General features: G+C 41.8%; 4 protein-coding genes across 4 annotated transcripts; 3 read left to right on the forward strand and 1 right to left on the reverse strand.

The window, feature by feature from the left end:
• The first annotated feature begins 18,943 nt into the window (after nt 1-18,943).
• LOC134443763 (NACHT, LRR and PYD domains-containing protein 1-like) lies at nt 18,944-23,683 on the forward strand. Its single transcript, XM_063193370.1, has 2 exons — nt 18,944-18,974; nt 23,353-23,683. Exons 1-2 carry the CDS (start codon nt 18,944-18,946, stop codon nt 23,640-23,642), a joined length of 321 nt encoding a protein of 106 aa, XP_063049440.1. The 3' UTR covers nt 23,643-23,683.
• Nucleotides 23,684-24,990: 1,307 nt separating this feature from the next.
• LOC134443783 (uncharacterized) lies at nt 24,991-26,870 on the forward strand. The gene is made up of 2 exons (XM_063193376.1): nt 24,991-25,314; nt 25,653-26,870. Exons 1-2 carry the CDS (start codon nt 24,991-24,993, stop codon nt 26,868-26,870), a joined length of 1,542 nt encoding a protein of 513 aa, XP_063049446.1.
• A 1,419-nt stretch (nt 26,871-28,289) lies between these two features.
• On the reverse strand, nt 28,290-30,742 carry LOC134443784 (uncharacterized). The gene is made up of 3 exons (XM_063193377.1): nt 30,679-30,742; nt 29,908-30,096; nt 28,290-29,353 (listed from the first exon to the last, which is right to left on the reverse strand). Exons 1-3 carry the CDS (start codon nt 30,740-30,742, stop codon nt 28,290-28,292), a joined length of 1,317 nt encoding a protein of 438 aa, XP_063049447.1.
• A 14,627-nt stretch (nt 30,743-45,369) lies between these two features.
• On the forward strand, nt 45,370-52,611 carry LOC134443785 (NLR family CARD domain-containing protein 3-like). Its single transcript, XM_063193378.1, has 9 exons — nt 45,370-45,479; nt 45,681-45,794; nt 45,996-46,109; nt 46,299-46,412; nt 49,436-49,508; nt 49,900-50,095; nt 50,245-52,045; nt 52,296-52,469; nt 52,563-52,611. Exons 1-9 carry the CDS (start codon nt 45,370-45,372, stop codon nt 52,609-52,611), a joined length of 2,745 nt encoding a protein of 914 aa, XP_063049448.1.
• The last annotated feature ends 11,465 nt before the right edge of the window (nt 52,612-64,076 follow it).

The raw sequence follows: 64,076 nt of genomic DNA on the forward strand, positions 1-64,076 counted from the left end.
CGAAAAGATTTCAAGACTCAGCTTCAAGAAAAAGTAAGTTTGAACCAGTGGATCAAGGAAGCAATAAATTCATTTTCTGAAAGACTCGAACACGCAGAAACCCACATTAGCTCTGCGGAAGATGGGATAACCGACCTTGAAGCGAAGGTCACCAAAACACAGCGTGATATGCTAGCACTCACCAGGACGGTGGAGTCCATGGAGAGTCGCCGAAGGCCAAAGGCGCCTGAACCTGAGATTGGTCGGCTTACCAGAAAAATCTGAGAAGAACGGCCGTGAGCTGGCTCGATTCCTTGCCGAGCTGCTACCAAATATCCTGGGCTCAGAAAACTTCCCAGCTCCCCTCTTCATCGATGAATCCTTCAGACTTCCACCAGAGAGTGTTTATGGGTAGTACGAGAGAGGAATCTCGCGACTTTTTCCGGGTGGTACTGTCCACTAAGTGGCGCCATCCAGACAGCGCAGAGGAGCGCCAAGAAGCGCAGAGGCTGTTAAAATGCATGGGTCCCATGGAGCTCAACCACAATCCTGCCATTGCTTTGGGAGAGAATTGGTATCATCATTTCATTTTATTTTTCCAAAAGGCAGGATAGATTATCCTTTCAAACAGCACTCAGTTTGAATGTTTAAACTCGCTGGATCTTTGTAAAATACGTCTTAATTGTCAATATGACGTCACGAGTGGCTTCACACTCTGCGTTTGGATTGGTCGGCCGGCTGCATTGCTGTGATCACGACGACCGTAAAGCAATTTTGTTAGCAAGATGCTAGCGGAGCCTGACTCATAAATGCCAAAGCTGTAGGAAATCAGAAGGACATAACTCCCAGGTTATTGTACATTTAATTGAAATCCACATTGGTTTCTCCGAACTTACAGTAATATTGTCAAGTTTCAGCCGACAGCGAGCACAATTGTCAGTTATTAGCGCCAGCCTTATGAGCTCTGCTGTCTCGACAGCGCTCCCTAGGTGAACTGCAGGCACGGGTTGGAGGGCGAGATTCAACACTGTATGTAAACCCACTGTGCTTCCACTTTCTAAAAAGATACCAAAAAGACGCCCCCCTCCTCCCCGTACAATCCTCATCAAATTGACCTTTCCGCAAACTCCTCCCCCCCTTAGCAACGGTTGCTATATGAGTCAAGCTTCCGCGACTCTCGGGTTCTCAGCATTGGTATGAATGGCGTGGCAACATGTTTTCAACCGTGTCAATTTCGTCCTTGCCAAAAGAAATCACGACCAATTTTTGGAGAAGCGGCAAGATATCCGATCGAAGCAGGCAACAGGGTCTTCAATATGCATACGAAGGCTACATCCACGACATTATATGCCGTATTTGCAGCCAGACGAAAGCCTACAGGTCCCAGTGCAAGAGGCAGGCACCTCATAATTTTGAAGTCACATATCGGGACAATGAAATACAAGAGCAGCAGTGCTCGTGTACAGCAGGGTAAGTTACAATTCCCACACAAATGTTGCATTAAAACCTCCTGATTACTGTATTTGTAACATTAAATCCACGTCATGCTAACACATGCTAAATGTAAACATTCCCACCTGTAGTGCTCCAGGGTACTGTTCCCACATCGTTGGCTTGTTCAACACTCTTGACCTCATGCAAGTGAAGGACAGTGGGACCCCTTTGGAACCTCAGGCCTCCACAAGTTTACCACAGCAATGGCATAAACCGAGGGGTACTAAATTAAAACCAGTGCCTGTGTCGTCTGCATGTGCTGCAAAAGCAAAGGCCACTCGCAAACGCAAACCTGTGGACTGTCACTACTCTGGAAACCAGTAAGTCTACATTAGCGTTCAGTAAATTAAAATACATCTGTCCAAAATCCTACAAATACATGGCTACTGTACATTGTAAAACAGTGGAAGTTAGATCATTTCTGTTGTACTGTCCTTTCTCTAGGAACTTCGAAGTGACCGATGACAAACTGGCTCTCCTACAAAGGCAGGCAGGAACACCCATCAGCTACTTGGTGAACAAACCTCCAGTGGACCTCACTGTTGCAGACCACAAGTACCCACTTGGAAGTGGCTTAAGCCATCAGGTAATTCACCACAACATGGTTTACATAAAGCATAAAGAAAATAAATACACAGGTCATGACAATATGCATGATGAATGATATTTAATACACAATAACACAATACTCAATAATAACAAATCACAATACAATACATATACAGGACGGATCATGTTATTCACTGATGATGTGAGGCTGAAAGTTGGACAGCATACTGACAACAAACCAGATCTGATTAATATTGTGAAGGCGAGTAATAGGGATTCTGCCAGACACCATTTTGAACTTTTTTATCTTGGCAATGGCACGTTCAACATGAACTCTATGCCTGGCTATTTTCCTTGTTTTCTCGACATCTCCATGTGGCATCTGCCTGTCTGCTCTGGCGAATGGGGGTATATTGAGCTGTAGCCCAAGTTCCTCAACCTCCTTCTGGATGAGGAATCCTTTATCCACCATCAAACCATCCCCCCTGTGAAGATACCCACCCTCAATGCAGCCCTTAAGTAGTTGCACTATGTTACACTGGTTGAATATATCTTTGTCAGATATGGTACCAGTGAATAGGGCAGAAACAAACATGACTGACCCACGTGGATCACAGGCCACTAGAGACTTCAGGGTGTTGGTAGATTTGTACGAGGAGAATGTCTGACTCTGTAACACCAATGAACTTGGTCTTTCAATCTTTAGCTCGGTACAATCCAAAATGGCAAATGTATTTGGAAACTCTTTTTTGAACTGGGCTGGCATTTTATCTGAAATCACATCTCTGTGTGGCCAAGTAGACAGCTGGCCAAGAGCACAATACATGTAGTCTACCCAGGTGTTAAATATTGTGCTCACACTCTGTACAGTGATGTGGAATCTGAATGCTAAATCTTTGCAACCATACCCTTGTCTGAATGTCATCAGTGTCAATAACAGCTGACTACGCAAAGGAAGGTCTGGATTGCCACTGCGTTTTGGATAGGTCAATGGAATATGACTTTGTGGTGTACTTGGATCATTTGGAATGTTGAAGAACTCGCACAAAGTATTAAACTGGTCATAGGTGAATCCAGTGCAGTACTGGAAATAACCTGCCACATCACTTTCCTGTACAGACTCTGGGTTTAACCCCGAAGTAGTTTGTGACTGGAGTTCGCTTTTAAGTTGTTCGAGCTGGACATCCTTCTCCTGTAGTTGTAGTGTCAGCTTGGTTATCTCAGCCTTCTGAGTGGCCACCATGTCCCTCAACATCTGAAGGTCCTCGCCATGGTCAGTAGTGGGATGTGCTTCTGTAAACAACAACAACAACATCAAAGAGTAAACAAACTGTGTATAAAATAACACATTTTCCTTCTGCCTGCAGCTTCCGCTTTTTGAGAGACCAGAAACGTCATCTGCCACCAGTGGTCCTCCACATTTCCCTCTCCCTCAACAACCAGCTGATGTCTGCACCGTTTTGACAGAAGAAAGCATGCAGACATACAGCAACTTGTTCCTGAGCCAGTCCCAATCTGTAGCCCTCGAGCATGACACAAGGCAACAGGGGGCAACAGACCTCTGGCACCTTGTTCGGTCCTCGAGATTGACCTCAAGCGACTTCAAGGCTATATGCTCGAGGAGAGGCGACTTTGAAGGCCTTGCTCTGCGATTGAAGGAGGCAAGCAGGAAGACCACCAGAGCAATGCGCAGGGGGCTAGCCCAGGAACCAATAGCAGCACAACGCTACACTGCCATCACTGGTAATCAAGTGTTTCCATGTGGTTTTGTTGTGAATCCCCATGCTCCCCACCTTGGAACTTCTCCGGATCGGAGGGTAGTGGAGGAGGAGGATGCATGTGGGCTGCTAGAAATTAAATGCCCCTCCAAGACCAGCTACAAGGAGTGCTCATATCTTGTGGAAAAGTTGGGTGGTGGCTACAAACTCAATGAGAACCATGCACATTATTTTCAAGTCATGGGCCAGCTAGGCCTCACAGGCATGCCCTGGTGTGATTTTTTGTTATGGGCCAGGAAGACCATCATTCGGAGCGCATTTATTTTGATGCAGAGAAGTGGGCCGCAATGAAAATTAAGTTAGATTGGTTTTTCTTTTATGTTTTTCTCAACCACATTTAGACACACACACACACACACACACACACACACACACACACACACACACACACACACACACACACACACACACACACACACACACACACACACACACACACACACACACACACACACACACACACACACACACACTTACCATGATCACCTTGTTCCTCAGGGTCACTGGTGGTGGTGTTGTTAGCACTTTGTTCCACTGTATTCTTCTGTTGCTGTTTTGCCTTTTTGCTGGTGGAGTTTGAGCCCTCTCCCATTACCCTGAAAAACATCAGTTTGATTTTCTGTTTAATTTTCTTTTTCATGCAAGGCTGATGCATGTTAGTGTAGGGGTAATATGTTTTTGTTGATGTTTTGAGTTAGGTTCACAATGATGACAGAGTACATTCATGTATATTAATGTTTTCATTTATAAATAACTATTCTGATTGATGGCACTGAAATAAAATGCACATCCTGAGTTCTTCAATCACTGTTATTCATTATTATTCAATATCAGTTCAGTTGTAATGGTTACATTACAGGAGGAAGGGTAAGCTTACATAATAGGTACAGTACATTGCTGATGTGTGTTTACCAGTATTACAGATAACAAACCTATAAGAGGCAACACGGTAATGTTTTAGACGGACATTCTACATGATTAACTTTCACAACTGTAAACAACATTGACATTACATTGGTTGCTACTGGCATGCACAAAAGGAACAAAACCGTGACCTTTTAGCAGGTGGTTTTCGACATCCACCGAGATTCTCCCTCCTAGACACAGGCACCGGTATAGCTGCGACTGGATTTGGATGTTCAGGTGTGGGCTTCCCATCAACAAAGTGCTGCAATGACATTGAAAAACACCACCCTCCAAAATTAACAAAGTGGCTACCACAGTTATGCTAAGGCTAACAGGTTCATTACAGCTCTATGCGTTATATTACCTACACAGTAGCAGCTAAGCAAACATGCAAGGTGGTAAAACTGAATAGTGTTTTAAGCAGAGGTTTTATCACGTTTTTGATGCAGTGGGAGCATAAATAGTCGTAGATTCTTACCTTGGAACAAACGTAGGTGCTACTGTTTATTTTGCTGACATTCAGCTGATGGGGGGGTCGTCCGCATTGTTTAATCCACAGCAGGCATTTCTCTCTCTGGGTCTTTGGTTTCGGGAAAGGATAAAAAACCACCCCTCCCTCCAGCCTTTTCGGATATCGGGTGTCCGAATTGCACACCCCATAAGCGCAACGTTTCATTTTTTCTTCTCGAGTAGACGTCTCCCTCGTTTACTTCCATTCATAAAAATGGCTGGCTTGACCAAGGTCCCGACCTTAGTAACTGTTGCTATGCTATGATTGGTCAGTTACCATTTTGGGGGGTGGCCGCGGAAAGGTGAATTCCGCTGGCTGTCTGATAAAGAGCGAGTGATGACAGCTGCCCGACAGAAGAAAGAACCCCTGCAACTGGACGGCAATCCGTTGATGTTCTTCCCCGATCTACCTCCGGTGGTCCAGGAGAAGCGACGAAAGTTTGACGGGGTGAAGGATCAACTTCATAACCTAGGCATCGAGTTTGGAATGCAATGCGGGTTTTCTATTTGTTTCTTTTGTTTCATTTTCTTTTTTGAATGGTATCAGGTTCCTTTATGGTCAGGTAGAAACGGTAAAAATATGCAAGACAGACACATTTAAATACGGGACATGACTCCTCCATATCTTAATATAGTATCTTGGAATGTTAAGGTTTAAGGAAATTGGTTAAAATCAAGCAAGTTCTAGCTAGGATTAAACATATTGAAGCCAAAATCGTGTATATCCAAGAAACGCACTTAGTATCAGACGAAATCATACGCATTAAGAGAAGATGGCCGGGGCAAGTTATTGCTTCTTGCCACTCTTCACAGGCCAGAGGAGTGGTTGTTCTAATCCATAAATCAGTTCCTTTTAGAATACATACAACTGTCTTAGACACAATGGGCAGATTTGTGATAATAAAGGGCTCTCTGTTAAGTCAAGAAATTATTCTAGCTAATATATATGGGCCCAACAGCGATGATGATTCATTCTTTAATGACCTGTTTATGACCCTGTCTTCTTTTCAGGGAGAAATATTACTGGCAGGCAACTTTAATTGCACGCTAATTCCCTATCTAGACAAATCAACGAGAGTGGACCCTTCTCATACCCGATCCCGCAAAACAATTCAGCACTTTATGTCAGAGCTTCATCTTTGCGATATTTGGAGAGATAGGAATCCTACCACCCAAGAATTCTCTTGTATTTGAAACACCTACTCGACTCAGTCACGCATAGATTACTTCTTAATCTCCAAAACGCTTAAAGATTCAGTTTGTGATTGTGGATATAAAGGTATTGTACTTTCAGACCATGCCTTTCTATTTCTACACTACCGTTATAACTCATACTCGAAAGGACAGTCACAGTGGCGACTAAGCCCGAGATGACTACGCGACCAGCATTTTCTACAATATGTAGAAGCTAACATTGATGTGTTCTTTGCTACGAATACACACGAAACATCGGCCTCTATTAGGTGGGAAGCATTTAAAGCCTATATTAGAGGTCAGATGATATCCTACACGAGCCACATGTCTAACCGGACGCATCTCCTAATGTCAGAACTAGAATGTGACATTAAAGACATGGAAAAGGAATGCGCCATCAATGACACCCCTGAGAATACTCAGAGAATTAAATACTACGACCTAACAGCTAACAAAGCACTATCAAAGATAACCAGGCTGAAGCAAAACTATTACGAACAGGGAGAATCATCCGGGAAACTACTAGCCTGGCGTCTTAAAACCTTGAGTCAGGAAAGGGCTATCACCGAAATTGAAACTGAAGGTGGGATTACAACGAAACCCTTTAGAAAATATTATAGGAAACTCTATGCTTCAGAAGTGCAATATCCCAATGACCAAAATAAGTTCTTAGACGAACTACCCATTCCACTCTTGGAAGATATGGCTAAGCAAACGCTGGACTCGCCTATCATGAAAGAGGAAATATTTGAAACTCTTGTTTATATGAGCAGTGGTAAGGAACCCAGTCCTGAAGGACTTCCTTTAGATTTTTATAAACATTTCAAGAAATGGTTAATTCCACCTTAGTTCGACATGTTAGTTGAATCGGTGGAGGCAGGACAACTTCCACCCTCACTATGCAACGCTACGATATCGCTTATATTAAAGCCAAACAAGCCGCCTACCAATTGCGCATCATATCGTCCAATATCATTAATAAATTCAGATGCTAAAATAATTGCAAAGGTTTTTGCAAGGTGCTTAGAAAAACACCTCCCATCCTTAGTAGCGCCTGATCAAAACAGCTTCATTAAAGACCGCCAAGCCTTTCATAACATCCATAGAGTATTAAATATCATCCATCCGAAGCAGGAATGCGTAAACACGGCAATAGTATCACTTGACGCTAAAAGTGCCTTCGACATGGTCGAACATGGATATTTGTTTGATATTCTGATGTGATTTGGGTTTGGAAATTACTTTTGTGGCTTTGTGAAAATGCTGTATCGATCCCCAAGCGCAGCAGTCACAACTAATCTCGCCACATTGGCATCCTTTCAATTACAGCGAGGAATGAGACAATGGTGCCCTCTATCGCCCCTTCTGTTTGCATTAGCAATCGAACCACTGGCCATCGCAGTCAGACAAAGCAATAATATAACAGGCATAAGAGTGGGCGATGCTGAGAACAAAATAGGTCTTTTTGCTGACGATATAGTTTTGTTCCTGACACAGTTAAGGGATTCAATTCCCAACCTGCTGAAGTTAATAAATACATTTGGTTCGTTCTCAGGGTATACTGTTAATGAATCAAAGTCGAATATCTTGTTTCTTAAAGGAGAATTTCGGCCAGTTTGGATGCATATCCCATCTTGGGTGGACCAAGGGAAAAGGATGCAAGGGAAACCCGCAAGAAATTTTCATGCGTGCTGCGCAAAGTTGTTCAATTGCGGTGTTTTCGGTTAAAGCCTGGCCCGTCGGGCAGACTTTTGACCTGTGTTAAAGCCCTTAGCTTGTATTAAAACACTTTTGAACGCTTTGGCCGTGGTGTGTGTGTCATTACAAGTAAATCTGGTGGTTTACAGTTCCATTAGCTGGCACAGGAACGATACAATCGGAATTTTGAAAAGTGGCGCACCTACCTCTCTCAGCTTCTGCCGTACACCTACGTCCGCAAAATGGTTCGCCGAAGTGATACTTAGTATAGTTACATAGTAATCCATTTCATTTTTGTCCACCAAAGACGAGCCAAAGGAACTTAATTCACACTTATAAACATTTTAAATTGCTAAATGAATCTATGTATGCATGTCTGTCTGCAGATGTGTGCAAAATATTGGATCTGTGAAATGTATATTATATGTGGCAAGACCATAATCTTCTTTTGGAAATCTAGATCAATACAGTACTTCTACTCTAATATTGTTAAGCAATGAATAGTTGTCAACTGACAAACTTCAACAGGATACTGGCTGGGCATAGCCTACATACCATCAGGTCCAGGTGGCGCACAGCACAGCTGTTCTTCACTGGCTCCTCTGCTGCACTGGGACAGGTCTACAGAGCAAATGGAAAAATAAAACAATCACAGTTAGTGCAATTCACCTTGTCTGTAATATGTTGGTCACATGTAAGAGAAATACAACTTATAAATAACCTATAGTTCCAATTTAGTTATTTTATTTAATAAAATGCAAATAAGTAGGCTACATTACACCCATACAACACAGTATCATTACTTATATGGCTGCTATTACAGCTTAAACACTTAACTATTTTGTACTGTACTTCTTAGGCTACCAATTGGACTTGCTGTATAACTTATAGCAGTAGGCCTAGGCATTTGGGTGCAAAAACAAGTCTAGACCACTGAGCACTTCTCCTCGACACAATCTCAATGAATAATGTCATTTCCAGAGCAACACATGTAATTAGTTGTGGTCATCTCGATTTGTTCAACAAATAGGTCAAAGTTATTGCTATCCAACAAACAAAATAACAACTTGTGATTGTGATGACGCTAGCCTAACAAGTGCAGTGGATTACTTTGCAGATGCTTACTAAGCTATTTATTTTCTTTTTCAGGTTTTAGGTCAGGTAGACACTGTATTCAGGGGCAAATCTAAGCAGACAGGCGAATTTAAACATTCTAACTTCGTTAAGGACTAAACACAGGTAGCCTAAGTAGGAAAGTGTGTTCAAATAGTGGCTATGTTTACACGTGAAATACAAGGTATAACTTAACACAAACGAAGCTATACAAAAGGCTGAATGACCCAAGGCTAAAAGGCATTGCTAACGATGGTTGATTAGCATAATTCACACCTTTAATTATTTGCGATCTCTCTTAAATGGAGCGTTTTTATCATCACTTTCCATCTTCCACATTTGCAAACTTCTTTCAACAACAGGTCGGTTGGAAACAGACAATGATTAGAAAGTATGGGTGCAGTATCTAAACCTAAACCTAAACATTACAACAAACAAGAAGATTTGACTCACCAAATAACAAAGTCAGCTTGTTAAACTTCCATCTCCTTGATGGCTGGCATTAAGTTGCTCCTCTTTGATTCGCGTGGAAGGGGAGTGGTAGTAGCCGTTCATCACAAAGATTTTTTAAGGAGGCACGTGTTGTGTTTACAGTATTACCAGAGAACCTCTAACAGGGAGAAGGCTCAGTCTCATTGGTTCCCATTGTAGCCAGTTAGCTTTGCATGCATACTGCAGTAACGAGCGTGGGCCAGTCCTTCATGTGGGAAAATGTATGGAATGGAAAGGGGAACCCATGCTAAATACATTGCTACTGCGATTTCCAGTCACAAATATCATCAACAAAACATTCCTGGTAAGCACTATGACTGTTGTTTAACAATAGGCCGTATTGACAAATCATTCAGGTGTGTAGTTTTACAGCATGTTAGAAGATTTCAACCTGTAATCGCTAGCATTGCGCTAATGTTTATGGGTTTGGCCCCATAAAAATTGAGCTTTGTGACCCAGTATATAATAATCTAGTGGCGCAAAATAATCGAAACGCTACTCAAATGGGGTCTTATTATTTCTAGCTTCGAACTTAATATTAATATTTCAGGACAAAAATTATAAAAATTCACAAAAATTATAATGTTAGAAAACTCCATTGACACCCATTCATTTTGCACTGGCCCGTGGTTAGGGTTAGCCAGTTGTGGCTAGTAGCTTGTTCCGTGAGTGAACACCCCCTGGTATTACTTATTATGCTTGGGTGCATGTACTCCACCACCAGTAGGTGGCACTGCAGAGGTGTAATCAATCCATGATATATTGATACTGCGCTACTTCACATTGTTCAGTGTGCCCGTGACAGTTCCATTAAAAGGATGAACTTGACATACGGTCTCCTCATCATTTGAAGTCACTACAATTCCTCCTGTGAGCAACACCACAAATTGGCGACGAGGATGAGCACATTGGTACCGAGTCCACCACTTTTCCTTCCACAAGTGGGTGAGCCACCGATTACGTTTGCTACATGGAGGAAAATCTTCGATAATTATATGCTAGCAATTCATGCTACTGGAAACACATGGCCAGATGTACGAAAGCGTGCAGTACTGCTACAATGCCTAGGTCCGGAGGGACAACGCATTTTCTACGACTTACCAGATCAAGGTACGACTTTTGATCAAGCCATGGCTGCTCTAGAAAAGCATTTCGTACCGAAAGTGAATGTGATTGCATGGAGGCACAAGTTCAGACATCGGTTGCAACGATATGATGAAACTGCTAGCCAGTATGTAGCTGCTTTGAGATCCCTAGCTTCACAATGCCAATTCGGAGCTATGGAAGGGGAAATGATTCGTGATCAGCTAATCTCTTGTGCTTACCTGAGTGCCGTAAAAGACAAATTACTGATGGAGGATGATCTGAATTTAGACAAGGCACAGACACTTGCGTGCCAAATTGAAGAAGCCGTTAAAAATTCAACGCTATTGTCTTCAGCTAAAAACCCGCCAACGGCATCCGTGCAAGCCATCAGGGCTACGAGTGCACAGTTTCGAGGGAAAAAGGGAGCGCGCCCAGCTAAGCCCTCAGCTACAGACCGCCATTCTGCGAGTTCCGATCGCAAGTGTTACAGATGCGGGTCCAACAAACATGTAGCGAATGACAAGAATTGTCCAGCGGTGTCCGTGAAATGCAATAAATGCGGCAAAAAGGGACATTTTGCTAAAGTATGCAAATCAACAGTGAGTGAAGTGAGAGAAGTTACAGTGCCTGAGGTCGAGGTGCTGTGCGTGGATGATAAGCCCGCGGCTGCGGCAGAAGAAAAGCTAACATGTGCAGTGAATGTCGAAGCACCACAGGGAAACTCTCACTCCCTCAAACTCATTGTTGACACTGGCGCTTCTGTGTCTATCCTCTAGTCCATGTACAAAAGCTACTTTGCAGATTGCTCACTCTGTGAACCAAAAATCAGATTAGTCACTTATGCAAAAGGTGAATTGAATGTACTTGGCTGCTTACCTGCTACAGTTTACATTGCAGATGACAACAAAGTCTCCACTCACTTCTACATCGTGAAAGCTGGATCGCCACTGATGGGGCTTGACCTGATCAAAGCACTCAATGTGAACATCATGGGAGGCAAGGTGAACACTGCTAGGCAGCATGCTCAAAATGTCACTGTGAATAACATTGATTCTACTTCACCCCAGCAGCTCGGTTGTGTGAAAGGTTTCATTCACAAGGTCCAGGTGAACAACACGGTGCAGCCAGTTCGTCAGAAGCTGAGAAGTTTGCCGCTGAGCATACGAGAGGAGGTGTCGGCAGAGCTGAATCGCTTACTTCAGGCTGGCATCATCGAGCGTGTGGATGCATCTGAATGGGTGAGTCCTCTTGTGGTTGCACGAAAGCGCTCAGGCGGAATACGGCTCTGTGTTGACCTCCGTGAGCCCAACAAAAGTGTGATCATGGACTGTTATCCACTTCCTCATATGGAGGATTTATTCTCATCACTAGCAGGCGCCACACACTACAGTCAGATTGACTTGAGCTCAGCTTACCATCAGTTACCACTGCACACTGAGAGTCGCAACCTCACTGCCTTCATTACACACGATGGCCTCTACCGATTCACACGAGTTCCATTCGGACTAGCGTCCGCTCCATCTGCATTCCAGAAAATGATGCAAACAATTCTAAAAGGCCTACCTGGAGTTCAGAACTATTTAGATGACATAATAGTTAGTGGAGAGTCCAAAGAGCAACATGATGAGCACTTGCAGGCAGTCCTGCAGCGCCTGAAAGATGCAAACCTTCAGATTAACTACGACAAAAGCTCATTTGGCCAGACAAGCATTCCCTTTCTGGGACACGTCATTTCCAAAGAGGGCCTACGCCCAAGTGCTGAGCATCTTACTGCCATTGCCGATGCACCTGCCCCAAAAGACATGCCTGCCCTGCGTTCCTTCCTGGGGTTAACATCATGGTTCAGCAAATTCCTGCCAAACTATGCGACACTAGTCGAGCCACTGCGTCAGCTGCTCAGATCAAGTCCACAGTCTGAGCTACAGTGGGACAGTGACGCAGAGAAAAGTTTCACCAAGCTGAAAGCGATGCTGTTAGAGAGCCCTGTCCTGGCTGTCTTTGACCCGAAGCTACCTACCTTCATTACCACAGACGCCTCTGATTATGGCCTGGGGGGCGTACTGACTCAGCTACACTCTGGCAACCAAGAACGCATAGTGGCCTTCGCCTCACGCACACTGTCTGCAGCCGAGAGGAAGTACTCCACTACAGAAAAGGAAGCCCTCGCCTGCGTGTGGGCTGTGGAAAGATGGCGCACGTATGTGTGGGGACACAGATTCACTCTTCGAACAGATCACCAAGCGCTGACCACTCTCCTCAACACCAAAGGCATGAACAGAGCCGGCATGAGGATCGTAAGATGGTCTGCTTAGCTGATGTGCTACCAGTACGACATGCAGTATAAGCCAGGGAGCGAAAACGTCATGGCGGACTGCCTGTCCCGTCTTCCCCTCACTGATTCCAACACTGCTGCGGAAGCTGACGGAGACCTGAGCACAGAGATAGCTGAGATCACAATTCACAATGCACTGCCGCTTGCAGACTTCAAAGCTGAATGTGAAAATTGCCCCATACTTACACAGCTGCGGCAAGTGATTCACTCAGGGTGGCCCAAGGTGAAGAAAGCTCTCCCTGTTGAACTACAGCCATTCTTCCTAGTGCGACATGAACTTGCAGTTGAGGCTCCGCTGATCGTACGAGGTACACGCCTGCTGGTTCCCAAGGCTCTTCAGGAAAGAATCGTGCATCTGGCGCACGAAGGCCATCAAGGCATGGTCCGCACAAAGCAACGCCTCAGAGAGCTCTACTAGCTAGACAGAGAGAGTCCTAACCAAGTATTGAACATTGCATGTTGTGTTGAAAGTACCAAAGTTCAACTGATTTGATGTGCACTGATGTGAAGAAAATTGTGATTTTATTACAATATTCTAATGATGCGAATTCCCCAATTCATGGTTTTTTTGAGCTGGAAGACCAAAATGTGTAAAAATAAACAATTTAATGATTGGAATAGTTAAAAAACTGGGCCATGAATCTATAATCCATGACAGTTTAACATTATTGATGGAATTATGGAAATAAATCAACTTTTTCATGCTATTCTAATAAAGTGGCCTGGAGCTGTATATTGATACTGCGCTACTTCACATTGTTCAGTGTGCCCGTGACAGTTCCATTAAAAGGGTGAACTTGACATACGGTCTCCTCATCATTTGAAGTCACTCCAATTCCTCCTGTGAGCAACACCACAGCATGTAGAACTAGATTTTTAAGGAGGCACTAGATTTTTTTCAAGGAAGACTATTCAGTTGTATTGACGCAATCGGCGCACTGCCACCAACAGTTTGGAGGTGGAACTGCAGTGACCATTTAAAAATTCCCCACTTCTGGTTTTCTCGCCAGGTGATTGTCAGAACAGGGGCCGTTCAGGGGCCAATCAAATTGGAGGAGGGGCCTCTGCCCCTGTGGCCCCGCCCCTAGATCCGCCCCTGCCTAATCAATTGTGATTTAGACTATCAGGAGAGTTTTAAACTCAATTCTAAATCTCACTGGTAGGCTTGTGTAATTACCTATATGTGATGTGATGTCCTTTCTTCGTTTTGGTTACAATTCTAGCAGGAGCATTTTGAATTATTAATAAAAGCCTATAATGATATAACTTGGTTTTATATAGCGCCTTTCAAGGAACCCAAGGTCGCTTTAGTTGCAGTTTTTTAAAGACCTATAAGTAGGCTAGAGTAGTCAATTAGTCAACTACAGGTAATAAACACATGGATTCATTTCTCCATATCTTGTCTAATCTTAACTACAGTATGTTCCTAAAATGCCAAAGCTGATTTATGCTTTTGATGTGAGCATTGAAACTGAGATTACTGTCCAACATCAAACCAAGGTTTTTGACACAAGACTAATTAGTTTCAAGCTATTTGTATTATGTTCATCAGGTTATTCTAACTTGCTAGCCTGCCTAGCAGCTTAATTTCATGATTCTTGCATTATGCAATATATAGGCCTATTATACAGAGGGTTAGGCCTACTAAGTCTACCTATTTAGTGTACACAGTATATAGGCCCGTAAGGTCTACCTAATCATGGAACTGGGAGGGTGGTATAGAGGCTGTGGTTATTGCACCAAAACACCACGTGAAGGTATTATCATAAGCTTTATTGTTTTTTGCTTCATGGTGGCCTGGCCTGGCTTTGGAAAATGTCCGGCCTGAAAAATTCTCCCAGCCCAGCCCTGATTGCATGCATGTCAGAGTTCCAAGGTCACCTGACAAGGGAAGCATCAAGGCTTGCCTCAAATTTCCTAAAAACATATAGACAATGCATACAAAGCTTCTGAAAGAATAGTCTGTGGACAGATGAAACAAAAGTTGAACTGGGTGTTCCGAATTACTGATGTTTTCATTATACATGTGATCTACTGTAACCAAATGTAACCAGTCTCCACATGTGTAATGATAATATAACACATTTATTCTAAAGTACTGTACTGTAATCAGTCGGCACGTGTGTAATGGTGGAAATCAAATGAATGCAACCAATAATGTAATGTAACCACTCTGCAGAGAATGCTGCTGCCACCTGCTGGTCAGAGGCAGGGTGACACAAGACTTACATTCACACTCAGCCACTGCTGTATAGAATTATATAAATGCCATCTCTCCATCTCTCACACAGCTCTGCCTGGGCGCTGGCGACAGACAAACTCAAGAGGGAGCCTCATGGTTTGGCTACAAATGCTGTGTATGAGGCCGACTGCAATGTCTCAGCTCATCCCCTATTAGATAGGCCTATATAGGCCTACAATGTCTCCCTTAGCTCATATTGTTGAGGGGACATGCACATCATAGGGTGCTCAAGAGGGAGCCTCAAGGTTTGTGCAAAAGACACCAACGAGTTCACAAGATGCTCCCCTCCCCCACACACAATAAGTGCAAACCAGATATGGTGTGGTCAAAAGTGATGAGGAGCTCCAATTGAAACCTGTTCTGGTCGACTCTCTGACATGCAGTATGTCACGTATACGTCTGGGCTTTTCGCATTTTCTTTTCCATTATCATCGAACATGCGTCATGTATGGATTGCATTTACCAGAATGGCAAAGACCAAGTCGTATGTATGACAAAGGCCCTGTGTTGTGTCATAGTACTGCAGTACTATGGTAGTTAACTTTTACAGCATTCCACTAGTGGAACAGCGTGCATTATGGGGCTACATTGCTACAACATTTCAATTGCAACCATTAACCCATTGCTTCCTGATGTTGCATTGCGCAACATTGGCCCTGGCGCCTGGAGCTGCATTACGCAACATTCAGGCTCATGAGATTTGAGACAACTTAATTAAAAATCTCTGTTTGTTTGAGATGAATGAACACATTCTAATGAAAGATGAGGGTCTTTGTATTTAAATGCAACTTTTTTATGTGCTTCAGGAGCTGAGATATTTAGGTTTTTATAGACTGAGTGCAGTTTTTCTTAAAAAGGGCACAGGCATTTAGCACCCTTTTTTGCAGGTGCCTTAGGCGTCAATGGATTAAAAGGTAATGTCTCATTTTATAAAATTAAAACAAAAGAATTTCAAGTTTATTGTAACATTTATCACTTGCCTCATTTTGATGTTGACATATTTCACAGTACGCAGCACTCTGCAGCCATATATGGGAAACCTGTTTCTCAGGCCGGGGACCAAAAGCAGCAGAGACACAGACTGTCACGTACCTGAGATATGTGCTTACTCCTCACCAAACCACTTCCTCTGGCCCCACTAGCAGTGAGATGTAAGACGTGACTGCAGGCAGCTGCTATCAGTCTACATAAAACATGAGGTGATGTTGTAGGTAGAGTGTTGATTCAGGCTTCAAATGCTAGCATGTGGAAAGAAGTATTGTGTAGAAACTAGTGTAGAAATTAGTCAAGTCTAGTCACGTCAGCTTTTATTGTCAGTTTCTTCATATGCACAAGTCATAAAAGGAAAATGAAATTGAGTTTTCTCTCTATACCATGCCAAGACAGACACACACAAGACTGAAATTTTGACTGACATAAAGTGCAAGACAGGACAGGTAACAGTGATGGACTGGTAACAGTAAGTGGTCAATAATAAATACAGTACAATGAACATTTAACATTCAACATTTAACATTAACATGTAAACAGAAGATAAGATAAATATAAAAATAGAATATAGGCATTGTAATAATAGAAATAACAGTGATAGTAGCAATATTAGCAGTATAATAACAATAGTTATATAAGTAGATGGGGTAGCAGCATTGTAAGCAGCATGTTGTATTGTCTTAGTTCCTGGACTGAGGTAGTGGAGATAAGGTGCAGTCCCTTGGTACGGTGTGTGTGTGTGTGTGTGTGTGTGTGTGTGTGTGTGTGTGTGTGTGTGTGTGTGTGTGTGTGTGTGTGTGTGTGTGTGTGTGTGTGTGTGTGTGTGTGTGTGTGTGTGTGTGTGTGTGTGTGTGTGTGTGTGTGTGTGTGTGTGTGATCTTGTCTTATCTTATACAATTTTAATTTACTGTCAAAATAGTGTTTACAGAACGAGGTCATCAGAAAAAATATCACACAGTGCACTTTGAATTGTCAAGTGATTTTCAACTAACCTTCTGCTAGGATCATACAGAGTTCACTTATTTAATTTGATTTGATTCAGTCCTTTGATTTGTATGAGGGGCAGAGGCACACATTCCCAGATTCAGAAAGTGAAGATCTCGCCCTGTAAACACAATTTTAAACCTCTACCCCTAATTGAAATCAAAGGGCAGCACAGTGTCAATGAGCAGCATGGTTGCAATACCTACTCTGGCCACCATCCTACACAGTGCGCATTTACTGTAACAGGAACAACCCTCCCCTAAAGAATGAAAGGACTACGCTCCTCTCTGTCATAAAATGCTCTTTGTCTTGACACGGTCTCCACTTTGTCACATTTGTCCAGGCTACTTGTTCTTCAGGTAATGACAACTTTGAATATATTTTTTGGTATATGACTCAATTTTTATGCATCACTAACATTTTGACTCATGAATGAGACATAGGTTCAGTCCAGATATTTACAATGAATGGCTATTTTCTTGTGCATGGTCTTGCATACGCATTGTGTCTACACAACGTTGAATTCCCAAATGTAAAGTGCACGTGGTTTCAGAAAATGTATAGATCTATAGGTACTTTAAAGTATAGATATTAAAGACTATGTCAAACTATGTCAAACCTATTGCTGTTATTGGCTCTTTCACATGTAGCTTAATTATTGTATTCGTTGATGGGCTTGCATTGCAAGATGAATCATATTGCAACTTTCAGGTTCAAGGCCTCAATGTTGCTCAGCTATATGAATGAAATTGGAAATCCAGTAGTAAGCAACTGGATTTCTTTTAGGAGTGTACCGTTTCACCCTTTATCCAAACAGAGAAGTTAACATAGTAAAGAAAACTCAAACTCTTTAAGAAATTGTTTCACCATTTTAAAAAGTTATTGTATTATGTAAGTACATGATGCAAACAATGTAAATTCATATTGTAGTGCTGTGTGTGGGGGTGCTAGAACTTATCTAAAGGGTTTTTTATGTCCCCAACAGAGCAACAGTAAATATATGAGACATAAACCGGTGCACAAGTTATTGATTCGACTGATTTTGTAGACATTTAAGTGGCTGGGGTCAAAATGACCCCAATGATCACGGATGTAACCTAAATCTGAGGAGGGTTCTAACAGGAGGGTTAATATTCAAAGGCAAATTACACAAAAACTCACAAACCACAAACATTAGCCTTTGCCCATTTATGTTCCAATGACACACACAATTCTATGTTCAAGTCATGCTTAACTCATTGGCTGCCAGTCAGGTAATGTAATATGATTTCTGAATATAGATCCATTTGGGAGAATGACAGGGCTGACATCTACTTCCCCTACATTACTACTGACATCTACTTACACTTTATGCAATCAGTTTTAACAACGGTAGACCAGGGGTTGATTATGGTCAGACAACATACTTGTACATCATTGTCATAGATTTAATGAGCATTACCCAACACAAATTGTGAATATATGCGCTCCTGTAAGGAAAAAGGGAGACAAGAACAATGTAGCAATTTCACTTCCTTCAACTACGTATCTCCTCTACACTTTTTTGTAGGTCTGTATTTCCCAGCCATGAATCCAAACGTATGCAAGACTGAAAACATGGAGACTGACCAGCAGAATTTGAACAGAGGTGTGTGTGTGTGTGTGTGTGTGTGTGTGTGTGTGTGTGTGTGTGTGTGTGTGTGTGTGTGTGTGTGTGTGTGTGTGTGTGTGTGTGTGTGTGTGTGTGTGTGTGTGTGTGTGTGTGTGTGTGTGTGTGTGTGTGTGTGTGTGTGTGTGTGTGTGTGAGAGAGAGAGAGAGATATGTATTGTAGCCATCAGCTGTTTGGGAGGAGTCAGCGAGGCATGGGGGGTCATTTTATGTCTTTATTTTGTCCTGTCTACCTTTGTATAGCACCCTGACAACTTGAATTTCCCTTTTTGGGATAATAAAGTTTACTCTGACTTTGACTTTTGACTTTGAGGTCAGATGGGACCTGGCTTACTGGGTTTTTTTTTTTTTAAACAGGCAAGTCTACCTGCTTGTGTGCTAAAACCACTGCAGATGGTCCAAAATGCGGCGACACGTTTGGTATTCAATCAACCCAAAAGGACCCATGTTACTCCTCTATTCATTGAGTTGCACCGGCTACCTATTGCCGCCCAGATCTAGCATAAGGCATTGACCATTGCCTACAGAACCATTGCAGAAAACGGTCCCAGTTTATCTGAAGGACTTATTTAAGCCTTATGTCACTAGAAGAGAACTGAGCTCCTCCAGCACAATCTGTCTGGCTCTGCCACCTGCTCACTCTAGGTACTCCCAGTCAAGACTGTCCTCTGTCGTTGTTCCCCAGTGGTGGAACAGTCTCCCAGAGCGAGACTAACGCCTGGGCTACCACTCCTGTCCACCTATTTATAAGCGTACATATTAAATACAAAATATAAGTCCGGTTATGGAGTTGGGCTAGGTGGTTGCAAGACAGAGCTGTCCCGAACCAAAGTGTACATATTGTAGTTGGACAATAACAAATACAAAATATAAAAGAAATATATTTAATATCTATACATAGATCAGTGGCGTGCATAGGCTTAAAACCAAATGACTATTTTGAAAATTAAGCAGAAAAAAAGTATGGGGCAAATGGTAACACTGTTTTAATGGTTCCCTATTACAGTGGATCCACCACATTAGGTACAGTGTAATAACCAGTGTAACAATATTTAATACCATGTAGTGTAACACCATGTACCAATTTTGTTCTTACATCATGCATTTATGTCTAACTGGTACTACATACAATACAAAAAAATGGGCCATCTTGAAAGTGTTGGCCTCCACAATCTAATCAGTTCATGGACTTACCCTAGAGCATCAACACAACGAATCTGGGACAAATCCATCCACCCGGACAGAAGTTATCGGCCAAACAGAAATTCTGCCATCTTGAATTCAGCCATCTTGAAAGTGCTGGCCGTTAATGGACCTACCCTAGAGCATGAACACTCCAAAGTGTTGACCTCCAAAATATAATCAGTTCATCAACCTACCTTAGAGACAAATCCAACCATCCGTTGAAAAGTTGTCATGTTTACACGAAAGACTCAACGCGGTGGCGCACGCAAACCCATTACATCCCAGACGCTTCACGTTTCAGGGATATAATTATCCAGAAATCAATCTGACGATAGTTTTCCGCATTTTCTTCTTTTAAAATCTATGTAAGGCAGGGATGGGGAACCAATGTCTCAAGGGCTTGTTTGCGGTATCGATATCATTTTAATGTTATGCAACTTCACATGAAATATGACATATTTTGTAAAGGAATCTTAGAGATTACATTTCCAATGCAATTAGGTGGGGACTGTTTTAAAGGTGTCTAACTTCAATATAGGCCTAAATTGCATGGGGAAATCCTGTTTTGTGTTCATAGTACGGCCCTCGGAGGAATTTGAAGTGGCCCTTCGAATGAAAAAGGTTCCCCACCCCTGACGTAAGGCATATGTAGCATTGCTTTGATGGTATCTATTGCACATATGAAAATGTAGTTTGTATACATTACATGCTAAGAAGTAAAATGGCAGATTAAGCTATGATGTCAGGTAATGCAGCATTTTACTACTACTATTATTAGGCTCTTATCCACATACAGTGCACAGCAATAATGAGTACACCCCTGTTGAAAAGCAACATTTTGAACAATGAATATTTCAATAAGAACACAAGCTATTTCCAAAATGCTCATAGAGTAAGTTTAATAAAACATCTTTTGAGCTTAGCACAGAAAAGTAAGGTCAATAGTATAACTTAAAGGACCACTCTAATAGAAAACCATTCTTACATGTTATGTGCACCATTATTCAAAACCCACAAACCTGAATCATTAAATAAGTAAAAAATAATTTGGGTTTATGATTTTATAGTTTTTAGTTAATTTACAAAATAATCATTTCTGATTGGATGTGACGTCACAAGACGAATTTCATGACTCCGGAAATATCGATTTTTACAAGAATTAAAACAAGATTTTTTTAATGCTTCAACGCTGTTATATGGCATTGTAGGCCTACTGTGGGTACTGGTAGTTGTTGTGCCTACATGTTGGCAAACCACTAGGTGGCACCATTACCTCATATTTCAGAGCCATGGGGAGTGTTTTTGTTTACTTCAAAGAGACGAGGCTACAGCTGAGCTAGCAAGCCAAAGTGCGACTCGAGATGAGTTGCAGACATGACGCTGTCCTGACTGACTATAAAGTTTGAAAATGTACTTCCGAGTCTACATTACAACTTAGTTCTTACAGATTTGATCACTTTTCAAACACAGTATGTTGATGTAATTTGTAAAGACCGCGATTGTTGTCCTGGCCATTGCAAAAACATACAGTAGCAGCTGGAGAAATGACAAGGCTAACAATGTGAAACGATAGCAGCAAGAATGGGGTGTTCGATCGTTGAAATTATAATTCATAGGAGCCCTGACAGATACTGTATTTGGAAACGGATCGTGAGACTGCTAATGGTGCTCGCCTGGGTCTCAGTCAACACATCGGTGAGTAGGACTAGCTAGCCTGCTAGCTTCGTCGACCTACTGTGCTTTCAGGGTTGTGTGGGTGGAATAGCTGTAAATATGATACAGTATGTAACAGATGAAATACTTTCCGTAACTTCGGTCCCTTTATTGACCGTTCAGCTACCGTGTACCGGTGTGAACATAGATTGTGTGTCAGATACATAATCTCTGTGTGACATGTTCTACTCTTTTGGTGCTACTGGCTATTCCAGACTGTTTAGAAACCCCATGTTGCTACTACGTGTCTTTTGAGGTCAAGCTTACAATGTAACGGTGTTAGATATTCATCTCAACAGCGAAAATGTCGGGGGGCAGATTTTGTATTAGAGCTATTTGTTTCACTCCATGTCTGTGGACGGCGTCCTATCTTTTATACAGTGGTGTTGTGCTTGGAAGTTTGCTTGGTAGTGTGGAGACGTGGGGAAAGCTAATAAGCTAGCCTTGTAGTTGCAGAACTCGTGCTGTTAGACTTTCTATTTCATTGAAATTGAAAACATTTCTTTGCAAACTGTTCGCCGTCTTGGATAATGAACACCATGCACTCTATAACACAAAGAGATAGTATATTTGAACTATAACATCACTATCGTATCCGCACTCAAATTTCACTGCTCCCACAGTGTACACAGGTCCAGTTAGCCAAGGCGCTGCTAATGACCCGGTGTGCGTTCCATTCCCCGCACTGTGCACTGTGTACTGAGATGCAGTGCACTTCCCACCCTCAGCTTAACGGCAAATAAGTGCAGATATTTTGGCTGACACAAGTGCGTGGATTGAGACGTGATTTTTCATCTTTTGACATCAATTCTGGCTCGTTTTTGTTTTTGGGTTTTCGGTTAAAACAACGTTTACAAACAGTCCTTACTACTGAACAAAACAACTTCTGTACATTAGAGTTCTGTTTCTGGACACATGGAAACACGTTTGAAACCATGTAAACGTATAGTTTTCTATTAGAGTCGTCCTTTAAATCTTAAACAGCAGTAACTAACAGTAGTTTGTAATTGCATGGACTGGGTTCTGGGTCTAGTCAGCCTTAATATCGTCGGTGAAGCTAGCATTAGCGTTGGTATTGTCTGGTTTTGGCCAGGGGACATTGTGGTCATGTGGCTCTTAGGTGTTGATCTATCAGCACTGCCCTTGGTCCTGGTCCTGCACACCTAACTGCTGCCTTCACGCTCCTCAGCCAGGTGCTGTGTGTGTGTGTGTGTGTGTGTGTGTTTGTGTGTGCGTGCGTGCGTGCGTGCGTGCGTGCGTGCGTGCGTGCGTGCGTGTTTGAGAGAGACCATGCTCCACTTTTACAATTACAATTACAATTACAAATTTAGCACAGTGCATTTTATAAGGTGATATGGACTGTAGTGTGACCAATTACCGGTACCGGTACCTGCACAGTAATGGCCTATCAAGCTTGATATCAAACAAATCTAAATCTCTTCATCTTCTTCTACCCCAGGGCAGGACAACAGCCAGATGGTCGCTGCATATCTGGAGGAGAAGAAGCCGGAGCACATCCAGAGTGTCACAGAGGTGATGCCCATAGCAGACCTGCTCCTCGCCCAGAGGGTCATTGGCCAGGAGACCTACGCCAAAATCAAGGCTGCCACCACCAGTCAGAACCAAATGAGACTCTTGTTTGATGGCCTGCACGCAGCTGGGGCCCAGGGCAAACTGGCCTTCTGCACAATCCTACATGCCAAACACCCCCACCTAATGCAGGAGCTGTGGCCTGCACCACCTCAGTAGGCCTAGTGCACTTTGTTCATGGCATATGTGCTGCCACATACTGCTCCTCCTTCACACCATTGATGGCCTTTCTCTGCCAAATAACGATCTTCTTTTTATATTGCATATGCTCTGTTCAAAATGAATGTGTACAATAAAAACTCTGCTCCTCAGATGCTGTCTTCTAATTGAACTTGGCCCTTGTTTCCTGTTTCCTTGAAACAACCCCCCCCCCCCCCGTCCCCTTCCTAAAGTCTCCCTGTCTCCTAAAGCCATTGCACCATGTACTGACTGCCTAATCCTAGAAAAACTAGTTTTGAGTTGAAATGAGTTGCGTGAAATGAGTTGCGAGAAATGAGTTGCGTGTAAAAGCAAGGACACTCATCTTACATTAGACTGTTTTTTTTTTCATTGCGCTACATACCCACATTTGTAATACACAATCTCAAATCCCAAGAGATTGAATGTACAAGTGAAACAGTAAAGGCAAGTTAACTAGGTATGGAAGTCGATAATCTTACAATTTTGATTTTCAATTTCATTTACAGAAATTCTATAAGATCTATCGTCATGGTTGGAAAAATTTGCATTGAGTCGAGATGGTCTGCAAAATCAGTCACAAAAGAGTGTTAGAGTCTCGAAAATAGCCTCTGAGCAATGCCAAGTAAGGTCACGCTTGCGACCTGCCGACATTCTCCCTCTGTTTGTACCCGTTGCAGGCAGGCTTACATATTTAAGCAAGATTTAAGAAAAAAATGTATAGACTACATTTTTAAAAACAATGTTTATTCAGGCTATACTGAAATTAAATAATTAGATGATCAAAACTGCAATCCCATTGCTCAAGGCGCGAGGCCTGTCACAGTGCAAGGCCCAGGTCAACCGCCCAGCTCACCCACCCCTCGGGAATAATGTAGATGTGCAAGAAAGTCCTTGTGCACAGAGAGAGTAGAGTAGAGTAATGTAGAGTAGACCTATCTTGTGTTTAACAGAATAGTGTCAGTGTCTCCAGCGTCTTCCCAACTCCTAGTCCAGTCCAACGCAACTACACATACAGCTTCTTTCTCTCGCCACACAAGATAATTTCTGCCGGAACCCTGATGATGAAAATTATGAGGAAGGGGAACCCCCCAGCCCCCCCCGGGTGATATAAAAAAGTCACACACTATTGACTGTTTTAAATCTAGACTCAGACCGAAGCTGTTCTCGCATCTCTAAATTATTTGTTTTTAATTTTCTTCTATTGGGGGCGGGCACACGCGTTGCATTATGGGATATCGGATCCATATTTAGTGCCTTCCCGCTAGTAAACAAAGGTAGACGCGAAACAAAGACCGTGGAAGAAACACGATTTTACTGAGAGAGAAACATGCTAAAACGCAAGAAAGGATGTGGAATATACAGGGACACGTTGCAGAAAGAAGCCAGAGATCGGTATATGGAGAAGATTGGCCTTATAAATGGACTGGATCCGTATGAAGTCCCTAGTAAGGAATGGAGTTGTGATGATGCCTTACTGCCTAAGTTCACCCTTTCAGATATCATTGCTTATCTAGTCTGCGGTGTCAGTGCTTATACTCTGAACGAGTTTAAGTGTTACAAGTCACTAGAAGCCTTCAAACATGTGAACGCTGGACGTCTGAGTGATATGGAGGTCATTAAACAGGAGGAGAATGTCGTGGTCAGAGCAGAGGTAAGCTAAAATCTGTTTCTACTGCTGTACAGCTGCAACACATGTTTTCAAGTGTTCTAAACGGGTATTTAAGGCAGTGATCTGACTAGATGTAATGTAAACATTCAGTGGTTGCCATGCACGTCATAAGATATACAAATAAACAGTATATTGTATATATTATTACAAAAATAAACATAGCAGTAGGCTATCAGGCATTGATGTTAACTTTTGCTCACAGGCTAGTAGTTTTGATGGTAGTGGTGGTCAATCTACTTGTGGGTAGCAGTCCTGCATAGAGTGAAACATTGTCATTGTTATGCAAATGAACAATGCCTATCCATTTTTTGTTTCCTTAGGTCATGCACTCCCAGCGCGTAAACGACCCTCCGCTGAAACCGTGGGTCATCATAACTGGCAGCGGGGAGGTCAGCTGTGCCCACTGTACCTGTATGGCTGGCATTGCGGAGTCCTGTACACATGTTGGGGCTCTGCTGTTCGCAATAGAGTCAACTTACCGCAAACGAGAGGCAAAGACTGTGACAGCTGTCCCGGCATATTGGAAAATTCCATCAGGGATCAGGAAAGTCCGTGCAGAGGTGGGTCACAAGATGGACTTCACAACAGCCAGGGCCAAGCGTATTGCTCTGGACAGAGCAATAAACGAGGACATCCCCATGCCTGGCCCACGGAGACGGCCCAGTGAACGTCCCACACCACAATTCACAGATGAGGACATGGAACCACTTGTGCGCGTTCTTCATACGAAACGGGCAGCATGTGTGTCAAATTGGCCGGGCTGCTACCCTGAATATGCGGACCCTGTGCAGCCTGCGGAGATGATCCCAACACTACAAGACCGCCTGCATGACCCCGGGTTCATTAATGCCTCCTTAACAGACATACTCCAACATTGTGACACAGTGACACACGTCTCGGCTGTGACACAAGAAGAAGCCCAACACATTCGCACACTAACACAGACGCAGCACAAGTCATCAGCCTGGTTTGGAGTACGGGCAGGAAGAGTGACTGCCTCCATGATGCACGCGGTTCAAGTGTTCAACCTTGACAAGCCAGCACTGTCCACAGTCAGGAGCGTGTGCTATCCAACTGCGCACTGTGGAACAGCTGACACACGATGGGGGATGGCACATGAGGACACTGCACGCAAAATGTACCTAGCAAAACAAGCACCACACCACCCGTGCCTCCAAATTGAGCAGTGCGGCTTTTACATCAACCCGGCACCAGATGGGCTGCTCACCTGTGTCTGCTGTGGAGAAGGCTGCTTGCCACAGCGCACCAGAGTTTTGGCTGTGAAATCAAAGAATAGCAAAGCAGCCACAGCACCAGCACCAAAGCAGCAGCGGAAAACAGTGAGGACCCCAAAATCAGCAAGGAATGAGACAAATAAAGAAAATGTGTGGTGTGTGTACAGAGGGTCTGAGGAGCTAGACACCATGGTTCGCTGTGACAACAGCAGCTGTGCGACGCAGTGGTTCCACCTCACCTGTGTTGGACTTGATGCGGCCACTGCAGAAGAGGAGGCATGGTATTGTGATGCTTGCCTCTAATCACAAGGTGGTAGTTTTGCAGAGGTATTCCTGCACTGTACTGAAGTTCTGCACAACTTTCTTTTTTTCTTTTTTGAATTTTTTTTTTGTATACGGTCTGTTAAGATATTTTGTCATTTAATATAATGTGCCCCCCCCTCCCCCTTTATAGTACTCAGGTGTTCTGAAGTTGCACTACTACTGTTAAGATATTGCAATATAATTTCCTTTGTCCCCCCCCTCCCCGCCATTACATTAATATTTTGCCTTGCACTTTTTCAAATGCACTGTTTTGTGCTCTCAGGTTCTCAAGTTGCACTGTGAATTTATGTCAATACTACTGTTAAGATATTTCAATACAATTACAACATTTTCTTACTGTACTTAACCCTATCCAGACCGGGCTTTTTTGGCATACCTGGGACCGGGGGGGGGGCTCTTTTGACCCCCCCCCCCCCCCCCCATAACTTAGGAACCGAATGGCGTATGACCACCAAACTTGGAGGGGATGATCTTCAGCCAAAGATCTATGAATGACATCAGTTTGGTGTCATTATTGGATATTATGACGTCATTATGACATCATTTCCTGATTGTATTGCCCAAAATGTCACCTTAATGTATTTTCCATCTAACTTGGGTAATGCATATACATTTTGGTTATTATGTGCATCAGACCAATTCAAATGTTCACAAGGGTGTCTGATGCTAATGAAAATGTAAAAAAATATGAAAAGTGATGATGATGAGACTTAGATCAGTGATTTTTGGGCAGGTGTACCCGTCAGAAAACCGTTGCCATGGCAACAACAAAAATGATAGACCTAATCTTTTGGTAGCCAACTTCTTCTTAGGAAAAGTCACAAAGTTTCGTAGTCATAGCTGTAGTCATTCAAGAGTTACACAACATCAAAGTTGGTGCGGGCACTTTTAGCCCCCCACCCCCCCCCCCCCCCCCCCCCCCCCCCCCCCCCCCCCCCCCCCCCCCCCCGGTCTGGATAGGGTTAAAGATTTCAGGTTATCACTAGTTGCACTTTCAGTATTTACAGTTCAAAACGACATACTTGAAATTACTTTTGTTCTGAAGTTGCACTACTACTGTTAAGATATTGCAATATAATTTCCTTTGTCCCCCCCCTCCCCGCCATTACATTAATATTTTGCCTTGTACTTTTTCAAATGCACTGTTTTGTGCTCTCAGGTTCTCAAGTTGCACTGTGAATTTATGTCAATACTACTGTTAAGATATTTCAATACAATTACAACATTTTCTTACTGTACTTAAAGATTTCAGGTTATCACTAGTTGCACTTTCAGTATTTACAGTTCAAAACGACATACTTGAAATTACTTTTGTCATATTACTTTACTTGTGAATAAAAAAAGAATCATACACACTTGACTTGAGTCTGAAAGAATATTTATTTATTTCCGTCAACTTCAGCTTTGCACAACACTCCTGCTCCTGATGGTCAGAGTACAACATACAGACACAATCTTGTCAAGGAATGTTTTTTCTTCACCTTCACATGGCAACACCATGTTGATGGGCACTTTTGCAGACAAAATTGTGTATTTGTTTCTGACAGTTCCAATCACCCTTTCCACGTGAATTCGGAGATGAGCAATTTTCCTTGTGTTTTCCACATCTCTTGCTTCCAATTGACAGTGTCCTCTTGTGAAGGCGGGGATCTTTACCTCAGCACACATGAGTCCCACACTCTCCTCAATATCAAAGCCACGATCAGCTAACACCACATCTCTAGGTAGCAACTTTTGAAGAATGCCACAGTTCTCAGTCACATGTTTATCACTGACGCGCCCCCCCCATCCCTTTGAAATGAAAGAAATGTGTCCATTTGGTGTAATACCAATGAGGTACTTCATAGTTGCATTGTGTTTGTAGTGGGAAAAGGCCTGACATTGAGCATTAAGATTTGAAGGTTTCTCTATGAATATTTCAAAGCAGTCCAGAATCACAGCAACACGGTTCCCGAAGGCTTCCACAAACTGATGGGGCATAGTGGTGTGCAGGGCATCTCGAGTTGGCCAGTAGATCAGTTTTGTGATGGTGCTATCCATGACGCCTATCATGTGATTGAAAATTCTAGAAATGGTTGTCCTGTCCACGCTAAAGATGTAGGCTAAATGTTGCAGTGGCAAGTTCAGTCTGAGGCGCATGAGTGTGAGCATAAGCATTTGAAAAGGTGACAATACTCTACTGCTCCGTGTGATGAATGGAAGAAGAGTGGCTAAAAGAGCCATGAAAACCTCTGCGTCCGCCAGCCCAGTGTAGTACTTAACCCTCACATCATCATCCTTCAGGGAATGTTCATCCATTCTTCTCTGGCCAAGCTCTAATTTCAGGGCTCTGTTCTCATCCAGCAGTCGGTTGATTTCCTCACGCCGCTTCGAGCAGAAGTCACATTCTGTCACCGGCCCCTGGTCAGCTTCATCCTCTAGGCCTGCAGGTGCTGATGCTGATGCTCCCTCAGGTGTCTCTACTGTGGATCAGATACAGATTGTATTAGCTCAATGTGTCATGCAAATACAATGCAGAAGTAGTAGTTCATACACCGCGCTCTTCCGTGTGGTGCGTCTCCAGTTGAATAACTTTGAAGGTGAAAAAGTGGATTGCACTCGGTTCTTCTTTTCTTCTTTTTTATTTTTTTATTTACATAGCAGCAGAAGTGTAGACAAACGTTTCGGCTGTTTCGAGACACTGACGAAGGCAACAGCCGAAACGTTTGTCTACACTTCTGCTGCTATGTAAATAAAAAAATAAAAAAGAAGAAAAGAAGAACCCGAGTGCGATCCACTTTTTCACCTTCAATGCAAATACAATGCCCATGCAAAAGGGACAAAAATATCTTACAAGGCTGTTGAGCAGAATCAAAACCACTCGCCGAAGAGTCAAAATAATCATTGTTTTGAAACAGCTTACATTTCATTGGACAGACAAAGACTTAACATATGCACCGAATCTCGATGGAGAAAAGACATTAGTGCCTTAGAGCCCTCATTGTTTTTACATTTGTCAAAGTTATGTAAGGCTTACCTGGTGTAAGAAGGGGTGTTTCATCCATTGACTCCATGCTCTCAGTCCTTCGTCGTTGTCTTTGTTCCTGTCTCTCATAGCGACAAGTCTCGGTGGTGGTGGTGGTGGTGACTGTCTTGGTCGTGTACCCCAAGTGCAGTGATGGTGCCCAATCCGGATGGGAGGTGTTCGTTTCATTTGCTGGTTTACCTAGTGAAACAACCAGCGTTATTACTATGCTGTGCAGCTTACTAGTACGTATGTGGCAGAAAATAAGAGTGTTGTAGAAAGGGAAATCGGGTGCTACACGGATGTCTACACAGTCCCAGGGCTCTCAAGTTTTGAAGTTTGGTGGGAGTGAGATTGGGTTGGGGGCTGGGGGGGGGGGCCCGAACCATCGGCCCATCGGCCCATCGGCCCATTGGCATCGGCCGGTTATTACAACAACAATAACACATAAGTAGCACTAATAGGCCTAGTTATGACATTTGTTTCATCTAGTAAAGAAAACTAAACTATGTTGAATATTTTGTGTGTGTTATAATAATAATAATAATAATAATAATAATAATTTTATATATTGCCTTTCAAAACAACTTGAGAACCGCTTGAGAAACCCAAAGGCCCATGCAAAAGATGGGTGCTGGCACTGACATTTCCTCATTAATTATTATATTTCCAGTGAAATACTGGACGACATAGGCTACAGATATGAACACACAGCCAAAGTCTTCTCTGCCATCTCTACTGATGTAATAGAAATTTCTTCCATCATCACATTATCTGCCCCACCTGCCTTTGGTTTCTGGGCCTTTTCACAGAAGGAAAGAAGGCTCTTCTGTTTCTTCCCTAACATTCTAAATAAACAACAGCCTGTTACAAACGTGTAGAAAAAACGTATGTCTATCTGATCACAAAACGACATCCGGTCGATCGACCACTTCCTGGTTTATCTGAATGTTTTATCCCTGTATTTTAGATATCAGCCATTTCTAAAACCAATGAAAACCATAGTTACAAAGTTAATTATATTTGATGCTTGTTATTTTCTGTTATTTTGACGGAGAATAATGATCATGATCGAGCAGTATTTTTGCCGCGACTTCAAAGTTTCGTCTTTCCAACAGCATTCGGTCAAAGTAAACAAAAGATTAAAACACGTTTTTAAAAACAATGTCTCTGTTAGTTGTATAGCAGATACCCACACATAGAGGTATCAAAATGATGGTTGAGATGTCTAGTTTTCAAAAAACACGGGTTGGACTTCCAGTTATGTGATGTTTTTGTTTTAATTGCGTCAATGTTCAACATGTCAAAAACGGCACAGAGTTCTGAGGCTTAATGTTGGTCACTCACCACGAGTAACACTACAGCCTAACTAATGGAATATATGCCGGTCCGAAGTCTTGGGAAGGCCAATCCAATTCCCTTGTCTGTCACAGCTGTGCCGTTCTCCAGAAAAGTCAGAAAAGTTTCGAATCTGACAGTTGTTCGCGCGCTTAGCTGACACCCTAGCGGAAACTCCACCCTCTTTGGTTTGCGCAACAATCTATTATTCTGATTGGCTAAACGACAGTGCTGTGCCTGTTACTTCCTGAAACTGAGCACGCTGGGAGTGGGCTATGCTTATTGATGTTTATGGTTTAAAAGTGTGTTTGTGAATGTTCAATGTACTGGGGGTGTAAATATACTGGGGATATTATTGTGAACATTTTATGATCGCGATGTTAGGGTGGATGGGTTTATTTTATATTTTAAAGAGTTGTCACCATTGTTGTGCAAGCTGGCGCACAACACCTGTATGTTGATGCATATCAGATATCATTCATTCTCACGCGTGTCATGCGCAGGGGAGTCAGGAGTGGTTCTTTCCCTCCCAAAGTCAAGTCAAAAAATTGACAAGAGGTAATTTAACTCTGGCGAGTTTGATCTGCGGGCGTGTGAAGACGCATGTGTGGCGTGTGAGAGTGTGAAAACCCTCTGAAGAGTGTGTCACACGCTCAGTGCGTGAGACTTGAGAGCCCTGCAGTCCTCTGATGAAGACGCATATCCAAATCTTACTGATAGTACTGGTAAAATAAACAACAGGAAAGACAACCGTGTGGCACCAGATACCTTGCCACTTTCTACTTATGATGTAGTCCTGCTCTAAATGCACCTGATTTATCGTTTACAAGCATGGAGTGCGCATTTCCTTTGTTTAGAAAGGGTGCTGTGTTTCAATGGACCTGGCTAGCTATGCCAGCTAGGCTGTAGATTAGCCTACAGTGGTTGATGAAAGAAACAGTGCATTTAACGAAAACTATTTCACTTACCAAAATGAAAATGCAGAGAGCACACTCTCATCGACGTCGGGATTGCGTGGAAAGTTATTTTTGGTCGTCTTACAGCAGCGACCCATGCTAGCCGACGACGCTTTGTTATGTCCGAGATTTGGTCACCATGGTGTTGCCTCCAAGAAGGAAACGAGTAGAAAGATAATCCATTTTCTATTTTTCCCCCTTTCCTATCGTGGCTTGCACTGTTGCACCCTACGACACAGCAACGATGGACCATAGTGGCAAAGAAAAGTGAGCAGCAAGATAGTTAAAAAAATCACAATTAAGTACAAACCCCAACTCCGATGAAGTTGGGACGTTTGGTAAACAGTGAATAAAATCAAAATGCTATCATTTTCAAAACATTCAATCTATTCATTAGATGAAGAATAGTGAAAAGACAACATATTAAGTGTTAAAACCGAGAAAAAATATTGTTTTGGGGGACATATGTACTCATTTCTAATTTGATAAATCCAACACGTCTCAAAAGAGTTGAGACGGGGATCAGTGAAATTTAGTAAACATCCAAATAAGATAAAACAACAAAGAAGAACATTTCAAAATGAATTGTACTGACGGACAATATAGGTGTCCAGGTATAAGATCATCACAGAGAGGCTGAGTCACTCAGAATTAAAGATGCAAAGGGAATAATTACCATAGTTATTACATACATTTTTGAATTCCCTTTGATTTACCACGATTGAGTGTATATAAGATATATTTTTGTTAATAAAATCATTGTATAGGTTCATGACATCATGAAATATATATTGGCTGTAGTCTCACTCTAATTCCTGGAGTGCGAGAGCTATTGAAAATTGACCATATTAAGAATGCTTAATGCATGAAAATGACACAGGGGTTTAACATTCTCCTAAGCACCTGAGCTCACTTGAAATAGACCCAGAAGACATGGGAAACTGTCCTTTGCTTACAGAAGTCAGCAGAAGTTGTAGAAGTCCATTCTTTTTGACAATAATAGAGCATTGCACATCCTGTGCTACAGTGAAAATGGACCATCCAACTTGTGTTAGTGCTAGCTTCAAAAGTCAGCCTCCATGATGGCATGCGGATGCAGTAGTGCATTGGTTAAGATGTTCTCACTCATCTATAGAGTTAAATACAGTGCTGAATGGTATAAATGGGTTTTAAACAGCATGAAAAGCCACTCATGCATTATATTTTGAAGGGAGATCTTCGATTACTGCCACATAGTAAGGTCAAATTGCATTCTCTACTATGTTTTAACAGTTTGGCTCCATCATAAGGACCAGCATGTGATAAAATGGTGGGTTTTTGGTCAAGACCTGTCACACTGTAAGCACTACAGAAAGGAAAACATTGCAAAACATGACAAGGAATACACCCACCATTTAAGCTGGTGAAATCATGTCCAAGATAGGAATTAACACTGTTTTTTATATAAAATCATCTCATCGGTTAATGTATTTAACTGTTAAGTGTTGTCTTTTGTTTTGTTTTTAGTCTTCCTCGACATTTGCTGCCATTTATTGTCCCCGTCCCAACTCTTTTGAGACGTGTTGGATTTCTCAAATTAGAAATGAGTACATATGTCCCCCAAAACAATATTTTTTCTCGGTTTTAACACTTAATATGTTGTCTTTTCACTATTCTCCATCTAATGAATAGATTGAGTGTTTTGAAAATGATAGCATTTTGATTTTATTCACTGTTTACCAAACGTCCCAACTTCATCGGAGTTGGGGTTAGTAGCAAGACCAGGCGAGACTACTTCCTCGGCGCGCTGGAAAACAATGGGAAAAGGGGACGTCTATGCACCAAACATGGTCGTTCCCGCGCGGTGACGTCATACGCCCATTCCCAATTGAAATTATTTAATTTTTTATCTGTTATCTGTTCTATTTGTGACCCCAATTATTTCTTGTTTCCTTTCTTTTTACTTGTGTTTTTGTGAATCACATTGAATTGCATCTGTGTATGAAATGTGCTTTACAAATGAACTGGCCTTGCCTTGCCTAAAGCAACTTGCCATCAGTCTGCAGAGGAGGACTGCTGCCATCTACTGGTCATAGGAGGGGGAGCAGGAACTCACACTCACACAGCATAGGTTGTAGGCCTATAGGCTACCAGTAGGCTTACAATAATGCTGTGTAAATCAGATGACTGTGTGTGTGTGTGTGTGTGTGTGTGTGTGTGTGTGTGTGTGTGTGTGTGTGTGTGTGTGTGTGTGTGTGTGTGTGTGTGTGTGTGTGTGTGTGTGTGTGTGTGTGTGTGTGTGTTCACATTACATTCAACCACTGTAGGTGTGTGATGCTGTCAGTTATATTCTATATTATAAGCATTTGTAAAGTTATTTTAAAATGAGGCTTTACCATCATCAAGTGTGTTACAGGGAACTGGGGTTGGAGTGATCAGCTGTGGTTGCCCCACCCTGACATGTGCTACTAGGTTTATTTGTTTTGGGCAAGTCGACACTGGCAGCCAACCATGTGAGCTAATGTTTTGACCAACAACAGCGGTTTCCAACAATCAGAGGTTGAGTTGTGCCAGCCAGGGTCGCGCAGCCAGGGGAAAACAAAAATGTAGAACCCATGTATACATTCAGATGAATAGTTGATAGTTGAAGAATTTAACTTTCTGAAGACAACAGGGTTCTCGTCCATCTGAGTCCATAGTGTGTGTGTGTGTGTGTGTGTGTGTGTGTGTGTGTGTGTGTGTGTGTGTGTGTGTGTGTGTGTGTGTGTGTGTGTGTGTGTGTGTGTGTGTGTGTGTGTGTGTGTGTGTGTGTGTGTGATTTATGCACGCTGCATGACTGGTAATAATGGTATAAATCCATGCATTAAGATGCTGCAAGCAAAAAGTAAATTCAAGTTTAAGCATTAGTGTAGTAGATAGTCATCAAAGAGAAGAGTTTTTACTTGCTTCATAAAGGCAGAGAGAGATGTGTCTTGTCTTGCTGCCTCTGGGAGGCTGTTCCTCCATTGAGGAACAACGACAACATGTACTGTAACAAATATAATTCCCATTGAAGACAAGTACAATGACATGCATTCTGGGAGTGGTCCTGTAGCTTATTATTATTATTATCATTATTATTATTATTATTTTTATTATTATTATTATTATTATTATTATTATTATTATTATTATTATTATTATTATTATTATTATTATCATTATTATTATTATTATTATTATTATTATTATTATTATTATTATTATTATTATTATTATTATTATTGTTGTTGTTGTTGTTGTTGTTGTTGTTGTTGTTGTTGTTGCTGCTGTTGCTGTATTGTTGTTTTCCATGTGGTCTAGAAGGGAGTCTGTGTAATCTGTCTGATGAACTGGGAAATTCATTCATATGCAGCACCTACTGACATGCTTCATTCTCATATTTATATTTCACTTTGTACATCTGTATGTGACAATGAAATGCAACCTACCTATCCTATTCTAGCACGTCCATTTTTGCATGTTGCAATCATTAAAATGTTTTCATAGAGAATGTGAATGCAATGAGTGTGTTGTCAAGTTGGCTAAACTTATCAGTCATGGGATCATGTAATCGTGTGTCAAATGCCCACACTGAAATCCCGTTTGGCCTGTTCACCCACCTTATGATTCCTGAGGTTGAGGGAGAATGAAATGTGAAGAGAGTGGCTCTTGGCTCTGATTGGCTACATTTTCGAAGCAGGACGTTTTTTTTCCATGCACTGCATTCCCCTCAGTGAACAGTCACCAAGGAAGATAACATCGAAGGCAGTTTGACTCACACAAGACAGTTGAATTGAATGTTTCTGTTTGGTAAGTAATACTACTCTATGTGTTTTATTTATATGCCTATTATTGCTACAATGTGCGTTTTCCTATTTTTATCTTATTTTTGAGGAATGATTAAACACAGAGTCTCTTAAAATAGAAAAGATATGAAGACGTTGCCCGCTGTAAGGTGATTTTCAAGGTGTTGACAATCCAAATGACGTAGTCACATCACATGAAAACAGCCGCCATTAGGAGTTGACTATTTTGGCTAATTTGCGAAGGTGGAGACAGCACAGTAGCAGCAAATCGAAAACTGTTCTGTATGTGGTTACTTATATTATGTGAGGTTAAGTTGGATTCAGATGCACTTGTACAGCAGAGAATCTACTCAGATTTGCCCCCTACGTTCGGCAAAAGTGAGTCTAGGCCTTAAAGGACCACTTCAACCAATTTCACTCTACCCTTGACTTGTCAGTACCAGCTTTTTCTTTCGGCTAAGCCCTTTCCGAGATCTGAGCTATTCTAATGGGGGCAGATTTATACACAGTGAAAGACTTATACACAAAGAGAGTGCTATCTAGGGCCCATAACATTCTCAAAGACCAGTCACACCCAGGATATGGACTATTTAAAAAACTGAGATCTGGAAGGCGACTGTGCTGTCACAGAGCTAGAACTGAGAGACTGAGAAAGAGCTTTTTTTCTCATGCCATTTGCTTACTGAATTCCTCCTAATTACTTTGATTGAACACACACACACACACACACACACACTCACACACACACACACACACACACACACACACACACACACACACACACACACACACACACACACACACACACACACACACACACACACACACACACACACACACACACACACACACACACCTTTTATTTTTATTTTTATTTTATTTCTTCTTCACCCTTCTTCTGCACACTTGTTTTGCAACGGCCACGCATTTCATTACAAGTGACACGAAAGTGTCTCTATGTACATGACAAATAAATATCCTTGAATCCTTGAATCCTTGAATCCTTGAATCCTTGAATTTTGTGAACATTTTAAAAAATCTTAACATAGCCCTACTCCAAAACATTTTCCCAAAAGGTATCGCTGTTTGCGAGTTGTCTGCTGATGTTGCATAACCTTTTGGATATTTTTGGTAATAAATCAAGACGCTTTCTTAAAATGTAAACAAACACCTACCCCAATTACAATGACCAGGATCTCGGAAAAGGCTGAAAAAGAAGAAAAAAAAAATCTCAGGTACTGACAAGTCCAGGGTAGTATGAGCATTACAACTGCATGTTGAAATTGACTGAAGCTATCCTTTAACACACCAAGCATTTTCCCAGATATCAGGAATGTGATAAATGTACATGAAATTAGCCTATAGTTCAATAGTGAGCTATGCTTATGTGAACGAACTACACAAACCCAAATCCTCACAAGCAAACTGGAAGTCAATTGATTGATTGATCGTTTCGTTCACCATAAAGACATGCAGCGAGTCTTGGGTTAGGCCTTGTGTTCTGTGTTGCGTCATGTTCTGTGATGGGGTTTTGTGGGTGCGAGGAACTTTGGGGGTTTGAATAAACGAGGCGGGAAGTTTTGTGTTTATGGGGGAGAGCTGGTCAGCTGTGTGAGTACTGTGTTAAGTTGTGTAATAGGGGAGACTGGGTTAAGTTGAGCCACTTTTTCCATTTTTCGTCACAGCCAAGTGATAAAGGCGTATTTGTTTAAAATCTGTCATGAACTCACTCCCCACTGTGTATATATAAAACATATTTTTGTCATTAAAATCATTGTATAGGTTCATGACATCATGAAATATATATTGGCTGTAGTCTCACTCTAGCACATCAGGAATTAGAGCTATTGAAAATTTACCATATTAAGAATGCTTCATGCGTACAAATGATACAGGGGTGTAACATTCTCCTATGCAACTGAGCTCACTTGAAATAGACCCAGAAGACATGGGAAACTGTCCTTTGCCTACATAAGTCATCAGAAGTTGTAGAAGTGAATTCTTTTTGACAATAATAGAGCATTACACATCCTGTGCTACAGTGAAAATGGACCATCCAACATGTGTTAGTGCTAACTTCAAAAGTCAGCCTCCATGATGGCATGCGGGTGCAGTAGTGCATTGGTTAAGATGTTCTCACTCATCTGTAGAGTTCAATACAGTGCCGAATGGTATAACTGGGTTTTCAACAGCATGAAAAGCCACTCATGCATTATATTTTGAAGGGAGATCTTCGATTACTGCCCCATAGTAAGGTCAAATTGCATTCTCTACTATGTTTTAACAGTTTGGCTCCATGATAAGGACCAGCAGGTGATAAAATGGTGGGCTTTTGGTCAAGACCTGTCACACTGTAAGCACTACAGAAAGGAAAACATTGCAAAACATGACAAGGAATACACCCACCATTTAAGATGGTGAAATCATATCCAAGATAGGAATTAACACTGTTTTTATATAACATTTTCTCATCGGTTAATGTATTTAACTGTTAAGTGTTGTCTTTTGTTTTGTTTTTAGTCTTCCTCGACATTTGCTGCCTTTTATTGTCCCCGTCCCAACTCTTTTGAGACGTGTTGTTTTTACATATTCATGAATATATCCCCCAAAACAATAATTTTGGTCAGTTTCGATGGCTGATGTGTTTCTTTGTGCCGTTCTCCATCTAACATAGAAATTCACCAGTTCCTATTTTAATTAAAGGTCATCCAGTAGAAGCTGTTCCAACCTACAAATACCTAGGCGTCCACCTAGATCACAAACTGGACTGGAGGGAAAACAGCAGGGTGACTTTTAAGAAGGCCCAGTCAAGACTTTTCTTTTTAAGGAAATTGAGGTCTTTTGACTTGGGGAGGCCTATTTTAAACACATTTTATCATGGGATCGTGGCAAGTGTTCTATTTTATGCTGTTGTGTGCTGGGGTGGAGGGATGTCACTTGTGGACAGGAACAGGTTAAATAAGCTCATTAGGAAAGTGGGGTCCATCACGGGTGTATGTTTTAATTCGTGGAGCAGATTTTAGAGGAGAGGACAATGAGGAAAATGAAAAGCATACTGAGCATGGACGACCACCCATTGCTCAGCTTGATCACAAAAAGTGGTAGAAGCCAAAGGCTCCTCCTACCTAGATGCTCCACCGAACGGTTCAGAAGATCTTTTATTTAAGTAGCCTATTGCATTATTTGTAGTTAATAATTTAACCCTCTGTTCTTGTCTAGTCAAGCCAGACTGTTGAGGCAGACATTAACTATGGAAAGACAGAAGTTAAGGTCCAAACCCAATAGTGAAGGTCTATGTGCCAAACATTAGAATAGGTATGTGCCCCCCTCTCTTTGTGTGTGTCCAAGGAGCTGATTGGACTGAAGAGTGCAGATAAGGCCAGTTCATCCCCAGCTGCTAGGGGCTCTCTTCTCTCAACTTCCAGGTTTTCTGCCAGCTTACATAACCAATTATGGATTCATTTTAAATAAACAATTGAACGTGAAGTCACTGCACGTACAGTATGGTGGGGTTTTTTGGTACCTTAAAGAGAGGGTTTTTTTTTCTTCGTCAGAAGACATTAGTTACATCACTTTAATGGCGGTGCTCCGCTTATTACCGGTATGTAGGGCCGGTCTGAGCCAAAAAATGCCCGGGCCGTTTTGTTCTCCCAGTCCAGGCCTGGAGTTGGAGTTTCCCAATGGGCTTTCGCTTTCGCTTTCGCTTATTTAACACCAATGTGTGAAGAAGGTATATTCTGAACAGTGTGGTATATGTTTAAAAAGAGAAGCGGTGTGCGGAGAAGGTTTATTCTGTACAGTCAATGGTATATGTTAAAAAGAGAAGTAGTGTGTGGAGAAGTTCTATTATGTACAGTGTTGACTAAAATGACTAAAAATTGACTAAGACTAAAATTGATTTTCGTCATTTAGACTAAGACTAAGACTAAATTGGGAAGGCAAGGACTAAAATATGACTATGACTAATATTGATTTTCGTCATTGTGACTAAGACTACGACTAAATCAAAAAATGCTGACAAAACTAGACTGCCTGTGCAGTCGCCTTCGACTGCTTAAGGTATATCCCCGAAACGCGACGCTTCCAGTCCCCTCCCGTCCACCATTTCGTAAACGTATATGATACATACAGACGTGACATGACGTGCATAGGCTTAAAACCAAACGACTATTGTGAAAATGAAGCAAAAAATGGGGCAAATGGTAATACTGTTTTAATGGTTCAGTGGATATACCACATTAGGTACAGTGTAATAACCAGTGTAACAATATTTAATACAATGTAATTGTTTTACTTACATCATGTGTTTGTGCGTAAGTGGTATTACATGGTATTGCATATTGTTACACTGGTATTACACTATATTACATGGTATTGCATACTGTTACACTCGTTATTACACTGTACCTGATATTGCATATTGTTACACTGGTATTACACTAGTATTACATGGTATTAAATATTGTTACATTGGTTATTACACTGTACCTAATATGGTAGATTCACTGAAATGGTGAACCATTAAAATAAGGTGTTACCGGGCAAATCAATCCACCCAGTCAGAAGTTATGGGCCAAAAGAAAATTCCGCCATTTTGAAAGTGTTGTCTTCCAAACTCGAATCAGTTCATGAACCTACCCTAGAGCATTCACACACAAAATCTGGGACAAATCCATCCACCCGGTCAGTAGTTATGGGCCAAACAATAATTCGGCCATCTTGAATTCAGCCATCTTGAAAGTGTTGACCTCCAAACTCGAATCAATTCATGAACCTACCCTAGAGCATTCACACACCAAATCTGGGACAAATCCATCCACCCGGTCAGTAGTTATGGGCAAAACAATAATTCGGCCATCTTGAATTCAGCCATCTTGACAGTGTTGACCTCCAAACTCGAATCAGTTCATGGACCTACCCTAGAGCATTCACACACCAAATCTGGGACAAATCCATCCACCCGGTCAGAAGTTATGGACCAAACAAAAATTCGGCCATCTTGAATTCGGCCATCTTGAAAGTGTTGACCTCCCAACTCGAAGCAGTTCATGAACCTACCCTAGAGCATTCACACACCAAATCTGGGACAAATCCATCCACCCGGTCAGAAGTTATGGACCAAACAAAAATTCGGCCATCTTGAATTCGGCCATCTTGAAAGTGTTGACCTCCAAACTCGAATCAGTTCATGAACCTGCCCTAGAGCATTCACCCAAAAAATCTGGGACAAATCCAAACATCCGTTCAAAAGTTATCGCGTTAACACGAAAGACCTTACGCGGCGGACGCGGCGGCGGCGGACGCGGACGCGGCGGCGGCGGCGCACGCAAAACCATTACATCCCCGACGCTCCGCGTTTCGGGGATATAATTAACACTGGTGTGCTGTTGAGATTATATAGACTTGCTCATAGGTAACTGTATGTTGTGTGCTGTTGATATTATATAGACTTGCTCATAGGAAACTGTATGTTGTGTGCTGTTGATATTATATAGACTTGCTCATAGGTAACTGTATGTTGTGTGCTGTTGATATTATATAGACTTGCTCATAGGTAACTGTATGTTGTGTGCTGTTGATATTATATAGACTTGCTCATAGGTAACTGTATGTTGTGTGCTGTTGATATTATATAGACTTGCTCATAGGTAACTGTATGTTGTGTGCTGTTGATAGTATATACACTTGCTTGTCATTGGTAACTGTAGGCTACATTGCATTAGATCTAATGTGAAAGTGTGTGCTGCTGTTGATATTGTAGAAACTTGCATGTCATCATGGGTAACTGTATATTACAGTAGATCTGATGTGAGGTTGTGTGTTGTTGATACTGTATGCAGTTCCATATTGGGTCCAACTCAATCTAGTACCTTACATCCTCTCCTTTTACTTGTGGCCTTGTCATGCGAGGCAAGACCTCATTGAAGATAGAAATGTTATTCAATAACTCACAGAAGCTCAAGACATTTTCTCATTTGTTATCAGGTTGATGAATATGAGAAAGCCTTCTACAGTAGAAATTTATCTGCCCACTGTATGCTGACAGCTCAGAGACTTTATTGTTTTCTCCACAGAGGAAGGGCGTCACAGGATCACAGATATCAGGCTTGATCACTGGCTCCTCTTTCTTAGTCAAGTCAAGTCAAGTCGGTTTTATTGTTAATGTCTTAACATGCACTGGTCATACAAAGAATTTGAATGATGTTTCTTACTTTCCCATACAGACAGACATAGACTCTAGACTGTAGGTGTGGACATAGAAAATTAGAATGCAGGCCTACACACTACTAATTCAGTAGGCCTACACACTACTAATTTAATAGGCCTACACACTACTGATTCAATAGGCCTACACACTACTGATTCAATAGGCCTACACACTACTGATTCAATAGGCTGTACTACTGATAGACTACCCTATACAAGAGCACATAACACAAATAGCCCTACACACTACTAATTCAATAGGCCTCCATACTACTGAATCTGTTTTAATAAATAGGCAGCTCTGAGCATTATGTATCTACTCTAAATCTGCTGTTTTTCCTGGTGGCTCCTCTCCATCTAATGAAGTGGTTATATCTAGTTTCTGAGACTTTGATTTTTACAGGTTTCTACCAATACAGGCAGTGAGATGTGTCCATTCCAAGTGCTAAGCTAAGGAGTGATTCTACGATTCCCCTACGCTTTTGGCAAAAGCAAAATGTCAATTATCAGTATTTTTTTTCAACTAAATGACCTAGATGTTTACATAGTGTATATATTTAAGTTTCCAAACAAACAAATTGCCAAGCTTAATCTTAAATCATTTGATAAATACTCTAATGAAAGCGAACATTTGCTTAATTATTTTGTCAACAGTGTTATGGACAAATACTATGTCATTTCAAACATATATAAAAATACTACAGAGTTGAAACAATATATGTTTGAAAGTGCTTATGTCCCTTAGCAGTAATGTTGTCTTTAATCTGTGCAACTGATATAGAAAATGTGATTGTTGAGCTTCATAAGTAGGATTTTATGAGTCACTGTGATACAGACTGACACATTTTTCATCAGAAATCCCTGTAACGTCTGATTTGAATATAGTCACCCTCCTTACACAAGACTTCCTTCTCCAGAGATAATCCCTAGTGTATGTTCATAGGATTTTTCCAACACATAAGGGATCAATAGCGCAAAAACACTTTCAAAACAGTCAACGGTGTTACTCAACGGTGTTACGGTCAACAGTGCAGGGGAACAAGTCGGCACTTTTTTAGGAGAAAAAACAGAGCAGACAAACCCATCTCCCTAGAACACAAATTATTTAATTTGTTTGTCTGTCAATATGGATATAAATTGGCAAAAACATACTCCTCCTCAACTGTCATCAGTGTTGCCAGATTGGGCTGGTTCCCGCCCAATTGGGCTGCTTAGGATGGCCGGGTGCGGGTAAAAATGGCATCTATCAGAAAAACCTTCCCACTGCCATATAAATCAATAGAATTTGGCGGGTTTGAGGCGGATTTTGATCACTTTTTGGGCTGGAAATCATCAGCCTCATCTGGCAACCCTGACTGTCATACTTAATTGTAACACCATTGACGGTAACACCGTTGACATTTCAGCCATTTTCATGGTGTTGTGCTAACTGAGGACCTCAGAAGTTCCACCACAACACCTTAATCAATTCATGTATCTGTATGCTTTATCTGTGTTTTTCTACATGTGATTTCTAATTCAGATTCTTATGAATATGTTGATAACACCGTTGACAGGCAATTTTCCCGCTATGAGAACATGAAAAAGAATGGATTAAATTATGGAAGGATGGAGCTCAATATTTACCAAAAAGTCTTCCCGTATCCTGCCAAAGAGGTTATGACATCACGTGATGTTATTCGTATGGCCTAAGACCAAACCATTACTGATTTATGGAGGAGGTTTCAGACCGTGACACCGTTAACACAGTTTTCGTGGACAAACACAAAATGGCAAATTTCATGTATAATGGAAAGGACAGTGGTCTTTCTGACAGTTTTGTCATATTGTGATGATTACTGTGAATCAACATTTGCAATCGTCTTGGGCAAAACAAATTTCTTTACATGCTAATATGAAGACTGAATCTGACATTTGGAAAACAGGACGGCATGAAAACGCCCAAAACCACTATTAAATATTCATTCTTGCTGAGGGAAATAATGCTATGTCTACACTTTCTGTATTATATGAAAGATAAATGTTTTCTAATGTCCAAAACATCATTGGATGCAGTTAATAGTTAGTGGAATTGCCAAATAAAATCCACGGACTTAAAAGTGTAGGCGAATTAGAGAATCACTCTAACACATGTAAAATAACCGTATTTATGTTGTGTGACGGCTCTTGCCTGGTGGAGTCCAATTAAAGTTTAACTCGGTGTAGCAATAAAACACTGAGCAGTAATGCAACAGGCAATTGTGTTAGCAAAAGGCAACTTGAACACCATGACAGTCAAAAACATCTACATGAATACACATGTACAGTACATGAGGGTTCAATTAGTGCAGTAGAATATGCCCAATGTAGCAAATCTCTAGATATTTAAATACATTGATACTTAAATACACCTACCTGACACAACTCTTGGGATGCTGTTTTTATAGGATTTAACCTGCAGTACACAAAACATTCATTGTCAGGGGACATTGAAAGTGTGAAAACGGTTTTTATAAATGACATTGCATCTACTCCAATACTCAATCTGGCTTCTTATTATGTGTGTCCTGACCAGGTAATGAGGTGAGGTGCTGCCATCTGGTGGAGGAGAGGGTCAGTACGGGCTCTTCAGGATGAGTTCCCCTGGCAACCAGGAGTCCCAGCTGGGACAGAAACCGACGGCTAAACCTCACAGGTAACTTAAACTCTAAAACAATTTAATTCCATCTAGTACTCTGTCAAGTAGGTTATCATGTAAATGTTGCCAGTGCTGAAATCTACTGTACCTTTCCTGTGACATTCTGTAGCCGTGTTGTAATGGTTAGGGAGTTGGACTTTGCATCACAGGGTTGCAGGTTCAATCCCAATCCTTATAATTCCCCTCATTGCTGAAATGCCAAGTGTTCCAGAGACTGTAACCAATACCCTGTAATATCTGTAAGTCACTTTGGATGAAAGCATCAGCTAAGTGTAATGTAAAAGAGTGAGGTTTGCCTTTGATGCATCACTCTACATACATACACACCCCTTATCCTGTTATAACCTTATTGTCAAAATGGTAATGAACATGTCATAATCTGATACTTAGGATGGAAATGTCATGATACTGTTATTATGTTGTTTAGCTTTTCCTGGCAATGTCATCTGCATGACAGGGCTACACATTATTTTATCTGTTCCATAGTGCCATGGAGAAGAGACCAGGGTCTCCTACACAGAGTTGTGCGTCCATGAGGAGTGACTGGTCAAAGGGTAACCCACCCTTCTTCAAAGAGGCAGATCCTTCACCAGAGCTAGGGTATGTTAAAAACAACCAGTCTCAGTGATGAGTTTATTTACCATCTGTAGATTGGGAACATATTACACCTTTACACCCACAGCATCGTTGCGAAATTCATTTAAGAGGTCTAGTAGTCTCACTGAATAAATGTAACCAAATCAACATGATCCAACACCCCCATTTTGAATCTGTTTTTAAATATTATCTTCTGTTTCATAGTGTCATGGAGAAGAGACCAGGTTCTCTTACACATAGCTGTGTGTCCATGTGGAGTGACTGGTCAAAGGGTAACCCACCCATGTTCAAAGAGGCAGAGTCTTCCCCAGAGCTAGGGTATGTTAAAAACAACCAGTCTCAGTGATGAGTTTATTTACCATCAGTAGATTGGGAACATATTACACCTTTACACCCACAGCATCATTGCAAAATTCATTTAAGAGGTCTACTAGTCTCACTGAATAAATGTAACCAAATCAACATGATCCAACACCCCCACTTTCAATCTGTTTTTAAATATTATCTTCTGTTTCATAGTGCCATGGAGAAGAGACCAGGGTCTCCTAAACAGAGCTGTGTGTCCATGAGGAGTGACAGGTCAAAGGACAACCCACCCATGTTTAAAGAGGCACTGCCTCACCCAGAATTTGGGTATGTTAAAAACAATCAGTCTCAGTGATGAGTTTATTTACCAGATTCTGTTGACTACTGAACATTTTAACCTTCTCATACCCACAGCATCATTGACACGTTCCTTTAGAGAGCTCTAGTATTCTGAATGACTGAATGTCACAAATGTCCAGTGCTCGAATGTTAATTTGTTAACAGTGTTCTCTGTAGCGCCATGGAGAAGAGACCAGGGTCTCCTACACAGAGCTGTGTGTCCATGAGGAGTGACTGGTCAAAGGGTAACCCACCCCAGTTTAAAGAGGCAGAGCCTTACCCAGAGCTAAGGTATTTATGCACCACCTCCTTGGTTGTTTCTTCTTTAGTGTTTTCAAATTGTACGATAGAGCAGGGGTGGGGAACCTATGTCTTGAGGGCCGTTTGCTCCGGCCCCAGATATAATTTTAACGTTATGCTTCACATGAAATATGACATATTTTGTAAAGGAATCCCAAAACAATTAGTTATATTCAGGGGACCTAGAGAAGGTGGGGTATGTTTTAAAGGTGTCTACCTTCATATACACGTATAGGCCTAAATTGCAAGGTTCCCCACCCCTGTGATAGAGCACAGTTCACCAGCATCATCACCAGTTCATGGAAATCGACATGTGAAATCTTCCATATGTTAAATCTAAATCTTAATGTTTAGGTGAAACTAAATGCTTATTTACTACAGTTTACTTCTATACAAAGGCAAGGTGCAGTAACTGCATATTTTGTCAAAATTGAGTTTAGACTGAACAAAAGTCATTACTCCTCTTTTATCTTGTGACCAAGCCATATGGTCATAATGTGTCCTGTTTAAGGGATATTGCCATGTCAAAGTTGCAGTATCCAGTCTAATGCCAAGTCTTTGAAAGCATTTTTCCTCAGTGTCCTTGTTGGCATAGTTAATGCGCTTTATCATTGGGACAGATCCAGTGGCATGGACAAACATTTTGGGAGGCAGGTGCTCGAGTTGGGTGGCGGAGGGTCATGTGGAACTTCAAGCTACCTTACTAGGCTAGTCTATAGATTGTAGTGCCAAGTCCCCCTGGACTGAACTCTGCATCAGATTCCCCATATTATTCCCTCTCTGTCTGTGTCTGTATTTGTGTGAATGTGTGAACGTGTGTTGATGTCTGTGCACGTGAATGTTGTTTCCCACCACTCCCTTGTGAGTCTTCTAGAATTCTATGAGTGCATCACACAGTTTTGGGATGGGTTTTGATTGGGTGCTTTTTCTGTTCTGGGCAGGAACAATTAAGGATTAGATAGAACATATATTGATAAGGGGTGGGGTGTTTGAAAAGTGTAAGACGTTCACTAAGTTTTAATCAGAGCTGAGGAGAACTTAATAGAAGGCAGATGTTTCAGAATGAAGTCCAGTTGGAGTGCTTCCTGGAACTGTCTAGTTTTTTAAGATGGTGCTCTTTGGTGACAGGCTTGGTTGATTTACAAAAAGGTTTAGAAATACCAAGGCACTCATCTTCTTTGTAATTAGAATGCCTTTATTTTGTTGGGCATAGCATGGTTAAAATACTTCGACGCGTTTCGGCATGAAGCCTTCGTCAGGAAGTGAGCCAACTGACGCGTCAAAGTATTTTAATCATGCTATGCCCAACAAAATAAAGGCATTTTAATTACAAAGAAGATGAGTGCCTTGGTATTTCTAAAACTTTTTTGAGAAGGCAGATGTGTTGAAAGGTAGTGTGTAAAATTATTTCAATTTAGTGTTTGCTATTTTCTGGGGGACACCTCTTATTGCCCCGTAGAAGACTGTGGAAGGGAAACGGGAAAAGGGGACCTCAAACTATATCTGCTGCCTCCGTTGTCATCCTATGAAGTGGCTACAGTTTGGCGATGCAATATTAAACCAGGGCATTGTTTTCACATGCTTTTGGTGATCAAGAATTTGTGGATAATCATGTTAACGTGAACCACAGTACATAAATTGTGCCCAGGGCCCTAAAATTGTTTGTTTTTTTCATCACCAGCCAAAATAGTCTAAAACAGTGATTCTCAAACTTTTTCTGACCGAGGACCACTTTGTCCCCCCAAAAATGTTCAGGGACCACATGTCAACTGAATTGTGTTAATTTGACACCGCTGATTTTAATGCAGATCACCTACTTTTTATTCACATACAAGCTTGTACTATTTTGGTGAAAATAAGACTTCAACATGTGTTTAACTTTGTAATTGTGTTACAAATATAGCCTACTGCTAGCTTGTCTTGGAAAAGTAGAAATCCCCTCGCGGACCACCTGAGCTCTGTCGCGGACCACTAGTGGTCCCCGGACCACACTTTGAGAATCACTGGTCTAATAGGTAAGTTTTATTTTCTACCAGCCAAACTGAATTTTCACCAGCATTTGGCCGGTTTGTGGGTGTTAATTTAGAACCTTGATTGTGTCAAAAAACGAGATTTGAAAGTGACATTTTTGTCAAGTAAGGTTTTGCACCACATCGACCCTATCTGTGCATGCCTGTGGACAGATCTAACCAACTCCTAACCAACTCCCAACAATCACCTTCATTACACACCTGACTTCCCCATGTACGTATAGGCAACATTGGGGATCTCATATCCTACTGGACCCTATATCAGATGAGGTGGGAGTAGAGTAAGAAGCTGATGTTCAAATGTTCAAAAACCCTGCGTAAAAAAGGAATATCATCGTTAAAGTACAAGGCCAGTATTTTGCGATTGGGGCCTTAATTATGGTGTATCATGCACTGTTACATACCTGTAGTACTTTTGTTTGATTTGAAGATTTGCGTGAGATAGTGGGTCTTGAGATTTCCACAAACCGCCATACAACAGCAGTCAGAGGGGCACGGACACTAAATCCATTGCAGACGCTAATCAGTGTTTTCTTAATATTTACATTGTAATACAATTCTGTTGCCATCCAATTTCAGAGTTTAAATCTCCCGCTATCTGTGTACAAATAAAAACTGTAGCTCGACAAACAGAAGTAACACCATATCTGGCCTCAGTCATTCACTGACAGGGAGCTTAGATAAGTTTGCAGAACAGCAGTAAGGTGTGAGTTGTGTAATGAAGGTGATTGTAGAGTTGGTTAGATCTGTCCATAGGCATGCACAGATAGGGGCAACGTGGTGCTAAAGCACCTGCCCCTTTGCCTTACTTGACAAAAATACACCTTTTTAAAGCTCCTTTTTTCACACAACGTATACTGTGGTTCATGTTGCCATGATTATCCATCATGTTAATTAGTGATGGTAAAAGAGATGAGAGTGTGACAGTTGTGCGATAGGTTACAATTCTAACGGCTTACTGTATGTTTCATCCTTTATCTCCAGAGAGCAAGAGAGGACATGTAAACAAGACACCAGTGGGCCAGATAAGCAACAGGATTTACCTCATATTTTTGAGGTAAGAAGTTCTGGGTGGTAAGCGTGGGAAATAAGGTTTTATTCCACGTTCAAACATGAAGCAACTGAGCAGAAATGTAGTCAACAGTGGTTTTTGTGGACCAATATACAAATAAATATGTGCTGCAAGCTTTTCCAATGAGAGACCTTTCAGATTGAGTGAAGAGAAGACACCAGAGCAGCACGGAGGGAATGGTTTTGTTTTTAATCAAGTGCACAACAAGTAAGGATAACCTGCTCTGATGTCTTCTCTTCGTTCAAGATTACCTGTCTCCCTCCCGTTTATGCACCAGATGAAAAAACAGAAGCGTGTGGAACTCCTTTTATGTAGACCTTTAGGATTATTACATAACATAACAGTAAATGCATCTGAACTGTCATATGCCCTTTAGGTGCTCGAGGAGAAGATCATCACCTTTTTAAAGAATGAGCTACAGAGATTGAAGCAGATTCTTAGTCCAGACTACAAAGAAAACATTGAGAATAAAGCAGAGGATGAGAGTGATGCCAGAGAAGGAGCTCTCAAGATGGCACTGCACTTCCTCCGTGAGATGGAGCATCAGGATCTTGCTGATGAACTGAATGACAGTAAGAATGAGTTGGTCTTGTCTTGTTTGCCTTTTGTCTTATTTATTTATTTATTGTTTTATTTATTAAATGTCCTCCTGTATTATTTTTTCCTAGTTTGAAACACTTTATTTTTTCTGCGTTTTTTTGTTTGTTTGTTTTCACAATAGATGAGATGAATGTAGGTTGTCAGAAGGATTTAAAAATAAATCTGAAGAACAAGTACCAGAGTGTGTTCGAAGGGATAGCCAAACAGGGAAGTTCTGTTCTGCTAGAAAAGATCTACACAGATCTCTACATCACTGAGGGAGAAAGTGGTAAAGTCAATGAGGAGCATGAGGTCAGGCAGGTTGAGTACAGGTCCAAGAAACCAGCTGGACAGGACAGACCAATCAAATGTGTTGACATCTTCAAGCCTTCATCAATTCAGGACAAACCAATCAGAAGAGTTCTCACAAAGGGGGTGGCTGGCATCGGCAAAACTATCTCTGTGCAAAAGTACGTCCTGGACTGGGCTGAGGGAAATGACAACCAAGAGATCAAGTTCATCTTCCCACTGTGCTTTCGGGAGCTCAACACCATGAGAGAAAACGAGTACTCTTTAATGGATCTTCTTCACCACTTCTTCCCACAGCTAAAGGAATTCAAATTTGTCTGCCAGAAAAAGTACAAAGTGCTGTTTGTCCTTGATGGTCTGGATGAGTGTCGACTTCAACTTGAATTTCAGGGAAATGAGAGTTTGACTGACATGAGAGCTGTCAGATCATTGGATGTCATCTTGACAAATCTCATCAAGGGTAATCTGTTCCCCTCTGCTCTACTGTGGATAACCTCTCGACCAGCAGCAGCCGGCAGAATCCCTCCTGAGTGTGTTGACCTGGTGACAGAAGTGCAAGGGTTCAATGACTCCCAAAAGGAAGAGTATTTCAGGAAGAGGATCAGTGATGAAAGTTGTGCAAGCAAAATCATTTCACACATTAAATCATCAAGGAGCCTCCACATCATGTGCCACATACCTGTGTTCTGCTGGATTGCTGCTATGGTTCTTCAGATAATTTATTCCACCGGCCACAAACAAATACCAAAGACTTTGACAGAGATGTACACATTTTTCCTCATGTTTCAAACCAGACAGAGAAGCGCCAAATTTGACAATCTGCAAGACCCTGAGCCACAATGGAACCATGAGCTAATCCTCCGTCTTGGAAAGCTAGCCTATGAACAGTTAGAGAAGGGCAACCTGATCTTTTATGAAGAAGACCTCAGAGAATGTGACATTGATGTCAAAGAGGCAACAATATGCTCTGGGATGTGCACCCAGATCTTCAGAGAAGAATCCGGCATCTTTCTAGGAACAGTGTTCTGCTTTGTGCATCTCAGTATCCAGGAGTATCTTGCTGCTCTGTATGCATTTCTGATGATGGCGAATGAAGGTAATGACATAATATCCCCACAGCGTGCCCATCAAAAAATAGAGTCCATGACCATCTTGCAGAAGAGTGCTGTGGACAAAGCTTTGATCTATGACGATGGACGCTTTGACCTCTTCCTTCGATTCCTTCTTGGACTCTCTCTGGAGTCAAATAAGACTCTCCTGCATGGTCTGGTGAGTAGAAGACAAGTGGGTGTAATGGGCAAGATCAGGACAGTTCTTGTCCGGGCTGCCAATGATAAAACAATCAGGTACATTAAGAACAAGATCAGGGAGGCCCCTGCCCCAGAAAGGATGATCAACCTCTTCCACTGTCTGAATGAACTCAATGACCACTCCTTAGTGGAGCAGATCCAGAGCTACCTCAGTGCAGGACAACTTTCAAAGGCCAAACTCTCACCTGGCCAGTGGTCAGCTCTAGTGTTTGTGCTCCTGACATCAGACCAGAATCTGGATGTGTTTGACCTGAAGAAGTTCATCAGGTCTGATGAAGCTCTCCTGAGGCTGAAGCCAGTAGTGGAGGAATCCCACACAACCCTGTAAGTAAAACATAAATCTATCAGATGTACTTAATTAGCTTTATAGATAACTCTGGTAATAGAACTGTCTTACACATGGCACCTGTCAAAAAAATTAATAGATTAAACTAAACTAAGTCTAATGACTGGTTGAACAAATGATTACTTCTGTTTTGTTGAGTACATTTGGCACAACATTAGCGTGCAGTACATACAGCATCACAATGCTTTTATTATGTCTTCTAGTTACTGGTGGTCTTTTCCCCTTCAGGCTTGATAGCTGTGGACTCACCTCACAGAGCTGCACAACACTAGCGTCCATCCTCTGCAAAGAATCATCAAAGCTCAGAAAACTTGATCTCCGTGGCAACTGCATTGAAGATGTTGGAGTCAAGAAGCTGTGCAGTGGTCTGAAGAACCCAAACTGTGCCCTGGAGACTCTGAGGTTAGGTCTTGGTTTGGTTCATGGTGTCTTTTTTTATTTGCTTTCTCTGTCCATATTGCACCCTCATTTGCCCCTTCGTTTCTCCCTCTTTAGGACTGAGGGACTGATTACTGACACTGACATTGCATGCACACACGCTTGACAACACTCACCATTGATCACTAGACATTTTGCCATTTAAAAATAAGTAATTTTTGCAAATTGTATTTCATGGTTGTTTAAAGTTCAACCCAAATTGAATCTTACCAACCTTGTGTTTTATAATTTTGACTAAAGAACATTTATTTAATCTTACATTAAGGGGAACAAAAATCCCTTAATAACTTGTACTTTTCTCTTGGAAGTGTAGATTTTACACTTGCCTAAAGTGTCTGCCAATGGAACAAGTCACTTCATCATATTTTTTACTCGTTTCAAGCAGATGTACAAGATACAGTATTGCTTGAAGCAAGTAGAAGAATCTGATCAAGGGAAAAATGACATGTTCTAGAGAGAGAGAGAGAGAGAGAGAGAGAGAGAGAGAGAGAGAGAGAGAGAGAGATGAGAAAACAGGCTTGGGTGAGAGCTCTATCTCACGCCTTTCGTAAAGTCTTCACGAAAATAATATATTAATTTTCGTGGTGCATTCACGTTATTGCCCGCCTTTCGTAAAGTCTTCACGAAAATGATAGATTAATTTTCACGCTGCCTATTCACTTGAATTGCCCCACTGCTGCTATGGTTATCCAAACGTCTGCAGGGGCGGGGAGGGGGTGCTGACAGAACACTGCTGATACACTCGGGACTCACTAATTCGACGCCCTTTCAGTACTTACGCCTTATGTCCCCTAAACCTAAACCTAAACCTAAACCTAACCCTAACCTTAACCCTACTTAACTCTAAACCTAACCCTAACCCTAACCTTAACCCTAACCTTAACCCTAAACCTAACCCTAAATTGCTTGTTTGAAATGTTTGACGGCTACCGAAAGGGCATCAAACTAGTGGGTCGCTAGGCAACAGTCAGGCAATTCAAGTGAATAGGCAGCGTGAAAAGTAATCTAATATTTTCGTGAAGACTTTCCGAAAGGCGGGCAATAACGTGAATGCACCACGAAAATTAATATATTATTTTCGTGAAGACTTTACGAAATGAGTGAGATACGGTTGTGGGTGAGCAGTCCTATACACTAGAAATATTGTGTATGTGCGTGTGTGTGTGTGTGTGTTTGCACTCTCTCTCACGTGCATGCACACACACACACACACACATGCACACGCACGCACACAAACACACACACACACACACACACACACACACACACACACACACACACACACACACACACACACACACACACACACACACACACACACACACACACAAATGCTAAATGTGTGCACTGACAAAAAAGACAGAAAAGTCCACTACAACCAGGATTTCATGCTCCCAATTATTATTATTATTTTTTACGTGACGTTTCGGGTAGAACCCTTCTTCAGACGTGATGTCTACCCAAAACATCATAGAAAAAAATAATAATTGGGAGCATGAAATCCTGGCTGTAGCGGACTTTGCTCTCTTTTTTATCTGGCTATTTACAGGTCCTGCTCCCAGGTCAGACGCTTGGATGTGAGAGCTTTTACATTCAACTTGAAATGTGTGCACTGAGATAGGGCAAATGTATCAAGTGAAAATAATATTTAACAGCAATAAGCTCTTCTCCCTCTCTCGTGCACATACACAGACACACACACACAAGGCAAATGTTAAATGTGTACACTGAGACATGGCAAATGTATCAAGTAAGAGTGATATTAAGCAGCAATAACCTCTTGTAATAACCTCTCCCTCCAGCTTGTCAGACTGTGGTGTAACAGGAGAAGGATATGCTGCTCTGGCCTCAACTCTCAAATCAAACCCTTCACACCTGGAGGAGCTGGACCTGAGAGGAAACGACCCTGGAGACTCTGGAGTGGAGCTCCTCACTTCAGCACTGACCAATCAGAAGTGCAAACTCAGGTGAGAGTGTGTAGTTTTAGTTAAAATTCAGTGTGATATGAACATGTCTTCTAGTGTACAGCATACGGAAATAAAGCACATTATGGAGTCAGGGAAAGGTCTAGGCCTATGTGTTGGGCATTGCACACAGTTTACAGAGAGATGCAATAATCAAACTATGGCTTGACTGGCTTATGATGAGATGAAGTTGGCATTTGTATTTTTATTGCCGTGCCAATGTCTTTGCAACATATTTTTATGTATAAATGTCTGACTATTGGAATTTATTCTGCTCTATTGTTAGCATTGTGACTACAGAGAAAATTAAGTTGTTTGCCACACGAAAGATGATCAATACTTTATTTCAATTTCAATTAGGCTCTTGCATAAATAATGTGTTGTTCTATCCTCCTTGTGTAGGTTGTTGTCTGATGAAGCAGAGAAAGCCTGTGAGTATCTGACTTCAGTTCTGGGTAGAAACCCCTTACTCCTGACAGAGCTGGACCTGAGAGGGAAGATACCAGGAGACTCAGGAGTGAAGCAGTTCTGTCCTCTACTGGGGGATTCACACTGCAGAATCAAGACACTCTGGTTAGTTTTTTTTCCTGTTGATTCATGAAGTAGGTAGTTACGAACAGGAAAGAATGGTTGTGTTATGTTAGCACATAAGGTATGTGACTTGATCTATTTTTATTTTTATTTATTTTATAAAAAAAATCTATATCCATACTTTTACATTGTGTTCATTATTCACTATATTGTGCATGTAGGATTGCTATGCTCGGTGAACAGTAAGCACATATTTGGCCTGGTAGCTGGCCTTGGTGTACAGCATGTATTTGGCATGGTAGCTGGCCTTGGTGTACAGTAAGCATGTATTTGGCATGGTATCTGGCCTTGGTGTACAGCATGTATTTGGCATGGTAGCTGGCCTTGGTGTACAGCATGTATTTGGCATGGTATCTGGCCTTGGTGTACAGTAAGCACGTAAGCTATTTGTCATGGTAGCTGCTGGGTGGGTTTGGACTATGCAATAATGACAGGTTGGGGTTAGGGATGGAATTTGGACTATGCAATAATGACAGGTTAGGGTTTAAGTTGGGTTAGGGTCTATGCAATAATGACAGGTTAGGGTTAGGGGTGGGGTTTGGACTATGCAATAATGACAGGTTAGGGTTTAAGTTGGGTTAGGGTCTATGCACATTAACTTTCTTCGATGACCTGGGGAACACCTGAGGAGTACGCTCTCCTGAGAAGCAGACGAGGTAAGATGACAGCTGCCAATCACCTCACAGGAAGATGAAACTGGTGTAGTATTCATGACAGTATCACTAATATACAGATGGATGAGAGCCCAATATGATATAGGTGGATGAGAGTCTACGTACAGGGGTTGGAAAAAATATCTGAGACACATGTCATTTTAGTGTGGGAAGTTTCATGGCTGAAGTGGACCAGCCTGTTGGCCAATCTTCATTTATTGCATATTGCACCAGTAAAGTGAAGTGTGAAGGTTTAATTAGCAGGGTTAGAGCACAGTTTTGCTCAAAATTTTGCAATGCACGCAACATTATGGGTGACGTATCAGAGCTCAAAAATGAGAAATTCTTGGTGCGCATGTAACTGTTGCATCTTTGACCGAGACAGCAAGTCTTTGTGATTTATCAAGGTAATGTCTGCATACCACCAAGAAGGATGAACCACATCCAACAGGATTAGCTGTGGGTGCAAGAGGAAGCTGTCTGAGTACTCTGAAATAGGGCCCGACCGATTATCGGCAGCACAGATATATCGGGCTGATATTTAGCATTTTTGGGATATCGGTATCGGCCATACTTTCAATAGATTTCCACCGATAAGTTTGTATAACTTTCACAACCAATTTTGCAGCCGTTTCGCTCTGAATGCGCCCTCTATTCTGCTCTCCCTACTTTGAGTTCATTCATGAGAGCATTGCCCCGCCCGTCACAGCATCTGATTGGTTTGGCACACGGAATACAACCAATCAACAAGGCTGCGAACGGTTTCAAGGCGGCCGCGTCACATACGTGGTGGATACGCGGTTTCAAGGCGGTAGCATAGCTCTAGCTCACCACGTAACCCACAGCAGAATGACACCTCACTGAAACGGATGTTCACAAAGTAATCTCAGCATAGTGTACAGTACATTTTAAACCCCTACATGGAAACGTGATCGTGTCTGTAGTCCTACACGAGAGGTGGACTGAAAGCCATGGTCAATGAGGACCAAATACAACGTGTTTGCGTTTGTTCCTGAGGCTATGTGTTGTGCTTGCCAGCCTGCTAGCTAGGTAGCCTGTCGGTGTGAAAGAATGTCTTGTCCCGTAATAACTGTTGCACAGAATATTAGCACAGATTGATATTAGAACCAAAGATGATTGTTCGTAATATCCTCACTTTAATAGCATTACGTTTTGGGCTGTGGCTGCGGTTCAAATATTTCGAGACGATTCGTCGAATGAATTGGTGAGAGGGGACCATTCGAACAAAACGTTGGACCATTCGTAGAAGGCATGGGGCGTTTCGTGCAGTACCTGAGGATTTTTCGTCGAAGACCTAAGGACGTTACGTTCAATCCATGCAGACCTTTCGTGTAACTGGGCAGATGTTTAGTTTAGTCTGCCTATTTTATTAGCCTATTATTTTTTTATATTTTATCAAACTTGTGTGCCTACCACCACAATGCAATGAAAACAAAAATCGAACCATGTAGAAAGTGCGTGCGTCTCTATTTTTTTAAATTAATTATTAATTTTAGTTCAGGCTGCTTTTTTTATCATTAGGCCTATTTTATAGCCTATTTTATATATACTATATTGTAACGGACTGCCTCTGCCTCCTCCGGAGTGAGATAACAGCGTTACCCCCTGTGAACTACACGCGCAGCCTATAAAATGGAGTTAATTTCAAATGGCGGGTGAGACTGTCAGGAAGCAACAAGCCGAGAGAGCAAGAGAGAGGGAACCATGAAGTGTGCGCCGAGAAGATCACCATTCGCAAGAATCGCTAAAGCCAGACATTGATGTGAGCTGTTCCAAATTGAGAGGGTTTTGCAAAAGTGCACTACTAAACGTAAGAAAAGATATTCGTTGTGTTGATATGAATTATTTCTAGTGTGTTGGTCACTGATTTTTATTCATTTTTGGAAAGGTAGGCAGTCTTGCTGCCTGGCTGGCGCCCATCTCATAACTACAGTCGTTTGCACCACTACTATATCAACGAAATGTTTTAAAATGTACGACATCAATTTAAAGGTAGGCCTAAGGGATAATGTATTGTCCACACATGAATAAGAAAATGTTTCCCTACGGGGCGAATAACACCCCCGACGCCGAAGGCGGAGTGCTGTTATCTCTGAAGGGAAATGTATTTTCCGTTGTCACGTGTGGACAATACATTATCCCGCTTATCCCGCCCTTACCAACATTATAAAGCATACATAGTTAACCATAGTTTATAGCGTGCGCAAAGAAAGATAGTTCGTGGAACGCTCATAATTTAAACAGGTTAACAAGCAACATGGTTTGGCTACTTTCTAACTTGTTACAGCCACATTGCGCTTCAAACTGTTTGCAGGCTGCCTCGTTCACCGCGCGATATCTACTAAACTCGGGTTCATAACATGATCATTTCTATCTAATCGGCACAGTATTCCAGAAAAAAGCATAGACAACCCAAACACTGATGTGCGCCCTGACCACCATCATTAGCCTATCGACCCTGATACAGGCAGAGCCTATCAAAGGGCGTTGAACACCGTTGGTGTTTGTATCAGCACACCAAAAGTTACCTCACTAACGTTAATGATGTTCTTTGCTGAGTAACCTAGCCAAATATATCCAGATAATCGTGAATTATGCAAAATAAAGTCTGCCAACATGTATTGCCATTCTAGGAGCGATAAGGAGAATGCCGCACAGGCGCGGAGAAAGGGTTCCTTTGACACAGAGAATGCTCTGTGTGGCTGCGCGCATGCAGTGTTTAGTTTGCAGGTTTCAGGCAAATAATGGTGATCGATACGCCCTAGGTCCATAAGACTAACAGTAAAACAGGGACAATGACAAAAGGGGTGAATTGCTTGAGGAAATCAAAAGGGACAGAGCGAAGTTATGACAACAAATTGACGTGCACCATTATGCAAGGCTACATGTAGTTATGATGGGTTAACCACTCAGTTACCGTTGCATTCATAATATGTAGCCTATGATAAAGATGACTTCAGCGCAGGATATCAGAAATAAACAAGACAGCGCAGATGGCTTTTAATTTTTAACATGGCCACATTATGCGTCAATACGCCAATGCGTATTAGGCTATTTATCATGAAACCTCAAATCGGAAGTAGCCTTATCTTGTACCCAGCACTTTTCAAACCTTACTCGGGTTTATGGTAATTGTCCGGGCCAGCACTTTTGAAATCAAACGGACGCCCTTGCCTGCATGACATGTCATTTGCATGATAAGAGCACGGACGATCATGGACATACGATGGTACCCACACATAGCCACACACGCACACAACACGGTTCAGTTCAACGTTTATTGACCAGCAAGCGAGCAGCGCAGTACCAGCTGATTTGCTCTGGAATCTCGAAATGAAAACTGAGCACCGAGCACGCTCAAGATATTACATTGGCGCGGACGCCACCCCACCATTACGCGCATAATTTTAAAAGGTTAACAAGCAACAGAGTTTGGCTACTTTCTAACTTGTTACAGCCACATTGCGCTTCAAACTGTTTGCAGGCTGCCTCGTTCACTGCGCGATATCTACTAAACTCGGGTTCATAACAGGATCATTTAGAAATGAACTATCTGATCTGCGACAGTATTCCAGGCTACTTCACCCTTAAGGAAACTATCAAGGAACTCCTCACTTGTTACTCACATACTAGTGTTAATAAAATATGTCACGACAGCGGCCGGCGGACAGTGACAGTTTGCTGTCTTGAAATAACAACATTCGGACAATAGTGTAGACTTGTGCGCTACACGCTGGGGTGGGGCAGGGCTGCTGTAGGTATCCATTGCGCGCGGCCGGTAGCTTGGGAACTGTGTGTAAGTTGCATTTGGGTAGGCTATTGCGCGTGTTATAGTAGATTAAGTAATTGACGAGCCAACGTCCGGCAGCAGTGGCTGAGTGTGTAACTTAACTTAACTTAACTTAACTTTTGTAGGCTACTATCGTCCGAGTGTCTCCAGATTGTGATTATTTATTCATTTATTCAAAGAAGATAGCAGTTTACAGACGCTGCTGGTTGCATATTGTGGTGGTTTTTCCCTCCTAATTGTATTTTATGAAATTGTAAAAATAAAACTACCATAACCTTTACTCCTGTTGTCTGTCGTTCCTGAATCGTGGTCTAAATTTCACCTCTTACAATAGTGTCCAGTCCAGTGAATGATCCTGCATCCATGGCTAATTGGATAAAGCATACTAAGTGGATTTATCACATGTGAAACGAGAAGGCAGAAAGTGCAATTAGTTAATAAATGAAACAGTGTACACGTCAGTGCTGGTAAAAAAAGAGTTTTAATGACTTGCACAAAGTTGATGCTCGTTTGGTGAACTTCAAAACCTGCGCTGTATTCAATAAAAGCTGGGCATAACGCACATAAAGGACTGAAAATGAAAATACCCCTATATGTGGTACATATTCTATGTTGTAGCCTACTTCAGTTGTTGGTACCCAGACTTGCATTTTGTCGAGTAATGTCCATTTGAACCTCACGTGAAAGTAACGGGGATTGTGCTGCATTTGGTGGATGGAGCTGATATTACGCACATAATTCTACTGAATAAACATCCAACTGCGACCCAAACGGTAACTTGTCGTGGTAGTCTATGTCGAATATGCCTTAATTTGGCTGTTTGCTATTCGCCTCTGGCATCATCCGAGCATGTGTAGTGCGAGACGCCATTATGACCGTTGCGCGTAAATATTTGCAAGACGATGGGGCCGTCAAACACAGTAGGCTATGGATACTTATTTAACGACTTTAATGAAGATGTCATGTAGACTGTTTGACGGCCCCTTCCATAGGACAGCATCCATCCATCTATCCATCCCTTCCTCATCTTTACGCGCAACGGTAATAATAGCCATTACTTTTCTTGTAGACGTTGCGCATAATATTTTATTCATTATCGACTTATTTCAAGCAGCATTCCACTGTCCACTCTGCGTGGCCCTGTTGAAAACATGCATGGTTGCCACCACTTAAAAAGGTGCTTGGAGAGGAGGCAAAACTGGTACAATTTAGGCTGCATTAAAGCATACACGTTAGCTTCCACGTTGTGCGATGGATGGAGACAAGTTTGGAATCGCTCCCTCTCTCTCCCTCTCTCGCTCACACACACACACGCGCGACATAATTCTCTGCACTCTTTGCAAGACTCTACTGTCACTTGACTCGTCTTATTGGATACCAGCCAAAATTGTAAGCTAGATAGCCAATAGTTTCGATTGTGCTGCTTGGACTGGAGGTATTTAAACTGCTAAAATGTAGGCTGCATTAAAGCATCCGCACGTTTGTGCGATGGGTGGAGACAACTTGGGAATCGCTGTAAGTTAGAGATTTTTTTAAAACATAGGCTGGCAAGATGTAAATGACCTGCACTGCTTGAAAAAGATGATCGACTATGTGCCCCAGGCATCTTAAATACTAAAAACTAATAGGCGGATGGCGGGTGGATTCGGTTTTGGAAATTGGAGAAAAAACATTAGGGCGGGTGGATAGCAGGTGGATTAGAAATTCTAAGAAGCGGTTGCGGATGAAATAATACATCCACCGCGCACCTCTAGGCCTACTCCACACGTAGGTATATTCCAGACCTACAGAAGACGGTAGCTAGAAGCGTTCATCTAAAAAGTTACCGGAAAGTCAGAAAACTCGCTGCATGACAACCAAATGTGCTCAGTAGACGCACGCTGCCCTGATTCAAAGCGATTCCCGCCTCTCTGCCCGCAGCTGGGGCTAGGGCCTACTCAAATACTGTTCCAGAAATGTAAGGAGTAGAAAGTAACATAGGCCTACAGATATTTGTCAAAAATGTAACGGAGTAAAGTAACGGCGTAAAAGTGAAAAAAAGCTTCTCAAATATTGTTCCAGAAATGTAAGGAGTAGAAAGTAACCTAGATAATTGTCAAAAAAATGTAACGGCATAAACGTAAAAAACCGACAACATACCAGTTAAAATGAGTAGGCCTAAGTACATTTTATTTATGAAGCACATCTGAAAACAGCAAAAAAAAAAAAAACATTTGATTTACATACTAGATTACTAGATAGGCCTACTAGATACATAGAGAGAGAGAGAGAGAACGCGCTCCTATGCAGTGTTAATATAGCGATTTCACTTCTCTCTCTCGCTCTTAGTGTTTTTGTTTTTGTTTTACTGTAGCCATGGACTTAACACGGGTGCAGGGGTTCCATAATGTTTTCCGACACTGTTATGTTTTCTGCCTCATGCGCGAACTATTTATTGTCATTCAGTTTGTGCCGTTATTAGGCCTAGGCCTATATGAATCGCGGGTAAATCAGTTATATATTAGTTATATATTTAGACTTCGAACAAAAGAAATAGGCCTAGGACACACGGGAATAATAGGATATAAAATAGGCAGCCTGACTGGATCGATGGACGATTTCCAACAATAAAAGACAGGATATGAAACAAAATAGGCAGCTTATTCAATTAATAAAACTATAGCCCAAGAACATTGCCTCGCCGGGCAGGGAGAGAGAGAGAGAGAGAGAGAGAGAGAGAGAGAGAGAGAGAGAGAGAGCGGTCCAGTGTTAATGTAACGATTTAACTTCTCTCTCTCTCTCTTTACTGTAGCCATGGACTTAACACAGGTGCATGGGTTCTGTAATGTTTTCAACACTGTTATATGCATAGTGCTCTGGCTCATGCGCGAACTTTGTTGTGTGTAAGGCAGACAGCATTCTCTTGTTGCTGGTGCTTCGCATCTAAAAAGTTACCGCCCAAGAACATTGCCTCGCCGGGCAGAGAGAGAGAGAGAGAGAGAGAGAGAGAGAGAGAGAGAGCGCTCCTATGCAGTGTTAACGATTTAACTTCTCTCTCTCTCTCTCTTTACTGTAGCCATGGACTTAATCGTAAAAACAACAACAACATAGCCTACCAGTAAAAACGAGTAGCCTAAGTACATTTTATTTATAGATTTACATGTTTAAATCAACAAAAAACAAATAGGCTATTTAAAATAGGCTAGACAAAACCGTTCAAATGAACATATTTAAATAGACAAAACCGTTAAAATGAGCATGAAAAAAGCTGATTCTAAGAAAACCCGTTAAAATGAGCATTAAAAAATCTGATTTACATTTCTAATATAGGCAGACTGAAGGGACCTTTAGTTGAAACCTAAGGATCTTTAGTTCAATTTTAAGGACCTTTCGTTGGCTTTTGCGGTAGACGGACCATCCTCGACTAAAGATCCCCAGCCTTATACTAATGGTCCAACGTTTTGTTCGAATGGTCCCCTCTCACCAATTCATTCGACGAAAAGACCTGATACGGGTTCAAATATCTAGAGTAACATCATGTTACCGGTAGCCAGACAGCTATGCCGTCCCACTACCACCAAGTAGCTAGCAGGCTTGTGCTAACAACCATGGTGTCAACAACTTTATGAAGCCATATGCAACGTGACCCAGGCACTAAAGGCACATTAGAGCTCTACTTGTTTAACCGATTAGTTTTATTGTGCGTCGCTAAGCCCTTTGACCATTTCAACACGTCCGATGTGTGATATCAAAGCGCTGGCAGCTGGCTGCTCTGTTGGGAGTTTCTCCAGAAATTAGATGTGCGCTAGGTAGGCTACAATGATCCAAATACTGCTTTGTAAATCGCCTTTATTTGTGACGTGAAAACATTACATTATACTCAGTCCTAAATGCCATTGTTTCACCTCGCTGTAATACCCCGCGCGAGTACTTATCAGAAAGGTTTTATGCATGTTGGAAACCGGCTGTGTTATCATTCTCTCGCGCTGGTGATTCGTAGCTTTCGGAATGCTGCTGACTTGTAAAGAAGCAGGCACGCATAGATCGCTTTCCAATATTTCATCCTGATGTCCCCACGTTCTCTGTCGCCCCCCAGAGACAGATAAGCAGCCCAGTACAGCCACAATAAACTGAATAGTTCTTCTAGCGGTGGCTATACCACAGATTTTTTTCTAGGAAGAAGGGCTGTGGTTATACGTGCTTCAGTGTGCATTATTTACTTTAAGTAAACTAGGCCTACTATTGCAATATATTTACAGAAATATGCAGGCCTATCTGGGCCTATGTGATTTTGACTGTATTTTTTCTGACATCTGACATAAAAGTTAATTATTATATAGTATTAACTATATGTGTGAATATATAATTAACATATAATATTTTTATTGATAAGAATGATTATAATAATAATAATTTATAATTAATTGATCTATTTATTTATTTTTAAATATATTTTAGGGGCTTTCATGCCTTTATTTGATAGGACAGTCTGAGATGGTGACAGGAAGCGAGTGGGACAGAGAGACGGGGCGGGATCGGGAAGTGACCCCGGCCGGACCCGAACCACCCGCAC

Source organism: Engraulis encrasicolus, unplaced genomic scaffold (assembly GCF_034702125.1).
Source record: "Engraulis encrasicolus isolate BLACKSEA-1 unplaced genomic scaffold, IST_EnEncr_1.0 scaffold_36_np1212, whole genome shotgun sequence".
Lineage (NCBI taxonomy): Eukaryota > Metazoa > Chordata > Actinopteri > Clupeiformes > Engraulidae > Engraulis > Engraulis encrasicolus.

Excerpts from the sequence above, each read along its gene's own strand:
- LOC134443763 (XM_063193370.1), top strand. The coding sequence starts at position 18,944 with ATGGAGACTGACCAGCAGAATTTGAACAGAG. Across the intron at positions 18,975-23,352 it reads CCAGCAGAATTTGAACAGAG|GGCAGGACAACAGCCAGATG; the intron begins GTGTGTGTGTGT and ends CTTCTACCCCAG.
- LOC134443783 (XM_063193376.1), top strand. The coding sequence starts at position 24,991 with ATGCTAAAACGCAAGAAAGGATGTGGAATATACAGGGACACGTTGCAG. Across the intron at positions 25,315-25,652 it reads ATGTCGTGGTCAGAGCAGAG|GTCATGCACTCCCAGCGCGT; the intron begins GTAAGCTAAAAT and ends TTGTTTCCTTAG.
- LOC134443784 (XM_063193377.1), bottom strand. The coding sequence starts at position 30,742 with ATGTTAGGGAAGAAACAGAAGAGCCTTCTTTCCTTCTGTGAAAAGGCC. Across the intron at positions 30,097-30,678 it reads GGCCCAGAAACCAAAGGCAG|GTAAACCAGCAAATGAAACG; the intron begins GTGGGGCAGATA and ends TTGTTTCACTAG. Across the intron at positions 29,354-29,907 it reads AACACCCCTTCTTACACCAG|TAGAGACACCTGAGGGAGCA; the intron begins GTAAGCCTTACA and ends TCTGATCCACAG.
- LOC134443785 (XM_063193378.1), top strand. The coding sequence starts at position 45,370 with ATGGAGAAGAGACCAGGGTCTCCTACACAGAGTTGTGCGTCCATGAGG. Across the intron at positions 46,110-46,298 it reads CTGCCTCACCCAGAATTTGG|CGCCATGGAGAAGAGACCAG; the intron begins GTATGTTAAAAA and ends TGTTCTCTGTAG. Across the intron at positions 50,096-50,244 it reads TGCTGATGAACTGAATGACA|ATGAGATGAATGTAGGTTGT; the intron begins GTAAGAATGAGT and ends TTTTCACAATAG.